General features: G+C 44.6%; 4 protein-coding genes and 3 long non-coding RNA genes across 40 annotated transcripts; 5 read left to right on the top strand and 2 right to left on the bottom strand.

Annotated features, from left to right (window-relative positions):
* The first annotated feature begins 2,706 nt into the window (after positions 1–2,706).
* On the top strand, positions 2,707–4,828 carry pou3f3b (POU class 3 homeobox 3b). Of its 2 annotated transcripts, none has more exons than XM_056431287.1 (3): positions 2,707–3,948; positions 4,287–4,367; positions 4,553–4,828. In XM_056431287.1, the coding sequence occupies exons 1-3, from the start codon at positions 2,734–2,736 to the stop codon at positions 4,649–4,651; spliced, it is 1,395 nt and encodes a 464-aa protein (XP_056287262.1). In that variant the 5' UTR covers positions 2,707–2,733; the 3' UTR covers positions 4,652–4,828. The 2 variants fall into 2 exon arrangements, with proteins under 2 accessions (XP_056287262.1, XP_056287261.1); XM_056431286.1 differs by having other exon boundaries at positions 4,545–4,828.
* A 9,272-nt stretch (positions 4,829–14,100) lies between these two features.
* LOC130204514 (uncharacterized) lies at positions 14,101–18,365 on the bottom strand. 2 transcript variants are annotated; one of them, XR_008833694.1, is made up of 2 exons: positions 17,955–18,365; positions 14,101–14,955 (listed from the first exon to the last, which is right to left on the bottom strand). It is a non-coding gene; the product is annotated as an uncharacterized LOC130204514 (long non-coding RNA). The 2 variants fall into 2 exon arrangements; XR_008833695.1 differs by having other exon boundaries at positions 18,054–18,365.
* A 1,166-nt stretch (positions 18,366–19,531) lies between these two features.
* Positions 19,532–28,877, top strand: mrps9 (mitochondrial ribosomal protein S9). Its single transcript, XM_056431288.1, has 11 exons — positions 19,532–19,645; positions 19,937–20,119; positions 24,192–24,254; positions 24,594–24,624; positions 24,704–24,783; positions 26,978–27,063; positions 27,135–27,210; positions 27,291–27,459; positions 27,546–27,654; positions 28,236–28,405; positions 28,545–28,877. Exons 1-11 carry the CDS (start codon positions 19,547–19,549, stop codon positions 28,634–28,636), a joined length of 1,158 nt encoding a protein of 385 aa, XP_056287263.1. The 5' UTR covers positions 19,532–19,546; the 3' UTR covers positions 28,637–28,877.
* Positions 28,878–28,962: 85 nt separating this feature from the next.
* Positions 28,963–36,483, top strand: LOC130204507 (SLAIN motif-containing protein 1-like). 3 transcript variants are annotated; one of them, XM_056431283.1, is made up of 9 exons: positions 28,963–30,005; positions 30,958–31,094; positions 32,813–32,941; positions 33,034–33,147; positions 33,399–33,533; positions 33,776–34,138; positions 34,762–34,911; positions 34,997–35,300; positions 35,389–36,483. In XM_056431283.1, the coding sequence occupies exons 1-9, from the start codon at positions 29,503–29,505 to the stop codon at positions 35,462–35,464; spliced, it is 1,911 nt and encodes a 636-aa protein (XP_056287258.1). In that variant the 5' UTR covers positions 28,963–29,502; the 3' UTR covers positions 35,465–36,483. The 3 variants fall into 3 exon arrangements, with proteins under 3 accessions (XP_056287258.1, XP_056287259.1, XP_056287260.1); XM_056431284.1 differs by lacking the exon at positions 32,813–32,941; XM_056431285.1 differs by lacking the exons at positions 32,813–32,941; positions 33,034–33,147.
* Positions 36,484–42,079: 5,596 nt separating this feature from the next.
* On the top strand, positions 42,080–47,818 carry LOC130204512 (uncharacterized). 17 transcript variants are annotated; one of them, XR_008833692.1, is made up of 9 exons: positions 42,080–42,359; positions 42,486–42,515; positions 42,973–43,053; positions 43,268–44,684; positions 45,017–46,128; positions 46,212–46,226; positions 46,633–46,802; positions 46,979–47,096; positions 47,322–47,818. It is a non-coding gene; the product is annotated as an uncharacterized LOC130204512 (long non-coding RNA). The 17 variants fall into 17 exon arrangements; XR_008833689.1 differs by having other exon boundaries at positions 43,289–43,332; positions 43,888–44,684; positions 45,017–46,802; XR_008833690.1 differs by having other exon boundaries at positions 43,268–43,332; positions 43,888–44,684; positions 45,017–46,802.
* A 68-nt stretch (positions 47,819–47,886) lies between these two features.
* On the bottom strand, positions 47,887–56,118 carry LOC130204511 (uncharacterized). 6 transcript variants are annotated; one of them, XR_008833674.1, is made up of 9 exons: positions 55,657–56,118; positions 53,444–53,581; positions 50,451–50,865; positions 49,893–49,997; positions 49,417–49,594; positions 48,824–49,254; positions 48,581–48,712; positions 48,082–48,419; positions 47,887–48,000 (listed from the first exon to the last, which is right to left on the bottom strand). It is a non-coding gene; the product is annotated as an uncharacterized LOC130204511 (long non-coding RNA). The 6 variants fall into 6 exon arrangements; XR_008833671.1 differs by having other exon boundaries at positions 49,893–50,865; XR_008833673.1 differs by having other exon boundaries at positions 49,439–49,594; positions 49,893–50,865.
* Positions 56,119–58,194: 2,076 nt separating this feature from the next.
* LOC130204505 (signal transducer and activator of transcription 1-alpha/beta-like) lies at positions 58,195–69,120 on the top strand. 9 transcript variants are annotated; one of them, XM_056431274.1, is made up of 24 exons: positions 58,195–58,308; positions 58,421–58,574; positions 60,457–60,584; positions 60,981–61,221; positions 61,777–61,875; positions 61,964–62,042; positions 62,177–62,268; positions 62,388–62,539; positions 62,716–62,874; positions 62,949–63,041; positions 63,172–63,231; positions 63,319–63,339; positions 63,586–63,676; positions 63,775–63,816; positions 64,073–64,162; positions 64,228–64,326; positions 64,443–64,578; positions 65,181–65,236; positions 65,378–65,475; positions 65,572–65,711; positions 67,141–67,329; positions 67,468–67,546; positions 67,641–67,737; positions 67,896–69,120. In XM_056431274.1, the coding sequence occupies exons 3-24, from the start codon at positions 60,457–60,459 to the stop codon at positions 67,911–67,913; spliced, it is 2,259 nt and encodes a 752-aa protein (XP_056287249.1). In that variant the 5' UTR covers positions 58,195–58,308; positions 58,421–58,574; the 3' UTR covers positions 67,914–69,120. The 9 variants fall into 9 exon arrangements, with proteins under 9 accessions (XP_056287249.1, XP_056287250.1, XP_056287253.1 ...); XM_056431275.1 differs by lacking the exon at positions 58,421–58,574; XM_056431277.1 differs by lacking the exon at positions 58,421–58,574 and having other exon boundaries at positions 58,196–58,308; positions 60,454–60,584; positions 61,792–61,875.
* Positions 69,121–69,434: the final 314 nt, after the last annotated feature.

Raw genomic sequence — 69,434 nt, 5'->3', positions numbered from 1 at the left:
TGAAAATCAGCACTAACTGTTCGTCTCTTGTTATACTTGGGGATGATTTTTTTTTTCTCTCCCCCTTTCTTTCTTTCTTTCTTTCTTTTTTTCCTTTTTTTTTGCATACAAAATAAATGAACTCCCCCAGCAGGGAACTTGGGGACCTTTTTTTTGTTTTATAATAAAAATAATAATAATAAGCAAATAAATAATAAACACATCATATAACAGAGAGGAGGGCTTTTTTCTTTTTTTCTTCTTCATGGCATTGATTTCGGGGAGCATTTCTGAAATGCCTTCTGACTTTGCCTTTATGTACATTATGTATTATTTTCATTTTGAGCCTTCTCCTCGTGTCACGTCGCTGTCGGCCGCCTGAGACCTTTTCAACGTGTCAGTGTGGATGAACAGCAGTAATTTAGACAGAAATCCTCACTGTATGTTAATGAATAGAGGGCCCCATGGTCCTGGCCCCTAGCCTGCCTATTCAATGTAAACAAATCCACGAGGCTCCCTTGGTTTTGAGCCGAGTCCAAATTAAATCTACTGGGATGTGAGTAGGGAGGAGGATGGGGGGGGGGGGGGGGGGTTACTGGCATGGAGTACACAAGCACTCCCCCATGTCTTATATTTGCCCCTTAATCCCTTTTAAAATAAAAATCTTTGCGTCATCTTTTGATTTGGAGAGCTTAGGCTCCGGTGTTTGAGGTGAGGCATGACATGCCCGCTCTAACCTTTACACAAAACATCCCTAATCCTGTCAGAGGATCACCTGCTGCGGGCCTCGCGGCGGTCAGGTGGACTCAACAGGCGGCTGACACCCTCAACTGGGTGCAGTGGGAGCCATATATCACTTATTACCACCCTTGGGTGCGTCCATATAGGCGTAGGGGTCCCACGCACTGACAAAGGCCTCATTCATGGGGTGATGTGGTCATCTTGAGGGATGGTGTGGGCTCTATCTCCTCCTCCTCCTCCTTCTTCTCCCTCTTCTTCCTTTCAGCCAACGTTTGCACCGCCGCCACCCTGCACGCTCAAATCCCCTGAGGACTGCTCAATTTGCCCTTGTTTTGGTTGCCACTTTCCCTTCCGCCGTGCTCCACTGAGGTCGCCTGTGCGCGACGTTTCCGCATGGAAGCGTCCACGCAACCTTTTGTGCGTTTAACTCCTGAAGAGCCGGAGCGACGCCGGCTCTGCCCTGCTCAGTGGTTCAGGGAAGTGCAGGGAAGCCTGGTTCCACATAAACAACTAAAGCTGCAGCTCGTGAATTTCCCCAAATCATCTCTGAACTGCTCGTGCACCAATGGTAACACTTCATCTTCATGTTTATAAGATACATAGTTTACCATTTAGAGGAGCTTTTTTTTTTTTTATCGTTCCTACATGTATTTTTTATGTGAGGCCCAGAGGGAATTACACCCGAACCAATACAGACGCCTTATTCTATTACACAAGCAGGTCAGGCTACCAGAGCATTATGATGGCTATACCAATAGATCTGTTAGTGTCAAATGCACCTGCACCATATGAGTTGAAGCCTTTTATTAGTCTTTGTAACAAGAATAATAGAAAGAAAAGTGCTTGAATACAATGATATGTACTTCATATATGTATTAAATATGGCATCCATCTTGTTCAAATGTATTTATATTCAAATATACACTTTCAACTTCGTTATAAATATAGTCATATTGAAGCTGAACATGATGGTTTGAATCCTGATTATCACAGAGGTCACAATAGAGGTCACAGGAAGAGTTTTTTTTTTAGATGTAATGTATTTTCACCCATGTTTGTGTACTAATACCTCAGTACTATTTACTACCAAGTTGTGTCCACCCCGTTTTGTTTGGACTGCAATTAAAAAGCAGCCAATCGGAACCGCCGGAAGGAGGGCTCGTGCGCCCCGGAGCAAGGCTGGCGAGGGCTGCCAATCACACCCCGGGTAACCAATCAACGGGGACGCACGGGGGTAAACATCCGCGTGTCGTCGGCGGGGCTCGGAAGGGGGCGGGACTAACACCGCCTGTCAGAGAGAGAGAGAGAGAGGTGGAGAGAGAGAACAAGCGAATGAGAGGAGAGGCTCGCAAAGCATCGCCGGAGCTGTTCCACTGGATTGTACTTCATCGGGAGTTTGCGGTTTGGCAGGTTTATATACATCAAAACAGAACAAAGAGATGGGCTCCACAGTGCTATAAAAGAAGAGAGAGAAAAGAATAAAGCGAGGGAGAAATCTCGGCGACTGAATTACAAAAGAACTAAGGACACTCTGCTAATGTTTTTCACATCCAAAGGGGACGTAAACCGGGACTTTGGACACTGGACAATTCGCAAAAGGCTTTTTTTTTGTGGTTGCGAGCACCAAAAAGTTTGTATGGGACAACGCGGGTTTTTTTCCCTGTATAATTTGAATTTTTAATGCTCGCAATTTCATCCCGGGGTGCAAAACTTTTGTAAACGGGACTGCACATGGTTTCAAAGGGCTTTCGACAAAAAAACAACTGGATTTTTTTTTATTCGCCAGTGCTCATGCACGACTAGAAGGCTGTAAACACACGCGGATTTTATTCAGTTTCCTGCCCCCGTTTTGAGGCGTTTTACGCGCGTCGATGGTAGTGCCAACAACCGACTCGTTACTTTTAAAGTTTGAATAATTCATGAGACACAATTTGCCTGCTCGAAAGAAGTGACTGTAAAAAAGGGAGGAGGGTGGGGGGGTTATCCACAAACATATTCATAAGGGTTGACGGAATGGCCACCGCGGCTTCCAATCCTTATCTGCCCAGCAATAGCATCTTATCGTCTGGCTCCATCGTGCACTCTGACTCTGGAGGCGGTGGCATGCAGCCGGGCAGTGCTGCGGTTACTTCGGGGTCCGGGGTCTACAGGGGAGACCCCTCGGTCAAGATGGTACAGAGTGACTTTATGCAGGGCGCGATGGCAGCGAGCAACGGGGGACACATGCTGAGCCATGCCCACCAGTGGGTGACATCCCTCCCGCACGCCGCAGCCGCCGCAGCAGCAGCCGCGGTGGCAGCAGCCGAAGCCGGGTCGCCGTGGTCGTCGAGTCCCGTCGGGATGACGGTCAGCCCCCAGCAGCAGGACGTGAAGAACTCCGGCAGAGACGACCTGCACACGGGCACCGCGCTGCACCACAGGCCGTCTCACTTAGCCCCACATCAGACTCACGCCGGGGCTTGGGGGAGCACGACCGCCGCTCACATTAACTCCATATCCGGGGGACAGCAGCAGCAGCAGTCGCTGATCTACTCCCAGCCGGGGGGCTTCACTGTGAACGGGATGCTGAGCCCGGGGAGCCAGAGCCTGGTGCACCCGGGCTTGGTGAGAGGGGACACCCCGGATCTGGACCACGGCAGCCACCACCACCACCAGCAGCATCACCAGCATCACCAGCACCAGCACCACGGCGGCGTCAACAGCCACGACCAGCACTCGGACGACGACACGCCGACGTCGGACGACCTGGAGCAGTTCGCCAAGCAGTTCAAGCAGCGGAGGATCAAGCTGGGCTTCACGCAGGCGGACGTCGGCTTGGCTTTGGGCACCCTGTACGGGAACGTTTTCTCCCAGACGACCATTTGCAGGTTCGAGGCTCTGCAGCTGAGCTTCAAGAACATGTGCAAGCTGAAGCCTTTGTTGAACAAGTGGCTCGAGGAGGCCGACTCGACCACCGGCAGCCCCACCAGCATCGACAAGATCGCGGCGCAGGGGAGGAAGCGGAAGAAGCGCACCTCCATCGAAGTGAGCGTCAAGGGGGCTCTGGAGAGCCACTTCCTCAAGTGCCCCAAACCCTCGGCCCAGGAGATCACCGGCCTGGCGGACAACTTGCAGCTGGAGAAGGAGGTGGTCAGAGTGTGGTTTTGCAATAGGAGGCAAAAGGAAAAACGGATGACGCCCCCAGGAGTGGCTCAGACGCCGGAGGATGTGTACTCTCAAGTCGGCAACGTGAGTGCAGAAACACCGCCCCCCTCCATGGACTGCAAACGAATGTTCAGTGAAACATAGAATATTGTATATGAAATTAAACTAAATTTTAAAAAAATTTAAAAAGCATACTGACTGTCGCCAGGATAGGCAACATTTTTTTTGATACTGTGATTGTGAGACTGCACAAATGTTGTTATCTATTTTTCACCAGAAAAGAAATACAGAGAAAGAGAGAGATAGCAGCAAGCTTTCCCTTTCTCCTCCCAACCCCCCCACTCTGAGAAACACACCGTTAACCTGCTTCCAGGCCCTGAAATGTCTTAACCTAAAAGGTTCCTTCTGCTTTTTTCTTTCAGGGGCATTTTTTAGTTGATTACTTAAAAGATGCAAGTGAAGCGAGCGACCAGAGGGTGACAACCACAAGTTCATTCCACCAGGTAATTTTGGCGCATTAAAAAAAACAACAACAACAACACACCACCAAGAGGAAAACCAAGTATTGTTTTTATTCTTCTTCTTTTTTTTTTTTTTTGTGTCTTCCTCTTTCCCCTCCTTTTCCTCCCCTCCTCCAAAAATGCTCCCTCTCTCATTACTACCCCTGTGTTTGATTGAAGAAACAAAGGAGCAGGCATTTTGTATATTTAGAAATGGGACCGATGGGCCGCCTGTCCTCCTCTCCACGCCGAACAATAACACGAGGGGAGCGGCGGCACCACTCTGAGTGACGTCCACGGAGCTTCCGTCCTGATAGCTGCGTGACGTGGACTGCGTGGTTGCACTCATACACACGCGCGCGCGCGTGAAGGATTAGGGATATATATATATTTTTTTCTTCTCACCTTGAGGCCCTCATGAGAAAGAAAAGACAACCTGGACCAGGACTGTCCCCGCCTGATCTCAAAGATCACCTTCTTCTTTTGGTGTGTGTGTGTGTGTGTGTGTGTGGGGGGGGGGAGTCTTCTTATTATTTAATGGACTTTGACGCCGTGAGTGGATTTGTCCTCCTTTTTCCCCTCCCAAATGAAAAGAGCATAAGACATTTGAAAAGACTTCAACTGCACTTATTTGAGAGAGAAAAGAAATGTGTTGCCAAGTGTGACTGAGTGGGTGCTGTGGATTTTATTGCTGCCCTTTCTAAGCAGTATTCTTTGGTAGGTTTTAATAAACAAAAACTCTGTAAAGCCGGCAATATAGATCACTGGATCAGAAACTGATCTGAGTTATTTACTTTATATTTTTCATCAGAATGACTTGTTTTAATATTTTATTCGGAATACATATGAATGATTCCAGACGGTAATTTATTTCCCTCTCCCCCTCTTGCAGGAACTTGTGTAAGATGCTTTCCCCCCCCTTTTCTTGTTTATTTCCCCTTAATTTCTTTCTTATATTTTTGTTGTTGTTTGCCCTTATTTTTGTTTAATTTTGTATTATCGTTTCTAAAGGAGCACAAATCATCATAAGCTGACATTGACCGTTGTTATAGGTAATAAGGGTATATTTTGATGTGATAATTTGATTGTAATTTAATTTCAGTAGTGGTTCCGTACGAGCTGATTGAAACACAATAAATTTATTAGAATGAAATGCACTCATCTTGTGTTTTGAGATTTATATTCTGATCGCATATTTGGGGCTGTTTTCTTTTCTTAAAAAGGGGGGGGGGGGGAATTACCTTGTGTGCTATTTTATTTATTTATTTTTGGTGCATGCAGCTAATGAAGAAAATGGTGGACTATTTTGTCCCAGATGCGTGCTAATAATAACCTGCATTAGAATAACACAGAACAAAGAGTCTTTGTAGAGAGACATTCAAACACTCAACCTTTAATCTGACTATATAGTTTATTTTTCTTCTATTTACTAAAACACAAAACGGATACATTGACGTATTATTGGAGCATTTACGGCGTCACGAGCTTCTAAGTTATTGCCTGAGCTTAAATACACGTCCACCAGCGTTGTTATCATCACCCCCATAACTGTGTATTAGCATTTAAATGAAACATCGGCGGGTTGCTGCTCGATGGCTCTGCTGTTTGTTTACATCTGCTGCCTCGCGAGGCCTCGGGGGCCCCCTCCCCTCAGCCTGCAGGCAGGACACCGGGCAGCAAGAGCCCTCTGGCCGGGCAGGGGGACGAGAGAATGCCGCCCCTTGCTCTTCTGGTTGTGGAGCCTCGTGCATGTTACGTCACAGTCAGGTCGCAGATGAATCCCATAATACTGATACACACATCCTTTAATAGCCTGATTAAAAAGCCACATTCAAAATCTGCACAACAAAATAATTATTGATTTACAGTCACAGCACTATGATAACTCCATGCACGTGCACGTGACGCTCCTAAAACTCGCAGGTGTGCTCTCCGTGCGCGTCGGGGTGAGCTGACACGTGTTGGTGGGTCAGCGTTATGGCTCGCGTCTGTCCGGAGCTCCGCGCCCGGTTACCGGGGAGGGAGCCTCAGACTCCTATCTGGGCTGTTGTTGCAGGCTTAGCGCGAGACACCTCTCGTCCAATCAGGGCCCGTTATGAGCTTGTTTACACCTGGTGCTCACTGAGTGACGTGTAATATGTTGGCAGTGTTATCGTGTATTTAGGACTATTTACATTTTGTTTTTTTCGTCTTGCAAAGAGCTAAATGTGTTCCTGTGCAAACTTCGTGTTGTTGTTGTTTGTTTTCCTTCTTTTCTTTTTGTTTTTTTCTTCTTCCTGAGCTGTCTCGAGCTCGCCTATTCAGCAAAAACTCACAAAACGTGTCCTCGCGCTGCAGGATTTGAATTTCGCGGATGATTTCCCAGACTAGTTGCTTAGCAACGATGATATAGAAAAGTGGGCATCGTCTTTCTTTGTCTCCATTAGTAAAAGTGGCAGCAGAGACGCGCTGCGCGTGCATGTGCAGGTCTCCCCCCCCCCCCCCCCCCCCAAACCCTTTATTATTGGTTTGGACACGTGCTGATGCCAAAGAGTTACAGGGGGAATTGGAGATGAGGATACTCAAAACAGCACGAGCTTGGTTTGATTTTAAAATTTAAAATTTAATTTAATTTGTTTTATTGTGTTGACATATATCTGTCGCGTGCTTTTAGACCAAGAAGCTTTTTTACAAAATAAAAGCATGTGTGAAGCAGCGGGGGCTGCACGTTGGCCTTGTGCAGCCTCATTACGCATGCGGGCCAATGCAAAGTCACGTGACGCACGCAGAGGAACCCCATCCACGCGATCCGGTGGAGACTATAGAACACATCCCGTGCAGCGGCGCGTATACACGCACGCGGATCACGCGCAAAGACCCTCTGAGAGGGGCCAGCAGTCTGCGGGTCGGGGACTTGACCAAAAGGGGGGCAGGAGAAGAGTTTATAGTTTCATAACTCAGGTTCCGGTCCGCCTGTTCTCCACCAGCTTGGCCTTTTCTTTATGGGTCTTCAAAACCATGTTGGCAGCAGCATGTGTGCGTGAGCGCGTGTGTGTGTGCACGTGCACTAAGACGTCCAGGCCCGAGGAGCGCAGGACTTCAATGGGAGTCCCATAAAGACACAACTGTAATGCCTGATTATGATTGATGACGTCTCACTGCAGCCCCTTATAAGTTATATAGGGCCATATATATCGATCTATAATATAGACAGATTTTATATTTTATAGACCCTTCTAAACCAAAATTAGTCTAATTGAATAAAGCGGTTACAATGTGCTCTCTCTATATATTGTTATATAGCAAAATATTGAACTTCTAAATCGCTTTGCAGATATTGTGAATTTTTTTGTAAATATTTACAGATGCAAATATCCTTCAGAGTATTTTTACAAACAACACATTTAGTTATATATTTACACACGTTTATTTACACTTACAGGTTATTTCTACTATTTTTATTTGTATATATATATATATATATATATATATATATATATATATATATATATATGCACGGCTCTGTGTCATACAGGGTTTAAGAGCAGTTCCATGTGCAGACGAGATCTAGTTTCCTTCCACTTAAAAAGATGAATAACTCGTCGTGGTCGCGCGCTGTCCGGCTCGTCTAACCTGGTGGAGACGTGCACGTGCACAAAGGTTCCCCCTCATCCTGTATTTACTCCACGTGTCGAGCGCATGCATATGGATTATTCTGAGCTGCCCTCCACAGGGAGCCTCCTCATCCGCGGCCACGCGCATTTATTTTAGCTGCAGAACATCTCTCTGCTGCTCTTTACCATTATTATTATTTTACAGTTATTTTACAGTATTTATTCGGTTCAGTCATCATTTGTGCTGCTTGTCACGCCACATGTGGGTATGCAAAGTTCACTTTATTATTATTATTATTATTATTATTATTATTAAGAAGAGCAAGAAGCAGAATTATTATTAATATCATTGTTATTTCTGTTAATATCAATAATAATAATAATACGTCGTATTAATTACGGTTTTTATTATTGTTCTTAATAATGATAATGTTAATTATTATGATTATAATTACACTTATTATTCTATGTTTTAGATCATAAACTGCAGCAACAAACAGCTGAAGAATTGACGTGTTTAATTTGATCATATTAGTTTTTGAAGTTGTTATTTTTTTCAACAATTCAGTTGAGACTATTCAAGATATATTCGTGAGTGTTTAGCCTTTATTCCTCTTATTGTTATAATTAATGCCATATATAAATAGAAGACAGAAGCATTACATGTATACGGGACAGCTTTTCTCTTCTTTCAGAATATCAACACAAAAAATAAACTATAAATCGTGACAAAGGATTATAATAGAGCAGCATGTACATATAGCTCATCACGTCGTTGTGGCGGCAGAAGAGGAAGAAGAGGAGGACGTTCTACAATGTGACGTGACTCTCGGGGTTTCCTCTATAAATTGTGAAGGTCATGGTGCTGTGAGCAGAGGAGGGGTGATGTCTGCAGCTCATCTTCCTCTTCCTCTTCTTCCTGTTCAACGCCTGGAATTCAACAACATAGGTGATTCTTTAATAAATAATAAAACACGATGTGCAGTCTAATCGACCCTTTTCCCTTGTATTAAAGTACCGTGATAGGCTATAATAAACCTTTAAACGGGACTTCTGTTGGCCTTTAAACTGCATGACTCGGCCTAAAATACTATAATAACCCTCTCGCAATTTATAATATTAGTTATTTTAATTATGTTTTTGATTTAACTAATTATTTGTATTTTATACCGACATTAACTCAATAATAATAATACTATTCTTACAGCTTTACTTTTCTTATTACATAACACAATGAGTCCGTTTTAATTAACTTAATATTACATAAACTTTAATACGTACGAAATATATATATATATTCCTTTTTGGAACTTTCTGACTGGTTTTATATGATTTTATTTCTACTTCTAGTGTTTTACTTTATTAGCACCTTTTGGATTTGTTTTCTTTCTCATGCACACACACACACACACACACACACAAACGCGCGCACACGCATACGAAAGCAGTATCATAAGTTATTTGTGAGTGTATATTTTCGTCAGCAGCGCGTGCACGTGATGCATCTCCGGAGAGATGTGGAGGAAAAAGTTTCCTCGGGTCTAAACAGGCCCTCGCGCAGACGCAGATTTGGGGACACGCGCATCACGTGAAGTGTGATGGACGCGCTCATTGTTGCTGCTTACCGGAAGTCCTCTCGTGAACAGTTCACACTGGTATTTGTTGTCATTGATGTAAAAGCAGATTAAAATATATATATATATTAGCATTAAAGTATTCAACCCAGTGTATTCATGTGTTTTTAATCATCCACATCAACATTAGTCAAACAATAAGCCTCTAATGGTTTTCATAAATATTATTCCCACAGTAAAACACTATAATCCCGAGGCTCTGCCTTCCCGGTGAGACGCACAGCAGCAGATATCTCCCCTCTGCAGTTTGCCTGACCTGACAGCGCCACCCAGTGGCCGTGTGAGCCGACTCCCCCATCCCGGTTAGTGGAGATGACGTCCTGGTGGATTGTGGGTCTTCTTCAGTGAGCAGAAGTTTACAGGAAGTCCGTTTTAAATACGTTCCTTACCTGAAGACGTGGGAGGAAACTTTCTACCAACTCAATACATCAAATTCATAATTCAAAATCACCAAACGTGGATGTACATGGATTCCCGGGACAACAATGACCTGTTGCCATGAGGGAATAACTTCAAGTCCTCTTGGCTCAGACCTTCAGGATATATGTAGTATAGCCTACTTTTATGTTGGACATGCATTTTATATTTCTGATCTAATGATTTATATATATATATATATATATATAAACAGGTGGATCAGGAGGAACTACAGTTGATGCTGTGAGTTCAAGTCTGTGTGTGTGTGTGTGTGTGTGTGTGTGTGTGTGTGTGTGTGTGTGTGTGTGTGTGTGTGTGTGTGTGTGTGTGTGTGTGTGTGTGTGTGTGTGTGTGTGTGTAAATGGTGATTTTAATTTTGAGTTCTTCAGCCTCGTGACCATGTGGAGGTCCGTGGTTTCTAGGATACACAATTCTCGTGCACACTCGTCTCTCTCTGACGTCATGTGACCGCCTCAAAGAACTTTGCACTCTGCTTTTGTGTAAGTTTCATTCCCTTGCACACACACACAAACACACACACACACATGCATCTCGTTCCAGCCGGGTTGAACACGTGCTCTCCGCCCGCGCTCACGATCCCCACAAAAGACGGCCGGCCCTGCTTTATTGGTTGCCACGGGAACCAGGAAGCTAGTTAGTGATCTTTCACATCTCCTCCTTGTTGTTTATTCGCGTGACACGAGAGACGTTTTGTTTTTCTTTCCGTCGAGCGCATGTTGTTTGGGAAAAGTATTGTACGAAAGCCGTATTTCAGGATGACTGCGAGTCAAAGCTAAACACCCCCAAGAGGGTGATTTCTATGAGGGAGCGTGTTGTGCACGTTTCAGTTGTAAAAGAATAAATTATATCATTTAATTTGGTGGAAGGGGATTCAAATGTGAAGTTTCCCTTATTTAAAGCTGGCATTTTGTAGATATATTTTTTAAAAATAGATTTATGTTAGACGAACTATTCATACACACTCTGTCAGACTCATTGAATGTTTATGTAACTCTGTAACGCTCCATTCTGGTCACATGACGTCTATTCTGTCCATCTTTTTTCCCCGTGAAAGTTTTATTTTCTATTTCTTGGGAGTTTTTCCTGAGGTCAAAGGTCAGGGATGTCGTATGTGTACAGAATGTGAAGCCGACCACGAGCACGGCGGAGGACGTCGTTCCCCGCCGTTGTTTTTGGGGTCATTTTGGGTGTTTAACATTGGAGTTGGATTTCTGTTAATGAATGTGCATTACGGAGTCTATCTGTGCCTCACTGAGGGGATTCTGCCTCCGTGTGTGTGTGTGTGTGTGTGCTGCGTCCCGGGGTGTGACGGGTCTTAACGCCGGGGTAGATCGATGGTTGGGGGGGGGGGGGCAGGGGTCGGTCGGTCCTCAGGGGTCCGCCGGTGACATCCGGCCAGCAGCTCGGGTCAGCATATCCCAGCAGGCCGTTCGCTCTGGCGGCAGTTACCAAGGTGACAGCATGTCAGCACGGCCCCACAGGGGGGGGGGGGGAGCAGGGGGCCCGATGCATCACCGGCTCTGATGGGTTTGTCAATACTGCTTAGATCCAGGGGGAGCCGGGCCCGTCGCGACACACACTGGGCCTCTCCAGAGAGCCAGCACACACACACACACACACACACACACACACGCTTTCAATGGGTTTCAATGTTCACACTGGAAAAGTGGCTTATATTCTAAAAACAAATGTAATTTATTATCATAATTATGCCAAACAGGTCCTTTTATGCACTATAAGGAAAGAATAAAGTGAGTTAATTTCTTGCGTACTAACCTCAGGTATCGTGAGTATCGTGTGTTCATGGACACAGGTACACACACACTGTACACACTTGCACATACACACACACAGCAGGATAGACACACATATTTTATTTTGTTGTTTTTCCACATTGATATTTGAGCAAAAGAAAGACGTGGGGAAAAAAATAGGTACACACACACAGACACACACAGACACACACAGACACACACACACGGCAATACACTCCTGACAGACTGATTGTTTGACTGCATGGATGCGTGGACTAAGCTGTTGGTGCAGGAGTCGAGAGAGAGCTGGCAGATATAGAAATGACTGGTGTGTGCTGCAGGAAAGAGAGAGAGAGAGAGAGAGAGAGAGAGAGAGAGAGAGAGAGAGAGGAAGCACGCTCGGCCGTCTGATTCTGTATCTCATTAACCAAAGCGAGACGGGGATTGGAAGCCTCTTTTCTTTGTAACCATTTCTAGGCCCGCGGCTTTAATAGATTACTGATGGTCGGCCGCAGGTATTTCCAGGTTAGACATTTGCGGCGGGACGCCCAGAACGAGATCATTTGCTAATCCGCCCATTCTCACCTCTAAAGAAATAAGGCAACACGGCCATGTTTGTTTCAGGTGTTCGGCTAATCGCGCGCCGCTATATCTCGCGTAGCTTCGATCCTCTTAGCGAGAGGGGCGGAGCTTGTTCGGCGTAGCGGCGACGTCGCTTTCTCGAACTTAACAGCCGACGCCGAGGTTTAAACAATTCCGCGTGCGGCTACGCCAAACGTCTTTTTTTCCGTCAGCAAACACGGAGGCCGCTCGCACTCAAACATCGTTCCGACGGCTTCCGCTGGCGTTTAAAAGCTTTGCTCGCTGAAATAAAAGTAATTAATTGGTGTTATACACCGAGGACATAATTTTCCAGTAACTGGCACATATTTAATTACCAGTAATTGTTCCCCGAGACTTGTTCAAAAGTGTTGCGCGCCAGACAGTTCTGATGTATTATACACTAATCCTGCACTTGATACTCAGTCAATTAGGGAATGTGTGTCAGAGAGCAATCATGTAAACAGCATTGTGGAACACACACACACACACACACACGCACGCACACACACACACACACACACACACGTCCTTGTGAGTAACGACTCCTATATGTCGCCCTTCGCCGATGTCCACACACACAAACACACACACAGATCCTTGTGAGACACGCAGCTTATAGGTTGGCCTTCGCCGGTGTCCACACACACACACACACACACACACACACACACATCCTTGTCAGACACAGGGCCTATACGTTGGCCTTCGCCGAGGTCTGCACACACACACACACACACACACACATCTGCCTCACTGCCCTCTGCCCCCCCCTCGGGGAACAGATCCCTACCTCTCCTTCCCGAGGTGTTAATGCCTGCCAGATTGGAGGAAAGTAATTTGAGATCATTTCGCAACAAAGGCCGCAGATACTGATTAACACGGGGTCTACTTTCTCCTCGGTCCCATTTAGTAGAAGAAGAAGAAGAAGAAGGGAAAAAAAGCGTCGGCAGCTAGATGTCCTCCCCCTGTGCCTCGGGGGGCAGCGCGGGGCCAGAGGCTGCAGTCGGGGCCCTTGAACATGAGAACAGGGTTTAATAAGTAAACAGGAGAGGCAGAGCTTCTGATCAGGGCCCCCGGTTCGCGCTGCGAGCTGATTAGCCCTGCCGATTGTACCTTGTAATTGCAGTGCCTTGACCCCCTCTAGGCAAATATTAGATTTTTAGCGGTTTAACCTTTCCAGTCGTCGGAGCGGGGCAAATTGCGGCGACCAGATGTTAAGGAGCCCAGCGGTAGTCTGCAGCCCTTCTGATCAGCAGGGGGGTGGATGGTGGGGGAGGGGGGGGAACTCGCAGATTGAACCTTTTCTTTTTTAATATCGTCTCAATTTCCCCTCTTGCCTTTCAAGCTGATTTCTCACAGCGGTTTTCCTTCCCTCCGAGAAACGCTGGTGCACTCCGACGCTCCTCATCCCCTCCTCTGATGTCTGGGTTACAAGCGAGGCATATTATTTAAAATCAGTCTAGTCACAGTCATTAGTGTGTAGGGGGGGGGGGGGTGATCAATAAAGAGATCAATGGGAGATATTAACCTATAACTGGTACCTCTGTTCAATCACTCCAGTAATTAGTCACCTGGCGAGCTGCAGCTCTTCTATTGGACGTTTTTTTTATTGTACATACATTATTAGTATTTATTGTCCTGTATTGTGCTCGCTAAACTCTTAAAATGCGCCCAATGTGTTGGCAGTGTGTCATCGTGCACAAAAATAGAGGAAAAGGCGCAACTGTTAGTTTATTTCAGACTCATTTCCGTTTTTTTAATTATTATATTTCAACCAGAAGGATGCAGAAGACCCCCATGGAGCAGATAGAAGATTCCTTTTAAAATATATAAGAAACTGTAGAACTGCAGCAATTGTGTGTATTTAGTGTTCTTTTTACCACTTAAACTGCTGTATTGTGTCTCTCCTCTTTGTTGTTGTTTTATGTTTATTATGGTCTGTCAATCTGGTGCATGGTGACATGTATGTTTTAACTGTACATGGTCCCATTGCTTCGGATAAAAGGCGTGAGCTCCCTCCCTTGTGGTCCAAGTCTCCGTCCAGATGAAATGGGAACAATAGGAATGCTGGAATTTCCCCGGCCCGACCCACACAGATATGTGAAGCCGCCAGCTGGGCCTGGTTTCCATCCTCCTCGTATAGGTGTCTGCGCAGCCAACACAGAGACACCGAGGAGGTCAAAGGTCGCCGCTTCATTCATAATCTTATATGTGGTTTAACCTAAGAACTGGATGTGTAGATGTGTGTGTGTGTGTGTGTGTCGGTTCCCACCGGTGCTTTCTGCGTGTTCATGCTCGGAGTCTGCGGGGGCCTTTGGGGGAAACCTCTGCAGACTGGGACCATTATGGGAAACTCTTTCGGACGGGACGAGATGGTGGAGGAGGCAGCGGAAGTTTTTCTTGGGTCGTTCCCAGACGTTTTCTCGAGATCTCGGGTTTCTCCCCCCCGACCAGCGCCGGATCCAGATCCTCTTCCTCCCCCTGACGGGGCAGGGCTGGCAGCTGCGTCTCCAGGCCCCGGCTCACCCCGCGCGTAATGGTTTCCTTCCTCCCCCCGAGCCTCTCTCACCTGAAAAAAAAGAAGAGAGAGAGAGTCGGATGGGGACGGAGGGGAGGAAAGGAGTCATCTCTTCATCCCAGAGGTGGACTGGAGTAACCCTTCAGCTGGAGGGGAAACCCAACACGGCCTCCAGCCGCCGTCTGAGAGGACGGGGGGGGGGGGGGGTGGGGCACCAAAGTGGTTCCATGTGAGACATGGAAGTGAAGTCTGGGAAAGGCCGAGATCGACACCCTGACCCCCCCCCCCCCCCCTACCTTAGAGTCCCGTCGCCTCTGATGAGAGGATATAAATACAGGAATAAGATGTCGATGACAACTCTGATCCGCTTCCGATGACAGAAGAGATGCATCCTGGGATGGATTACTCAACGAAGTGTCACCTGATTTCATTCCCCACTGTTCTCTCCACACGTTTTCTCCTCCCACGCCATTTTTTATTCGTCCGTTTCCTCCCGTTAGCTTCAGTCACACTCGGCTCTGTTGTGACTGTTTCTTCTGTTTTAACGTGAAACTTCTCAGAACAGCAGCAGCAGCTCCGGCCCGCTCGAGTACCCCCCCCCCCATCCCCCCGTCCCCCTAATACCCGCAGACATCTATGGCCGCCGCCCCGATCTGTTGCACGCTCCGGTCATTTCACGCGCTGCCAGAAGTGCTTTGTGATTATCGTGATATTGATGAAGGCTGATTCCTGCAGGTAATCGCTGGCAGTTCAGCTGTTTCTACGCATCTCAGCGAAATGTCTCTATCCATTACCGCTGGCAAATTAATTTACACTCAGTGACTATACTTGTTGATAATCTACCAATTGTGTGTGTGTGTGTGTGTGTGTGTGTGAGCCTGACAGAGCATTTAACTTGGTTCATCTCACACAAAGACAACTGTGTGTGTAAGCTCGACGCTGCACACTATATGATTAAACTATATGTACGTATAGATTCATTGGTGGCACTCCATATTATATCAATTTCACATTAACACGACAAAGTATAACAATACATGTATTATTATTATTTTAGTAGCAGTATGATAGCAATAGAATAACACAGGCATTCAAAGAGAGAATAGGAAAAGGAAATGATAGCTATGGAGTTAAATATAAAGAAATGAGTGGAAGAGGAATAACAATAGATGTGAGAAAGGGGGTGGAATCAAAGTGAGAGTACAAAGGGGATGTGAATGGGGAACAATGGGAACAGGAATGTAAGAAATAGGAATAAGAATAGACATGGGAATGATATGATGAATGGAGGTATAGAGAGAAATGCAACAGATAAAGGGGGAGTAGGAATAAGAATATAAATAGTGGAGGAAATGGGAATAGGCATATAGAAGAAATGAAAATAAAAGGAGTACGAATATAAATCTGAATCTGGAATAACAATATAAATGCTGTGTGTCTGGGGGTGAGGAGTACTTTTTTAAATATACATTTAGATGTGTTTATGCATATGTTTACAGTCTCCTAAAGAGGCCGCTAAGTATTTTAAAGACGTGTGATCCCCGGTACAAACGGCTCGTACGTCAACGTCCACATCTGGCTGTGATGCATTGTGGCGCAGTGGAGATCTCTTCCACCGCGGGTAAATAAATACGCCTTAAAAGAGCAAATGAGCTCGAGCAAAGTGGCCCTTTGAGTCCACATGTTTGTGGAGCAGCCATAATGGATTCTTTAGAGCCGTGAACGGTTTATAGGCATGACAGCCATGTTTCGGCACGATGGGCTTATCCCTACGCAAGGCGCTAAGGATATTAGGGAATCAGCGTAAAGCAGCATGGAAATGATGACTGGAGCAAAGCCTCAGCTCGCTGGTATTATAAGCCCTCAATTCTCCAGCAATCCATCCTTGGGAAAAGAGAGGAGGAGGGGGGGGGGGGCTTGGCACTGCTCCACGGTGTGATAGCCTCCATTCTTTCTTACTCCCATCTTTGTTTTAGCCACACGGTTTTTAAAATAAAGGATGCTGTGCAATCTGGGGACGGGGGCACATTTGTGGGGAGGTCAACGGTGTTTTCCTTTTTGTTTCTCCCAAGGAGCCCCCGTGTTGTGCATATGGGAGATCTGTTGGAACAGCTGGAGGAGCCAGCCCCCCCCCCCCCTAATGCCTGGCACGGAGCGGCTGCCTCGTATGAAGCGTCGGTGGCACATGCCGAGCATGAGGTTCCCCACATTGAATCCCTTTTGCTTTTCCTCCTCGTTACGTGTGAGATGAATACGTCCACGGTGAGCTCCAACATCTCGGTCCACCCACACGGCGGCTCGGCCTGTCAGGGATGGGCCGCAGCAGAGGGATGATTAATGTCCCCCCCCACCACCACCACCACTGTAAATTATAGAGCGTGGGTCGAAACTATTTTTCTTATAGTGAGCAGCACGCTCGTGGCAAAAAAAAAAAAAAAAGGGGCAAACACTGTTCATCATCTGCCCGACGACAGCCCTCCTCGGGGCAAATTAACCACGCGGACGTATCGACTGGCATGTGGCCGGGAGTCAGCGGCCTTCACTTTGATTAATCTGCCCGTGTTCCTGTTCCAACTCTATCAAAGTAATCTAAGTGAAGACACACAGCATTGATCTGTAAACACAGCGTACTACCGGGTGGAAAACACTGAGAGGGGAATCAGCCCCAACAACTGGAGCTTCTCCTAAAGGAATTATTAACCAAAGGAAGGTTATTTGCATGCATTATAATGGCAAATATATCCGTTATTGTAAAATATGAACACAAATGTAAAAGATGACAAGATTGGAAGATGCAGCGTCAGGTTTGTGACTTGCCACCGAACACTTTTCATGTCAGATATTACAATAATTTAGTTTAATAGGCATACAGGGTGCTTTAACAAGTCAAAAGGGTAATATATATCCACATACGTAAATATCTTAATTCTGTTAAATGCAAAAAATATTGTTTTGTGGACAGCAAACATTAAAAATACACATTCAGGGGTATTTGACCAACTCCTTTCAGAGAGTGAAAGTCACACATGAACGTTATATTACTTCCTTACATATTTGTCCACTTCTTCTCAGCATCGTTGACTCAAAGCTGCAGAGAAAGCACGACGACGTGGAGGCAAAGGATCAAAATAACCCGATTGGTCTCTGACCTTCGTGCTGCAACATCAACCAGAAGACGTGCTGCACCTCGAGGTGAGAGCGTCCCTCACATGCAGCGGCGAGGAGAGGGGTTTGGAGAAGGTGACAGCCGGAGCTCATTTATCCAAGAAACCCACACTGATCCATCTCTGCAGCGCCCGGCCCCGACCGCAGCCACGCAGAACAATCTGTTTCTAGGAGTCGCCTTGCCAACGCGTTTGGCAGACGGTGACTGAGCATTTCTTCGTTGTGTTATTTCTGATAACTCGTGTGGATCGGGTCGCTTTTAAATCCTGTGGCGTGACACGTACGGCGCCCCGGCTATTGCCAGTGATTTCTACATGGAAGACAGATGGTGCTCACACGCCGTCCGCATTAAACTGGGCAGGGCAGAGCTTCACGAGGGCGACGTTCTCGGGTCTCTGGGGTCAAGCTGCTTCCAGATAGTTGTGTGCACACAAGGTGTCGGACAACATGAGGATCGTCTGGTGTCAGTCTGTGTATTTTTGTTAAATAATCTTCTTTCTGCAAATTTCTAATGGTGAAGAAGTTTTTTTTAACCTTTATACAAACATGTTTTGAGGAGTTTAAGAAAATAGCTGATGGCTGTTGTGAATTTATAACATGAGGAATAGTTTTAGTGTCCCGGATCACTGCAGATTTATCTTTTAGCTGCACCATGTGGTCAGCATGTTTTGAATTTCCACAATCTTGCATGAAAAACACCCGGTTTAAATGAGTTTGTCTTTGTGATATGTGGCTGATTAAGAAGCGGTATAATTGAAGCAACAAATACATCACAAGACGCAATTGTTTTGAAATGTTCTGTCCTTTAGACGTTTTGACTTGCTCATTTGTCCCTTCAAGCAGATTATGCAGCTGTGTGGTCTTCTGTAATGTGGCTTGGATTATCCGGTTCATTCTCTTCTTCATTTGTGTGCTGGTTTTGTTTGTGTCTTGTTCTAAAGAGGTTTAATAATAGATTTTAATTTCTCTTGAATAGATTTCTACATTTCCTTTCCAGAGCTGGTGTTTTGTTATCTTTATATGTTTTCCCACAATATAAAAAAGACCCTGTCATGATCATTTGAAACGCTTTGCCAAAAGTCGTACACAGTGGCTGCGGATGTGTTTATGATGGCTCAGTGTTTAATATTTGGTCTATTTTTGTTTATATTCTCAATAAAAAACATATTAATACATACATCATTATTCATAGTAGCCAAATCTAATGCTGGCTTTCTTTTCAAATACAAGTTAACAGAATGAATAACAATTCTAGTGGAGAAAATAAAAAAGATAACTTTTCTGGTATATATTTTCTGATTATATTTTTTTATCTGTATTTTTTTAAAGGAATCGGTAACTAAGTTTATAACGCTAATTGTTTGGCGGTTTCTGTTTTTTTACCTTAATATCTGTTTAAATGTGTATTTTCTAATTCACGGCACTTGTTGATGACGTGTAACAACTTCCGCCTCCGACGTCATCGCTGTCAGACAAGATGGCGGCGTCCTGTGTGCGGACCGTGGGATCGATTTTTGGAAAATGTGGGAATTGCAGCGCGAGTTTAAACACCGTCACGTCGCAGCTGAGTCGACAGGTGAAGTGAAATGTAATCTTTTTATAAAGTACAAAGTTATGTTGATTAAACACACGGGAACTCGTAGAAATAGACCAGCATGGAGTGACGGTTACGTCCTTGAGTTCTGATCGCCGCCAGGTTAGCTTGACGGATATTAGAAATTAGTCAATCAACGCCGCGTTTAGTTGTATCAAGCTGTTATAAACTTGTTTATGTCTTCAAATAGATTATTAAACTCTTAACTAGAGTTCGGCTGGTCGCTGCTTCCTGCCATGTCTCATAATAAACGTCCTTTTCCCTCGTTCTCAGGTCCTGAGCAGGCAGATATGTGTGAGCTCCGCGCTGCGCTGGAAGAACCTGGCGGCCGCGGGGCCCGAGAAGTTTACGGTGGAGTTCATCCAGAAGCAGGTGGAGGAGTTTAACATCGGGAAACGTCACCTGGCCAACATGATGGGAGAGGATCCCGAGACCTTCACCCAGGCGGACATAGATGTGAGTGCCTTACTGCATGCACGAGAATGGCTTAACAGTGTGCCCACTTTGTTGTCTTTACCATGTGCCCACTTTGTTGTCTTAACAGTGTGCCCCCTTTGTTGTCTTAACCGTGTACCCACTTTGTTGTCTTAACCATGTACCGACTTTGTTGTCTTAACCGTGTGCCCTCTTTGTTGTCTTAACCGTGTGCCCACTTTGTTGTCTTAACCGTGTGCCCTCTTTGTTGTCTTAACAGTGTGCTCTCTTTGTTGTCTTAGCCGTGTGCCCACTTTGTTGTCTTAACCGTGTGCCCACTTTGTTGTCTTAACATGTGCCCACTTTGTTGTCTTAACAGTGTGCCCTCATTGTTGTCTTAACCGTGTGCCCACTTTGTTGTCTTAACCGTGTGCCCTCTTTGTTGTCTTAACAGTGTGCCCACTTTGTTATCTTAACCGTGTGCCCACTTTGTTGTCTTAACAGTGTGCCCTCTTTGTTGTCTTAACCATGTTCACTTTGTTATCTTAACCGTGTGCCCACTTTGTTGTCTTAACTGTGTGCCCTCTTTGTTGTCTTAACCGTGTGCCCACGTTGTTGTGTAACTGTGTGCCCTCTTTGTTGTCTTAACCGTGTGCCCACTTTGTTGTCTTAACCATGTGCCCACTTTGTTGTCTTAACCGTGTGCCCACTTTGTTGTCTTAGCCTTGTGCCCTCTTTGTTGTCTTAACAGTGTGCCCACTTTGTTGTCATAACCGTGTGCCCTCTTTGTTGTCTTAACAGTGTGCCCTCTTTGTTGTCATAACAGTGTGCCCTCTTTGTTGTCTTAACCGTGTGCCCTCTTTGTTGTCTTAAGCGTGTGCCCACTTTGTTGTCTTAACCGTGTGCCCTCTTTGTTGTCTTAACAGTGTGCCCTCTTTGTTGTCTTAACCGTGTGCCCTCTTTGTTGTCTTAACAGTGTGCCCACTTTGTTGTCTTAACCGTGTGCCCTCTTTGTTGTCTTAACAGTGTGCCCTCTTTGTTGTCTTAACAGTGTGCCCTCTTTGTTGTCTTCACATTAAGGGATAAGAAAAATGTCAGATTCTGAGATGCGTGTATTGTGATTTGGTTTCATAATTACAGAATGAAGGAGTTAATATATGACGTGTTTTTTTGGGAACCGATGGATGAATATCAAGTTACTGTAAACACGCCATGGAGTGTCGGCCCTGGTACTACGGAGCAGGATTTGGGGTCGTCGAGGTCACTTCAGGGTTGAGCCTGGGCCTTCAGTTCACTTCTCCCCTGGTATATATCGCCGTGGTCAGCTTAAACTGACAATTGCAGAAAGGAAAGACGGTAATAAATCAGCAGGTGTATGACATCACTGAGCAAAATACATCGGACTGTAGTTACATGTGTGTGTTCCGTCACATTCATGTTCACGTAGTCTGAGTTATCGTTAATTATGGAGGGAAACCAACTTTTTTTTGGTTTGCCCCCCAAGTCTTTCACACCGCTGGGGTTGCAACGGAAAGATGTGCCTAAAATATTGTCGTACGGGTGGAAGGATGAAGTATCGTTCTGATACTTTCAGCCTTAGTGATGTGTTTATCTTCTTATTAGTCTCATCGTATTGTTTTCTCTTTGCCTGTAGAATAAGCCGCTCATCTTTACAATATGAGAAGGTAGTAAGAGCAGAATTTGTAGAATTAAGTGGGCAGATTTAACATGATTTTAAATGAACACTAACATATATATAAGGCTCAAGAGATCAAAACTAACCCAGATATTGTTAAAAAAAATACAACTTGCACACATAGGAATGAGCCTGTTGCAGTGGTGACAGCAGGGTTCGTACGGTCATGGAAAACCTGGGAAAGTAATGGAATTTTAAAATGGTCATTTCCAGGCCTGGAAAAGTCATGGAAAAAACTTAAATCATAAAAGTTTTGGAAAAGTCCTGGAAATGTGTTATAATCACATGTTCAATTACGCTGAGTTTGAAATAATATGTTTTTTAAAGAAAGACGCTCAAAATATAAGCCGGCGTACACTCTCGATACGCAACATGTTCTACATTGTTCATGTTTATACTGAGATTTCAGTTTGGTCTTGGAAATTTGGTTTAAAGTCCTGGAAATCCATCGCTCAAAATGTGTACGAACCCTGTGACATGCTCCTTTATTAGCACCATGAACAGAGACCATCTGGTGGCATTTTATTGCCGTATTGTAGTGAGAAAGAAGCTCCGCTGCAGTTTCATCGTCTCAGACGAAGCGTCAGGCAGGTGGGGGCCACCTCTGGCTAATCCGCTGCATCGGGGATATTAGCAACGCCTTCACACACACACACACACTTCTTCCAGATTTTGGCAATACATCAGCCCTCACTGCTCCAACCATTTAGTTTGATTTCCCACTTTCCGTCCCCAGTGTGTGTCCCCCAACACACACACACACACACACCTAATGAAGAGAGCTGTCGGCGCCAGGCTGTGAAAGCCGAAGCGACGGCGAGCAGCCAGACTGGGACGTGTGGAGGGAAAGGGGAGCACTGGGGAGCACTGGGGAGCAGTGGGGAGGTGCGGACAGAGGGCCGATGATTCCCCCCCGCCGCAGAGTCCAGACTCCTCAGGTGTGACGTGACGGAGACGCTTTAATCGAGCTAAACGACAACGTCGTCTTTGTCGTGGTGGTTTTGTTTAGTGTCGCTGGAGATTAGAGACATTTCACGGGACAGTTTCCCCTCTTTTATTCTGTTTTTCCTGACATTTTGTGAAGTAAATGATTAAATAATTAATGAATGCAAACAGTCGTTGACAGATAAGCCGGCAGTGACTAATCTTTAGTTAGAAATGAGGCGCTAAAGATTGACTCGTTGATTAGGCGGGGCGTTACTATTGAGATTTATTCATGAATTGTTCTGTCGATTTTAAAATGTTAGAAATTAGTTTTATTTTTTAAATGTCCGGAGTGATTTTTTTCCCAGAAGCCCAATAGTTTTCGGCTCATAACACCCAAATAAAAACAACTTTAACTATAACATTCTGTGATGGAAAAACTAAATTGACTTTCAATAATTTCAAATAATAAAATATTTACGTTATTTATCAAGCAAAAAATAGAATTTGTATTTGATTTGTGTTTTTATATGATCATAAACCAGACAATGTTTCCCTTTTCACATCACACACTTTTCAACTAAACACTAGAAATTAAAGGTGGTGGACAACTATTTTGGACTTTTTTTGGCTTCTATATATACATAATATATATCTATGTGTATATATTGTTTTATGTCCCTTTGTTTTGTCACGAGAGGCCGTTTTACACGTGGTCACCAGACTCGTGAAACATCAGAACATGATTGATTTCGGGTGCCGCTGGACTCCTTCCTCCTCTGTCATGCCGCTGTCGCCCCTCGGGGATCTCCGGCATATTGTGCCGCGGCTCAGGAGACACACAGGTGTGTCTTCATCTGTTCCCTGCCCGTCTTCCCCTTTTTCCTCTTCCTCTTCTTACCCTTTTACCTTCTCTGCTTGTCTCTCACACCTCGACACACACACACACGCACATCTCTCGACCGGCCCCTTTCTTCCTGCTTTCCGCCGTTTTGACAACCTTAAAGGCGGCAACCTGTTCCCTCCTCGCAGCACCTGCTGCCTCACTAATGAACCGACAGAGAGGAAGGAAGAGGAGGAGGAAGAGAAGAGACGAACAGGCTGTCTTGATGAGTGTGGCGGGGCCAACACACTTTCTGTCTCCCTTCTCTTCCCTCACACACACAGCGCCATCTGTAGCCCTGCTAACACACACACACACACACACACACACACACACACACACACACACCCGGAGGGTGAACTTGGAGTGAACTGTTGGATGTCCACAGTGTCCTCTGCTCACTGTCAACGAGCCCAGAAACTTGTGCCTTTTTTCTGCTTGTTTTCTCCTCTAACTCCAGTAACACACACACACACACACTCGCCTTTTCTTGAACCCGCCAGCAGCTCGTGCGTCTTGTCGCTCTCGCCGTCGGCGTGACCTCCGTTGTCTCTCAAACTGCCCCCCCCCTCCCCCCTCTGACTCATCAATGTGTTTCCTCTCGCCCACAGAGGAGCGTGGCGTACCTCTTCCCCTCCGGCCTGTTTGAGAAGAAAGCCCGGCCCCTCATGAAGGTACGTCCGCGTGGGAGCTTCACTTTCCTGTTGGTGTGTGTGAGGCTGTAAATGTCTGATGGAATAATAGAAGACGATATCTACCAACTGTTTTTATTCCACAGGGATTCAAATTCCACACGACGTGAATGCTGGGTGTTAAACACATCACACATTTCACAGATACCGCGTTGTATTTTTGCTGTTGGGTTCTGAAATCGCACCTTTTGCCTGAGAAATACACTTTTCTCTTTTTTCATGCGAAAGAATTATTTATATTCTTTGTGAAAAAGCCCATAAAAGTCTCTGTCCTGCGTGTTTTATTTGACCTCACGCCAAATCTCCTGATTTCCTTCCCAGCACCCAGAGGAGATCTTTCCCAGGCAGAGAGGTATGTGATCTCCTGTTATACATTTGATCCAGAGTTGTGGGTCTTCCGTGTAAACTGATTGGCCGTCCTGTCTTTAAAGCCGTCCAATGGGGTGCAGACAGGCGTCCGTTCCACTTCCTGTTCTACACCGGCAAGCAGTCCTACTTCTCCATGATGCATGTGAGTACTGCAGCTGAAGCACAAAGCCCCTCCGTCTTTACGTGAGGTGGAGGTAATGCTTCATCCAGCTCCAGTTCCTCCTCCTCCTCCTCCTGCTCCTGCACCCTCGGGTCATATCCTATTCAGTCGGAGTGAGTTGAGAGGAGGCTGCGTCGTCCCCGAGGACCGGCAACGTCGGATCCTCTTCTCCACATGGAGAGCTCCGGCTGAATAGAGCCGGGGTTGAAAGAGAGGCGGGAGATTAGAGGAAGGTGAGCTGGAGGCAGGCGGAGAAGGAAGAGTCTAGAATATCTGGAATACTACCGGAGCTCCAGAGGACGGCTACCGGTGTTTTAATATCACAAAATAAACAGGTCAAAGGTCACGGGAGGAACACTCTTAAAATAATTAAATGAAGGAAATGCATAAGACAATAAGGGATTAAATAATGTAATTTATAAAACAATAAATAAATAATAATGATACAAATAATACTGTTCCTTGTATAATTGTACCTGCGAAATGTCTTTATTATAGAGATATTCTAGTTTTTTTATTTCATATATTCTTTATTTTCTTGTATCCAAATGAACCACTAGGGGGCACCAAACGGCCAACACTGGGCTGAGAACATTAAAGGACGTTCAAGTTTGTAATTTAAACGTAGAAATGATAAACTAGATATCATAAGGGAGGAAAAAAAGAAAACGCTGAGCTCCCGTATAATAACAATAATAATAATAACAACAAATGGAACAACATGTGGTGGGTTTTTGTGTCCGGGTTGAAAATCATGTTTGAGGTGTGGCACGTCTGGCTCGTCAGGCTTTTGTCCCGTCACAGGGAAGGACTCCTCCATGGGGAGTTTGGGAGGGGGGGAAAGGGGGGAGCCGCTGCACTCGCATCTCGGCAAACCTCCTCGTCGTCGTCGTTGTTGTTGTTGTTGTTGTCTTCACACGCTCAGCTGTTCCCCTTCCTGTCTGACCTTGTTCAAAGACGTTTCTCAGAAGAGAGGCGTGTGTCTGTCTGAGACACAGAGCAGGGTGTGATTTCTGAATATTGGTCCCAGGCGCTCACTTCTTACACACACACACACGTACACACACACACACACACACATTGTGCCCTGCAGCCGCAATCTGCACCCCCTGCTGTTGGATTAAATAGGTATGTCAGACATGTCAGAGCTCATTCTGCAGGTTTGCATGATTGCAGGCTCAAACACTCCCTTTTGCACTTGTGATTTTTCTTTCTTCCCCCTCTCCCGTCCAACCACACACACACACACACACACACACACACACCAGGGGTGTTTCCAGGAGGGGGCAGTGGCGTGTCGGCTCCTCTCCTCTGGCTGTTGTTGGACTCAGCCAGCGTGGCACATTAACCCGCTCGCTGCTCCACTGAGCCCTTTATGGCCTCGACCCTGGGGAGCCTGGAGATGCACCTTCCCCTCTTCCCTTGAACACATTCATATCCAAGCCCCCCCCCCCCCCCCCATCTCTCTCTTCTCATGCCGCATCTTTTTCATTTTTTTCATGATTTTTCTATTACGTTTTTGAATTTTCTCTTGCAAAGAAAATTGGTGTTTCCCCCCCCCCCCCCCTTGCCTGCTCCTCCTCCCGTACCCCTCTGTCTCCGGTCGGAGTGGCAGCGGATTAGAGACACTCTATCAAGAAGGAATTAAGCAAACATCTGGTGAATAATTGACGGGGAAATGAGTTCTCACCCGGGCTCTGGGTGGCTGAGGTTGGGGGGGCCCGCCTCGGGGACGTGACCACCCCCCCCCCCCCTTCGTCCATCTGTGTGTCTGCGCCCATCGCCGTGACGCACACTCCCCCCCGGGCCGTTCCCCAATGACGGGGATCTAACGGCGAGCCCCGAAACTGTCCCGTCATTTATTTATTTTGCCGTTTTTTGCAAGACATTCCGAATACTGCAGGAATCTGAATAAATGTGCATTTTTCCAAGCTTTCGAGACAAAGTTAGTGAACACAAACACCAGAATATCCAAATGATTTTTGGTGAAACATTTTCACAGTCTAGCTTTCTCGCTCAGCGTCTCACATGGAAGTCCTAAATGTGAAAGGGCCACGCATGAAGGGCTTCCACCCGGCTTCGACGAGGCCCTCGCCCCGTGGACGCACATGGCTGCTTGAGGAAAAAGAAAGTGTGTGTGTGTGCGTCCCAAATTAAATGTCCTACCATTTTACAGGAACTGTACGGCAAAACCCTGAAGATACAGAAGCACCAAGATCGACTGAGAGCCAAGGGCCTTTTCTCCAAGGACACCGCGTCGATGTAAGTGGAGGAACATGAACATTAAGAAGGTTGGTTGGGCCTCCTCCTCACGGCGTGTCTGTCTCCGGCAGCTCTCTGGGCACCAGCAGGTGGCTCACGAAGGAGGAGCTGGAAGTGCTGCTGGTCGAGGACATCTCCACTCACGACGTAGGACTCTCCCTCGTTTCCTCAACCCTCGCCGCGTCTATAGGTCGCCCACCGACACGTCCGATTCATGTCCCCTCCAGTACGCCCGCTTCATCCAGCTGATGGAGCACCTGCTGTCGATGCCGTGCTGCGGCACCGAGGAGGACTTTGTGCTGCGGCACCGCCGGCAGCTGGAGGTCCTGTCCAGCAAGCAGGCGGTGCCCGCGCTGGAGCGAGACGAAAGGGGCGTGGCCTTCAGCACCGCAGACGGTAGATAAACACACGCTCGGATGAAAGACGACGCTTATAAATACACTTTTTGAATCGGTGTGTTTTTTATTTGAATGTCCGCTCAGGACGGAGGAAGACGTCGACCGCCTCCGTGGTTCTTCGAGACGGCGGCTCCGGACGCATCGCCATCAACGGCACGGACTACCTGCACTTCCTCTCCGTCCTCCAGGACAGGTAGGAGGGCGGCGCCGATGTTCCCGCCCAGAGCAAATGTGTTTATATTCCCTCGCAGGATCCTTAAAATGCAAGACGTGATGTCATCCCCTCCGGAAGAAATAAATACATTAAAAAAAACAGCTTTTTCCCTCTAGCCAGCGTCGCCTCGTTTTTCTGAATTTATTTATCTCCTTCTCGTAAGTTAATTACACAGTTGAGTGATTGTGTGTGTGTGTGTGGATGTCCAGCGCTGGTGTCGTCGCGCAGTGTGAGGACGAGCTGTAATTGGAGCAGAGAGGTGACAATTGACTTTGTCAGCAGCCACCGGCCATTCAGCCGGAGACGCCATCCAGAACACACACACACACACACACAGGCTTATCCTGTTCCTGCTGACTCAGGAGTTGCTGTGTAATATGTGGTGGTGAGATTGTAAAGAGGGCTCTTCCCAGGGTGCTCTCTGCTTGTCTCAGAAGTCACCCAACCGGACCCTAACTGAGCTAAGCCTCTGCCGTTGACACCGCTATCTGTTAAATGGCGCCCATTCACGCCATTCTTTTTCCCTCCGTTCATTATTTTCTCCCCCTTTTCCTTCGCAGAGAGCAGCTGATGTTCCCGCTCCAGTTCATGGGCATGCTGGGCCGCTTCGACCTGGACTGCACCGTCAGCGGCGGCGGGCGGTCCAGCCAGGCGGGGGCGCTGCGGCTCGCCGTGTCCCGCGCCCTCCTCAGCTTCCTGTCTGAGGGGGAGGGGGAGAACATGAGACAAGGTGGAGGGGGCTAAAAACCAACATTTATATAATGTGCAAAGCAGTATTTGTATTAACATGGAAAAAGTATATAAAGATATGCACAACATAAATCTTCTAATGACACATTTTTCACCTGTTTCTAAATGTGCACCTGCAGCCGGTCTGCTGACCCCTGACCCCAGAGTGAGGGAGAGGAAGAAGCCGGGCCAGGAGGGGGCGAGAAGGAAATTCACCTGGAAGAAACGCTGAGGAAGAGAAACCGCCTCCCCTGAACTCTTATTGTGAAACATGCAGGCTGACTTCCGGTGTTTCCGTTTCCCAGAAGCCCCGTCGACTCTTATTTAAGCTCGTGGAAGAAGAACAGAGGACACCATTTCTTCACCACGCTGCAGTGAGCCTCTTCCGCCACCAGGTAGCAGTGCGTGACAAGGAACCAACAAGATTAATGAATATGTGGAGCCAATATATTAAAACGTTTCTTTTTCATGTGTTTTTTTGTATTAGTGTGTATTTATTTTAGCTTTTGATGACAAGGAACCATTTTAGATGTTTTCTTCACATTTTCTGATATCAGCTTTTAACTTTGTGCATATGTTTGGCATTTGTATTTGATAAATAATACCACTTAAGATTTCAATATGATCAGTTAGATGTCTAATCAATTGACTTTTCAAACGTTTCAGTGATTAACGTGTCCATACCTGCAGATGTATACCTGGTTTCCAGCATGTCGTTACCAGCTCCGGCCACTAGATGTCGCCACATGCACATAGAGCAGATTGGCTTCTGCTGCTGATTATTATAATATGTAAGGGGGAATTAGGTAATTAATTGAATGTATCTGATAAATAAGTAACTGCTCGCTTGATGCTCGAAAAATAAATAAGAAAATGTAACAATTCGACAAAAAGGATGAGACAATTAGTTAAGATGTGTAAGTTTAGTGTGCAATAAAAATCCTGCACAGGTTTTATTTGAGATATCGGATCCTAATCCTTACGATGACAGACGCAGTGTCCACCTGTCGGGGGTGAGGGGGGCGGGGGCGTGGAGGAGGGGTGGAGTCCAGACAGGCGTATAGACTCCTACCGGAACAGAGCTCAGTCTGGAGGGTGATGAGCTCCGCCGCCGCAGCAGCTCGACGCACCTGTCCTCCGGTCCCCGTGAAGCTCCCGAGTCGAGCTAGCCGCTCTACCGGCGTCATCCCGTTGTGTTCCGGCCCCATGGAGGCCGCGGTGCTGACCCACAACGCGATGCCGGAGCTGGATTGCAACAGCAACACCGTGAACGCCGAGCTGGAGGTGAAGAAGCTGCAGGAGCTCGTGCGCAAACTGGAGCGGCAGAACAAGCAGCTGCGGACCCGCTGCTCGTCCCCGACCTCGGCGTGCACGCTGGGCACCGCCGGGGGATACCGGCTCTCGAGCCCGCTGCCAACGCTGCTGTGCCGGTCGTCCTTGGGGTCGCTGTCGCCCCCGAAGGAGCCTTTCGACTATTTCCACTCAGGCGGGGATGAAGATGAGGATGAAGAGGACGACGGATACGAGCCGTCGGCTCTGGATGAGCTGGAACTTTTGGATTTAGATTCTCTGTGCTGCTCGGACGAGTCCGACGAGACGTGGTAACTATCCTGAAATGCCCGGTGCCGTGTGTTGCGTTCCGCGTGTGTCTCCCGTTCAGCCCTCATTGTGTCTGGGTGGGAACGGGCTGAGAGGAGATGCCACTTGTTATCAGGCCTGCAGCGAGCTGCCACCGTCAGGCCACACTCTGTGTGACATTGGTGCCTTGCTCCTCCACACAAGGGACTCGAACCCTAACAGGGCTTTAAAGGCCGCGCGGGTGTGATTTTGTTGCATTGTCAAAAGACACCAAATCCAGATTCAAATGATTGATTATTGACCTGACTGAGCATCAGTTTAAATATGGAGTTTTTAAAGCTGCAGCCAACAGTTGTTTCCCCTGTTTCCCATTAGCTCTTAATCAATAGGTACTTTAGCCCAACAATGAAGAAGCTAATGCATTCAATCATAAATATTGATGACGATAATGATTGTAAACAGATTAACGTGTTATCTTAATTGATCATCAGCTATATGCACTGAGCATTGCTGTATATACGTTATAAAATGGAGCTTCTGTGCTGAGTTTACTCTCCAGCTGTCGGTTTATCATCTTTAGACGGAGCAGGTAAAATCCTGCAATAAATCCCCACATTTAAAAGCGTTGGGAGGGTTTTAAAGAGGTGTTGATTCATCTGAATGGACATGTTGTGGTGCTGCATGAGAGGTGCTTCTAACATGCTGCCCACCCCCATATGAGTGAGGGAGGGGGATCAAAGTTGTGTTTGAAGAGTAAAGAGACTGGTGTTCCTCTTATTATTTGGCATATGGTACCTGAGGTTTGTGTCCTTGTAATCTATAATTCAGCTCTTCCGCCTCGTATGTGCTGGAAGTGATGATGAGCTGGAGCCCTACTTCTTCTTTGTGTGTTTATGGATAATTAGCATGAAAAGTTCAGATGGAAACATGTTGCCATGTCGTCTCTCAGCCTCTCCCCCCGTGTCCCTCCCCCAGGTTGTACGTGCCGTCCAAGGCCAGAGAGTCCAGAGACGACCACCTCCCGCCTCTGCAGTGGTGCCGGCGGCTTCTGGACTCTCCCAAATCGGAGGTGGAGGCCGCCAGGAGGTCACTGTCCCTCCGCCTGGAACAAGGTAGGAGTTGGGAGCCGGGTTTAGAGCGATGATGTCACCACCTGTTTGTTGCCGAGCTGTTCAGCAGGTTGGCTGTCTCCTCCTCCCCCGCCGCCTGTGACCCACAGACGGCCGATTAGCTCCTCCAGGCTATTTCAGACGGATGCACGCGGCTTTGAAGCGTGAGCTTTTCACCCGGTGGACTCGTCTCACACACACACACATCTCGGCCTCGAGGAGCCCTTATATGGTTTCTGGATGCTTTAAAGGTCTGGCACCAAAGTATAAACGCTGCTGGCTATTGGAAGCTCTTGTAGGTGTTGTACGTATAAAAAGTGGCGAGCTCGCCGTGGACCTCGGCGGCACCTTCCAGACTGTAATCCGTCCACTTCGGGGAGCATTAAGCAGCTCAGGCCCGGGTCACCTGACCCGAGTCCCGTTGTTATAATCATGCACCACAGAAGAAGAGGGAGTAGTAGAGCAACATCCTGCTCGGAGTGATGAGTCGGTGTAAAAGCAGCTCGGCCCAAAGAAGTGGCGCTCTGCCATTGGCCCGTTTGTGAAAGCTCCCGCCCTCAGCGATGAGGTCCAGCACTGAAGTGGATCAGGTCTGGACATCAGGGCTCTGGAGGACTCAAGGTCCTGGAGCCATGCCTGTGTGCAATGCCACAGCCACCATCGGACTTCTGGCTCGCTCCGATATGAATAAATAAATCTGTATTTCCAGCGATGCACATATAGAAGCAGATTGAACGTGTTTGTCTGTTTGTGCTCGTTTTTATTGATTCAGAAGACGTCATTGTACGTGTTTTATAAATTGAAGACTCGATGGTGTGTGTTTAGTAAATCTGAGTTTCACTGGTGCAGCTGGAGGCGGTGAGGCGACGGCTGAGCATCCTCCCACCAGCTCGCCCCGCCATCTCTCTCTCTCTCGTTCTCCATTGTGAGGCGAGGAGAGCCGTTGCCATGGAAACTATTAACATGAAAGGAATGCTCCCTCTCTGAGCTTTAGTGCCTTGTATTCCCGTAGAGAGATGGAGAGAGAGAGCCTTGTCCTGCATCCTGAAACACCCGCTGTAGTGAGAGCGGCACATTTTGATGCATCTTTATTCCCAAGATATTCATATCACAGCTGCTTCAAACCCTCTACATCTAAGAATAGTAATGTGTGTGTGACACACACATGAGACCCACACATTCTGCACCAGGTACAGCTGCAGCGAGCCGCTCTGTCGAGTTGAATCCAGCGTTGTCCTCTTGTGCCGATCTCTGTGGCGCTGTTGACTCGAGCGGTCGGTGTCAGACGCTGGTGAGGTAACCGCTGCACAGAGCGGCTTCTCTTCAAAGAGGGAGGGAGGGAGAGAGAGTCTGTGTGTGGCAAGTTAGTCGTCCACTCGTCTGCATACACTTTGGAAGTGTTTGAATTAATACAGAAGAAATGCATTTCATGTACGAGAGACTAAATGTTTCTTTGTCCATGGAGCTCGGCTCCGTCGTTGAAGAACCCCTCCATGTTCATCATGAGGCCTTTTTCACAGGTTTGCTTGGTGTTTTAATATCACAGAGCAGGAGAACATTTGGTCTTATGCAACCACGTCCTGCTGCAGCGTGGTGTGTGTGTGTGTGTGTGTGTGTGTGATGGCTTCTTCTCATCCATCGGCATCTTTTTTAGTGTTGAGTGATTTGTTATTGTCTGAACTCCCCCTCTGCTTGTCTCCTCCTGCCACTCCCTCCCTCAGTCTCCAGGTGGCGCCGCTCCCTGTCCAGCCCCTCCCCCGCCTCCTCCCCCGGCCCCCCTCTGAGTCGAGTGTCGCCCGTCAGCTCGTCCCCGAAACACTGCTCCACGCCCCAGTGGCCGGAGCGACACGGTAACCCGGCGCCGTGACTCCAACGCTCCGACAAACATTTGAGTTTATGAAACTAAAGATGTCTCCTCCCTCCTCTTTCCTCCCTCCTTCAGCTCCATGCCTCTCCTCCCCGCTCCACCCGGTCCTCCACCGGGCGCTGAGTCCTGTTGGGCTGGACCTCTCCCCCGCGTCCGAGAGGACTCCCACCTTCTTCCCCGCCAACCGCAGTAGGCCTCAGTGCTGCTTCACACACACACACACACACACACACACACTCTGAACATCCATGCGTTGTAGTAACCTGAATATCGAGGTAGAACTGGGTCAGCTGCAAGCTTTTTGCATATGGTTTCAACATGTGGGCGTCTACATTGCATTATTTGTGATGGAAAAAGATAACAGTGGAGAGAGAGGTAGAGAGAGACACACACACACACGCCATTTATTGTAAGATTTGTTTTAATGTATTTTTTCAAAGGCCGCAGCCTCCGATACTCCGGTCTCAGTCCCCAGTCGTCCATGGACGGAGGTCTGGAGGACGACTCCATCGCTCTGGGATACAAACTGCAAGACCTCACCGATGTCCAGGTCATGGCCCGGCTGCAGGAGGAGAGTGAGTTGTAGATTTCAGTGCACACAACAACCGAGTTTCTCTTGAACGCACACACACACACACACATACGTGCTCAATATACCAATTTATTTCTCCTGTCGTCTCGCTGCTTTCTAATATTTTAACACGTGGCAACAGATCTCAGAGCTCATCGCTACTTCAGCTTCATTAACACCAGAAGGTGATGATTGTGTGTGTGTGTGTGTGTGTGTGGCGCTGGTCCTCATATCCCGCCCCCCCAGGTCTAAGGCAGGACTACGCCAGCACGTCGTCCCTCCTGGCCAACCGCCACAGCCAGAGCTTCAGCTTCCAGCTCAGCGCCGGCCCCGGCCTGGACGAGGAAGACGAGGAGGAGGAGGACGACGAAGACTACGGCCTCCTGCCCCCGCCGCAGCCGCGCTTCACCCGCCTGCAGCACTCCCACACCTTCACCAGCATCCGAGACTGGCGAAGAAGCAGCAGTTCCCTGTCCACGCCGCCTTCCACCCCGTCCACGCCGCCGTACCCGTCCGCCGGGTTCGCCTTCCAGACCCTGGTACCGGGACCGGGACCGGGACTGGGCAGCCTCTACGCAGCCGAGCCCCTCGGGTTCAGACCAGGATCGGGTGAGAAAAGATCCGATGACCTGCTGTGCACCGGCAGCAAATGCAAAACCCCAATTGGTGACTATTTGGCATCGTGAGAAGCTGGTGACGCCTAAAGAGAGATCTCTGCAACCCAAAAACTCAATTCATACTTATTCTCGTATCGCACTAGTTGAGGGACTTGCAAGAGATGGATTAAAATAACAAAAACAATGCTCCAGCTTCTCAAAATGCAACTTTTCTCTTCCATGCATATTGTATTGGGGGCGACTTCGTCGTGGTGTCCAGCCGAATATGTAAGTCGACGTTGTTCATTAGCGTCTATTTAACCTCACAAACATCGAGAATTTCATCGTTAACATTAAAGTTAATCAACTTCTAACACGAGTCAAAATGTCCTCCCAGGTATTCTCTTTTTTCAATCCATCATGCGTCGACTGACCCCTCAACTGATGTCCCACCGCCTAATAATAATAACTGTCTACGCCTCTTAAAGCCTTCACACTGTTTCAGGGAGAGAGAGGTTGATGGGATTAAGGGGGAGGAGTCTGACTGAGGGAGCTGAAGGGGCGGAGTCAGACTAAAGGCACATGCATGACCCCGCAGCCATCCGTAATAACACTTTGTGTGCCTGTCTCCGTCAGATAAGCTGCGAAGGAGCATGCCTAACCTCGTCCGAGCTCCCAGCATGCCCAGCGCGCCCAGCCCCCCCCATCCCAGTGCTTCCCCGTCTTTGCTTCGTAACAGCCAGAGTTTCGACTCGTCGAGCGGGTTGGCTCGACTGCAGTCCTCCAGTAGGTTTATTTGCCTCATCATACTTTGTTTTTGTATTCATAAGAAATGCACAAAAAGGATCTCACGTGATCTCTCGTCCTCCAGTCCCGTCCCAGCTGCAGAACCGGGTCCAGAGCGTCGGGAACTTCTCCACGTTGTCACGGAAGCCGCTGAAGGCCACCGCCTACGTCAGTCCCACCATCAAGGGCTCCGCCTCCGTGCCGACCCCCGCCGCCGGACCCCAGTGTCTGAATATTGGCGGCGGCAGTGGCATCCCTATGCTCGGTAAAGCTCCGGATGGAGGGGGGACGCCGGGCTCCACCCCCAACACGCCCCGCAGGAGCCTGCCCCGCCCCGTCTCTTTTGTTGGCTCCACCCCCCGGAGCAAGGCGGGCCAACAATCACGGAGGTAAAGCCTTAAATTAAAGTGTACACGGTAAATATAAAATGTAAATGTTCCGTCTGATGTTGGATGTGAGCGGTCTTGTCGTCCTCAGTCTGCTGACGCCTCCAAAGAGCCTGTCCACCCTGAGTGCCCTCCGCGACAGCAACTGGAGAGACGGCTGCTACTGATTGGCTGAGTGGTGCAGTGGCGACCCCCGCTGGCTGGAGTGAGCCACTGCACCTCGACGTAAACCGTCTTCCTCTGGGACGTCTGAATGGGTTTTGACCAAAAAGCAACTTGAATCTGCGCGAATCCTGCATAGAATAGTTCCCCGTTATCCAAAAGGGGACCAACTGGACCCGATCCCTCATGCCATCCGTTTCAATTCTATGCAGAATCTGTTCGGGGAAGGCGGGTTGTACGATTTTTACTGACCGCTCCACTCTTGAGTTCATTCTGTGCCAAGAGGGAGTTGTTCCCTGTTGCCCTTGTGCAATAAAACCACTAGTAATGCTAACTAAAAGAGGGCTGCCAGTTTTTAATGAAAGATGCCTCACAATACTGTGTGTATTTATATATTTATTTTATATGACTTTTTTATTTATTTTTAACTAATCAGGTGTTTTCCCCTCTGGCAACAAGCGCCAATGATGCTGCTGAAAATGAATCCGCTCCTGTTAGTTTGGGCACATTTGATCTAATTTTTACCAGACGTTAAAATACGTCTTGTGTACAAAGCTAAATATTAAGTGTGCTGATTATATATTATTATACGATTTATATATGGTTGAATTTTAAGTGTGACCAAAAGTAAAATGTCTGAGTGTTTACAAAATTGTCTCACCATAAAAGCTGTGCATATTAACACTTTATAATTGTTTAACGCCCTATAAGGGATCTATTCCTGTTGCACTTTGTACAAATCTCTGAATTCACTAATATTGTTATGTTCTGTTTGCTAATGTTTGCACATTCTTTTACATTTGACCTGGATTTAGGAGGAGAAAATGCTTAGTTTAATGTTTTTTTGGGGAGATTTCAGTTATTACAGGGGATATCGTAGCACCTATGTTTGTAATATTGTATTTAAATGACCGTTACCAAGTGGCACATTTCACAAAATCCTGACACTTTTGTTACTGTGATGGACTAAATGAATGCAACTTTTTAAAAATATAATAATAAATTAAAAAACACTTAATTAAAAGTGACTTTTTCCTTGTGATTATAATAGTATGAGTATGTTGCCACCTAGTGGTAGAATTGTGGAAGTCTTTGACTATGCGGTTCTATGGACTCTGAGGGATGGAAACCGGAAGTGTAATGCTGTCACGTGACTGAGTTAGCTCTGCGCTAAAACCAAGATTATGTTGACCTAAATTGCCACCCTTAAATATGCCGAATTATTTGTAGGTAGTTCCTGAACGCAACGTACTTATGGACGTCTGACTTTTATTTTGACATATTTTGGCATACTATGACTTTTTTTTGGACATACTATACTATGACTTTAATTTTTGACGTTTTGGCATACTATAGTATGCCGAAATATGTAAAAATAAAAGTCATAGTATACTATGACTTATATTTGGCATGGGCATATTTTGAGTTCTGATATTGGTCTGGTTTTTGGGCTGGTTTTATTGGCTATTGGGCTGGTTTTGATTGGCCATTGGGCTGGTTTTGTCACACAGACCTGGCAACCCTGACCCTGGGAACTATTTTGCCAGAACGCCATGAGAAGGGGAGACATGTTCCAGAGATCCCTGGGAGGAAGATACCTGTAACAGATAAGTTCTTGCAATATACACACACCACACACACACACACACACACTCCCTGCATTTTCTTATTATTGGCAGGGGGATGAACCACTATGTGTTGGTGTAGCCATGTGCTCAGACATGCACTCTACATCCATACACGTGTGTGAGAGGTGGGGTTCCTTTACCTCACCTCTCACACACCATCTATATTCTAGGTCACTGGACGGTGTGCATCTGTTGGTCTGTAACTCGCCAATGGACATCGAGGTGACCCACAACGTGGCGGTGAGAGGCCCGAGGAGCCGCTGCTGCAGGAGGCCCGGAGGAGGCCGGAGCAGTGCGTCGAGACTCTGCTGCTCGTGGGCGCCCCCTGCGGGACACAAGGAACTACTGCAGCTGGCTTTTGGTTATATTTCCAAGGCCTGTTTTTTTAAATCTCAATGTGTTTCTGCAATTATGTTGAACTTTTTTTATTCATTCTGATGTTCTTCTACCTTTAAACATTCTTCCGTCACTATGTGTTTTAACTGAGTCGTTTATGGTTTTCATGATTCAGCGCCCCCTGCTGGTTTAAACTAGTACATTGTGTGCTTTTATTATCCAAGGCAGTGGAGGAATGAATGAGTTCCTCCTGGTACATCAATCATCGGAAACGTTAAAGACACTTAAAAAAAAGTCCTAGTGCAGTATGTCATCAAGATAGTTTCATACAAATTCAAAGTGTAGTTTATAATAATTAAGTGTCATTATATGTGCTACGTGTCAGTGTTGTGTGTTCTCCCCTCCCCCCTTGTGTTCTCTTCAGGTGGCATCAATCGCCACCTCAACAGGCCAATCTGACTGCACCTGGGTGCAAGAAGGCGAGCTGGCCAATCGGCTGAGAGGGCCCTGTTTAAAAGAGAAGACGGAAGAGTTTGGGGGTGGTGGTGGTTTTTGAGTGTGTTAATGTGGACACTGCCACTGAGTGTAAACATGATGGTATTATTCGAATCTTGCTTTAGTCGGACTATGCTATCTTTTGGGGGATCTGCTATTATCCCAATATACATGGCAGTGAGTAATTCGAATCATTGGCCGAAAGCATGTCATATCCTGTAGTTTCTTGACTTCCGGTTCAAGGAAGTGTCGCTTGTAAATGATGTCATCCAGGTCAGGGTTCAGATCACGGTAATAAAGATACTGCGCCGTATACGATCACACGAGTACCGAGTGTTTTACTTTGACAATTAAATGTCAGTACACACACGTAAATATTACAGATCCGATACGATAGGTGGCGCTGTTTTCATTACAACTCGTGGTGATACAGCCATTTCCGCTTGACCTCTTCACCACTACCAACATCAACATTTCGAGAAAGATGGCGAACAGAGAGCAAGGCGAAGCTACATCCCTCTATTCTTGCATGATGTTAATAGGAGTACAGCGAATGCAAATGGCGCTATTGGCGTTGTTTGTTTGTTTTCTGCCGGCCAGGCTCCCGGCAGTGACAACTTATCGTCTCTTTCGACTTCCGGGTCACGACATGGGAGGGCGGCGGGATCTCAAGCATGCGCAAAGACGCAAAGACGCAAAGTCCAGTTCCGAATCCAATTCACCGTTACATGCCGCGATAGTCGAATTATCAACCGGATCGGATCGAGTTATCCAGGGTGTTAATCGGATCGTAGTCGGACCGCACATAGTCGAACAAAGGTGTTTACATGAAACGGATAATTCGATTTCATTCCGACTAAGCCAGTTATTCGAATGCACACGGAGAGAGGTGAAGGTATGTGGTGAGAGGTTGTGGACAGTAGGTAAGTTTGGGGTACCCTGTACATTTATGCACTCATGTAGGTACTGTGTGTCTAGAAACACTAGGCTATTGGTTGTTGCTGCCTCTGTATTTTTTTGACTCTGGAGCCATTTTGTTTGTTTCTCTTCAGAGAGGGTCCGTGTACGTTTTGTTAGTTTGTTTTTTCGTTTCATTCCAAATACGGAATACGGAAATCACGTGGTTTGTTCGTTTTCCATTTGAAACCAAAAACAGAATACCACCTCCGTATTTCGTTTCTGCCGTCTGAAACCAAAAACGACAGACCGGAAGTGCTTAAAATGAAAGTCAAAATAAAAGCCAGTGATACATATTCGTATTAACGTTAGATGAATATTAATTAATCAATATAAAGAATAAATAATTAAACGGGGATATTTTAACGATGCAAACACATAGCAGGGTAACGTTAGAAGAATATTAATTAGTCAATATATAGAATAAATAATTAAACCTGGATATGTTAGCGACAGTGGTGACGACGGGAAGTTTACTATTCATGTACACAGCAAGAATCACCTTCTCACTTAATCGTTGCATTGTTTGATGCAACACAGTTCCTAATATAGATTAATCAAAGTAATTTGTCTGTGCAGAGTTGTTGCTGTTATTATATTTATATTTCCACCGCAGAGTAAACTGTTCACCTTTATACCGCTAGATGGCAGTATACCTGTTATTGATACATATGTATTTAATGCCGTTTATTTCCTCTGATATTTAATGTTCATGGTTAATTTCCAGCATAGTTGTATAAATCATGTATTTACTTGTTTTATTTGGGTCATTTTGAAACTAAACATTCCTACATGGGAGAGTGAGGATATGATGGATAGAGGGCGAGTGCAATCACTGGCACCGGCAACTCAGTGGCAAGTCTGTGGCAAGTGCCGCTCGGTGCCAGTACTCGGCGACAACTCATTGGCAAGTCAGTGGCAAGTCTGTGGCAAGTGCCACAGACTTGCCACTGACTTGCATCGATAATGTATTTTTTTAGACTTACTTACAATATGCAATACGATATTGCTGTACAATACTGCTGTACTATATTGAATATTGTTTTGCTACTACTACGTTTCACTTCGTAATATGTAACACTTATATACCATGATATGTATAATGTACCCGCCTTTCTTTAATAATAAAAAAATATATAATACTTTTTTTACCATGTCATACTGTTATACCTCCATGAAATTCTACTTTGAGGAGATGCCACTGTTAGTCTAAAGTTTAAGCACTGGCACTCAGTGACACTTGCCAGCAGATGCCGCAGCTAGTTAAAAGGTGCCACTACTAGTTAAAAGGTGCCACAGCTAGTCAAAAAGTGCCAGCAGACGGAGGGTCGGCCAGGCGCGTCTGCGGCATGTCTGCGCAGTGACAAGCTCCACTGAAGTGGCCGGACAGCGGAAGAAATCACTTTCATGATCACAGAATGGAGGAGCTGCGGTTTAGCTAGATAGATAGATAGATAGCTAAAATAGCTAGCTAGATACACAGATGGATATATATATATCCATCTGTGTATCTATCGATCTATCTACCTGGCCGACCCTCTGTCTGCTGGCACTTTTTGACGAGTAGTGGCAAGTGCTGGCAAGTGCCACTGAGTGCCAGCGTCGCTAGGGGGATCTCCCCCCTACTGGAAATTCGACCATCCACCATGACTAGGGATGGGTATCGTTTGGGTTTTTTCCGATACCGGTGCTAAACCGGTACTTTTAAAACGATACCGGTGCCTAAACGGTGCCTGAACCGATACTTTTTTTTTTTTAACACACAATGAGGACATTAAAAACCTCTTTGGCCATATTCCCTGTAGAAGCCGTTATCATGGAGCACCGACACACAACGGATATCAGACTGTTAACATACACAAGATATGTTCTCCATTATATGATGTGATATGTATCGTCATGTGCAGACTTTATAGGGTTAACCTGTCACTGTTTTGATGGGCAAAGAGAACAACCAATCAGAGGTACTGAAGATGACATGTGACAAATAAAGTTTTGCTTCTGACAGCCAGTGTTGCCAGGTCTGCGGTTTTCCGCGAATTGGGCTACTTTTGAAGTGTTGCAGCTGGTTGAATTTTTGTCCGCTGGTTCGGGTAGACCTATTTTGCATGCAAATTACATGAATATCTTTAAATAAAAATCCATATTTTAAATGAAATAATTTATTTATACCCAAATCCTACCAAACTGACTCCAGATCAGCACGTACACACATGGACATGGGACACGCCCACATACACACACTTTAAAAGCAGTGTATATGGTTTGGCACGGGCATATTTTGAGTTCTGATAGGGCTGGTTTTTGGGTTGGTTTTGATTGGCCATTGGGCTGGTTTTGTCACACAGACCTGGCAACCCTGGAGACGACCGCAGCAACCCTGGCCAGTGTTGCCAGGTCCGCGGTTTTCCCGCGGAATTGGGCTACTTTTGAAGTGTTGCCGCGGGTTGAATTTTTTGTCCGCTGGTTCGGGTAGACCTATTTTGCATGCAAATTACATGAATAACTTTAAATAAAAATCCATATTTAAAATGAAATAATTTATTTATACCCAAATCCTACCAAACTGACTCCAGATCAGCACGTACGCGCCGACACATCCGCTCGCAGTGGGTCACTTTCCTATCTCAGGGGGGCATCATGAAGGAGTTACATATTTTGAGTTCTGATATTGGGCTGGTTTTATTGGCCATTGGGCTGGTTTTGGGCTGGTTTTGATTGGCCATTGGGCTTGTTTTGTCACACAGACCTGGCAACCCTGCTGACAGCGAGAGTTACACTGAAACAAGTGACGCCCCACGGTCTTTATTCCTCCGTCATTATATTCCCGGTAACACCGGGTATACAGCCGGGACCGCTGTACATCAACACATCTGCTAGCAGACTGTCACGCTCGTAGCTCGTAGCTAGCGCTAGCTACGAGCTAGCTTAAACATGGTTATATGGCTAATTTATTATTTCTTGGGCTACTTTTATGAATGCAACACTTGCAAACAACGATACGGTACTAATCTGAGTTACGGCTGCTCGTCATCATCGGTCTCCGCGTGTTCAGGGGGACCGGTGACGGTCTCCCCGTCGCGTCCAGCCTGACGCTGGTGTGCTCCACACGGGCTCGCAGTCACACAGGCCACGCCTCCGCTGTCAGAGTTAAATATGAGAGGCTCGACCTGCTGACAGGGCGGAGTCACCTGAGAAGTTCACAACAATAGTTTTTTTCAATTTCAATCGGCTCAGGCACCGGAAAGAAGCACCGGAATGTGCGTTGCGTTTCGGTCCGGGTAATACCGGTTGTATTGGAACCGGTACCACATTGGCACCGGGTTTCGGTACCCAACCCTAACCATGACAGGACATAAACGAGAGTTTCCGGTACTTTTGCGGAACTGCTGTCTCGCTGTCTTGCATTTCACCGGCGTATGGTTTATGCTAAACTGATAGGGACTAAAGAGGAAAAAGCGAGTGCCTAATTGATACCAAAACGGTAATTATAGACTCCCAACATCTCTCAGAGACTAAGGTTCTAACGTTCACTTGGCTATACCCTGTAACTTTAGCCACTTGTTGGACTTAATACATGTTTAAACAGCTATCTTTTTCCACTCTACAGTTTCTGCAAGATATCACCATGCTGCTGAAGGTGAAATACCAGAGTACCAAGAAGTACATCCAGGTTTCACCTATTTGGAATTCATCACTGCACATATTATGGAAAAATGAAATTATTGCTGGGTTAACAACGTTTAAGTGGCATTGTTCATAATCCTAATGGGTTTTTATTATTTTACTTTTACTTGGTGCTGTAGGCCTTTTTTTGACATTCTAAATACAGCAAACATTGACAATTATTTAGCTTCTACCTCTTATTGTTACTTTGTTTAAATTCCATATCTGGATTATCTTCACATTCAAGTCTTGCCACAACTGGAAAACAGGTTGTCTGTCATTGCATTGGTGACAATGCAACATTGTAATACTGCTGTTAAGTCAAAGCATGCAATTTCAGATATGTTGTATAGAGATAATATGGTTGATCAGTCAGTCATTATGTGCAGTTAAAACCTGTTTTTTATGTTGTCATGCTTTTCATCCTGTAGTCCAAAACGCAGCTGAACCTGACACTGGAGGAAGACATTCTTCTTGAACTGATGGAGTCCAATCCAGACCTTTGCCTGATTGTGCGTGATAGCATTTCATTATAAAATCTGCATTTTATGTCCCCAACTGTCTGACTACAGTGATAAATTAGATGAACAAAGAAATCATATTTACGTAAAAGACAGATCAGCATCTAATTGCCCAAAAAGTTTGAAAATATGTGTTTGGTTGTAATTTTTTCACATTTCAATCAAGTAACTGGATATATTTTCATTTTTTGTTTTAATAAAAAAGAAGAAGATTTTTCTCCTTTAGATCATTCAACACCATCTTCTCTCACGGACAGGTCTACAAAAAAGGTACTTGAGAGCAGTAGATGTCAGTTAACATTTTTACTCGTAATATCATCAAGAAAATTGTTTAACTGAATTATGATTCTCACCAATTGGACTATAATTAAATTTACTAAACTTAATAATTAACCCAGGGTTTAGCTGTGTATTATGTAACTCTTGTCTTTTGTAGTGTAGACTATATTGCTTACTTTGGCTCAGCATGCCCCACATATCCTGAAAAGATGTTTCTACGTAACCTGATTGTTAATTTTTTGCAGCATTACTGTTTTATTCTTATTTTTAAACCTTCCTTTTTAATCTTATGCGAGTAGATGGTAGAAAATTCGCTAGCCATATGACTGAAATGGATGGGTAAGTGTTTGTTCAAAATATTGTAGAATTTCTTTCCACGTTTTATTTAAACTGTAGTCACTGCGGGATACAGCATTCAAGCCCACGGTCATCAAAGAGGTCAAACACATGATATCCTTAATTTATTATCCAAATGGCTGGTGCTATTAACTTTGTGCATTCCAAGTACATATAATTGATTTTTTTTGCCTCATTTGCTCCTGGTAGACTGGGAGACTGCTTCTCCATCTCTTGCCACCCACAGCTGGAGGGAAGAGGATCAAAATAAGTCCCAGTGATGCAGTTTCACAAGGTATGTGTGTCTCATCTGCGTAAATCCCACAAGCCAGTTTTATTAACTCAATGAAATAGTGCAAAATAACAACTAATCTGAACGTCTCAATCTTTACAACAGCAAGGACTTTTTGGACACAGGAGCAAATCAACATTTATTTGATCTAACACAGGGTGTCCGCGGGGCATTAAAAAGTCTTAAATGTTTTGGGTGTCATGTCATTACGAATATGAGGCAATCTGTTCCGCCAGGTCCGTATTTTGCTCCGGTTGCTCTGCGGCATCACCGGGGCCACGCCCCTTCTCTTAAAGGGGCCCCGCGAAGTATCGGCTACTTTAGAAAACATGGCAGGATGCAAGTTCAACAACGAGTGTTTCTGGTCACGGTCGGTGAAATGCTTCTGAAGCTGCGTTATGTGTCGGGAGACTTTCCAGCGGTGGAATCTCACGTGCAGAGCAAGAGGCACAGAGACTAGCGAAGGCCGCCAGCAGCCCGCGGGGCTAGCTCCTGCTCCGCCGCCAGCAACGCTACAACGCTGGAAATCCAGCGCCGTGCAACAAAGAGCTCATCACCGAAGTCCAACGCTGCGGTGCGTTCTTCATTCTGTTCCACGAGACTGGACCAGACAGCTGGACTTCATGTGCGCTATTGGTTAAATGACCAGGTCCAGTCAGGATCCTATGGAGCTCATGGGCCATGACACGCCCAGGACCTACTTCAGCATCTCAAAGTAAGTCTAACATAAATATATATGTATTAACTATCCTCATGTATATGAGTGTGTGTTTCATATAGTTAAGCTTTACTCATGTGTCAAGTTAATAACAGCTATGGATAGGCGCACTACACATTAATTAGACTAATTCAAAATAGTTTTAGAATGGCAGTAAGTAGAGTGGTGTTTACCTGTCAATATGTCTACATAGTGTTCACTAGGCTCAAGAGATGGCTCACGTTGCTTAATTTGTAAAAATAGTTTTCATTCATATTGATTCAGTCTGACGTCATGAAGAGATGTGGTGACTGTTTGGCTAATGTCTGCCTTTGTTTTCTTTTTTCCAGGAGAATGGACCAAATGTCAACTGGAAGTTTTTTTATTCATATCGTTTGAAAAGGATTGTTTTCCTAGTATATTCACAAAAGCTCAGGAGGAGACGTGAACCTGTGCACAAACATCCATCACATAGAGAACTCTCGCTCACTCACACATACATTCTATTATGTAAATGTATTTGCATTTTAAAAGCAGCTGGAAATGTTATGTTATTTTATAGATTTTTTTGTTCAAAAGGAACTGTTGCACGTATTTTAAAAATATATTTACTTGATTTTATAGACATTTGTTCATGGGACCTAAATGTTCTTTTAATAAATATAATTTACAACAGCAATGACATTTGTGTTATCCTTTTGCATTACACCATACTGTTAATTTTGAACAGTTTACTTTGAATTAATTAATTTAGATTAATGTATATTTCCTTCGTACGTTAGGTCTTAAATTTTATTTAGACGTGGTCTTAAATTTCACTGGTTTATTCCTGTAACACTCAACTATGCAGTTGAAAGTGATAATTTGAATTCTTATACATACACTTCACTGAGTGTTCCTTTTTCAAAATATAGTGGGAAGACACTTCCAGGATCTATTAAACTCATGGAGCAACAAGTACGGCTAATAACTTGAGCTAAGTTTTTCAGTCATCACCTGCTGGGAAGAGGCTAAACAACCATACTCCCTTGCTGTTGGCCGAAACAGCTCATCCCCTGCCAAGCTACTAGCTCGTTGGGTGCTTTTGATGAACCGTGTTCAACCTGTCTTACGATGAAACTCTGGTCCCACAACAACAGATCAGTCTCCAAGAGTACGTGAGTTTGTCTTGCAAGTGTTTCATTTGTGGTGATTTTTGTAAATGTGCATGATGGTGCTTTGAAGATGTTTTCTGAATAAAATAAATTGTATCCATACTTTATTGAAGGTCACTGTTTTTGGAGTGTAAGCATATGCAATTTTAGTGTTAGAAATACTATGCGATATGTTCAGAGAAAAGCTTTTATGTGAGCTGTATTTGATTCATTTTTCTATTTTACAGTTGTATATGTGGAATGTAAGTCAGGCCGGAGTCCACCAAGTCGTTTCCTCTGCTGGTTCCCGGGATTTCAAAGCAAATCTGGTAATCCAATCTTTTAAACACTGCTGTTGAGTAAAAGGTTGGACCAGCCAAAGTTCATTGTTTATTTTCACGTTCCTTTCCAGAAAACAGTGAAAAATGTAAGTTAAAAAAATACAACGTATTCGTTGAAAATCAGTCAAATGTATTTATTAACATGCATTCAGCACATACACAGCTTATGGCATTTGGAGCAGACTTCTTTTTCCATAAACATCTTTAAAGCGAACACATATTAAGGTTGACAACTGTTTCCTAAAGCCCATTATCAGAACTTACAAATTAGCCTCAGAGGGCTTTACAAACTGTACAGACATCCCTGTCAAAATCTACACCCAATGCATAGCGAGTAAAGAGACGCTAGCCTCTTTACTAGCTTGTTAGCTCCTTAACACAGAAGTCAATGGAGCAGCATTAGCGCGAACTCGGCTTTATTTTACTTCGCCGAGCTGTCCTTTGTGCGGATTTACGAACTTAATATAGGGATTGTCTTTCATCTCGTCTTAGGACGCATCAACACAGACCAATATTATACTTAGAGACGATCGTTGTGCCAGCTTCTCCGCTTGCTGTTACCTGTCTGTGATCCAGGGCCGGAAATCACTCCCGCGGCTGAGCTGGATGACAAGCTTTAAATACTGGTGACTAATAGGACCGAACCAATACCATCTACAGAGGTGAGTTTATCCATCGCAAAATGGATGCTGATATATTTACACGCTTTTACTAACCCCCAAAATATCCATATTAATTTACAGCCAAATTTAGATTTGCTATAACTAAAGTAAATTACAAATCCATAGTTTTACTTTAATAAACACAGGTTTTCATTTCCCCCTACCGATTCCTTCAGTTGGTATATCCCAGACCTATAAAGTGGTGGTCATAGACGCTGGGAAGTCATTTGCCAGATCACCCTGGGGAGAGGAGACATGTTCCAGAGATCTCTGGGAGGAAGGCACCTGTAACAGGTAAGTTGTTGCAATATACACACACTGTATGTCTGCAGCCACAATCCCTGCATTTTCTGTTTATTAGCAGAAGGCTAATTGCCATTAGCAATGGCCCACTATGTGCGGTTCCTTTACCATCTGGTGTGCAGCTGAAAGAGTCGCTGCAGAAGCGCGTCGAGACTCCGCTGCAACTACTGGTTATATTTCCAAGGCGGTTTTTTAAACCTTTATTTGTGTTTGCAGGATCTAAAGAGCGGGAGCGCGCTGTTACAGTCAACCCCATGTATTAATTTACACTTCCCTGGACCAGGTAAGTTGTTGCAATATGTTTTACGTAGTCACAATCCCTGCAGGGGGACATACATCAGGTAACTTGCTGATGCCCCCTGCAGCCTTTTGTTTCTGCAGGATCTAAAGTGGAGCTGTTACAGCCACATTTCCTGGAGCTATAAGTCTGCTGTTCTATATCTTTTCCCTAAGTGTGTTTTTACTAACACTATTTATTTTCTAGGTACCTGGATCACAGATGGTGTGCAGCTTGCTGATGGACATTGATTTGAGTTCCAAGTATAAATGGAAAGTGAATAAAGTTGTATCTTTGTTTTGCAGGTGAGACTAGGAGTCTCATGTGTAGAAGGTCGAATGCAATGGTCACGCCCTTTGGGTATGTTGGCGCCGTTTTTGCTGGTGACAGCAAAAACCTAAGTCCAGCTTTTTAAAAATAAAGTTTTTCATTTTAATTCTTTGCTTTATTACTAGCTTATTGAGGTGTGTACAAGAGTTGAAATGCATTAAATTGAGACTTGAGTTCAAATGGAACAATGAATTTTATTACATACAAATGAAACATTTCAAACATATGCATAGTTGACAGTGATGCAGGTATGGCTGTCTGCAATTCCATCAGGATGCTGGTCCCCATCTGTAACAGAAAAAGGACAACGTTTGAGAAAACGTTTTTTTTTTTAAACGACTTGTGTTGTTTCCTGTGTGGCAGCCTTACCTTGATGAACTTCACTGGCAGATAGCTTTCCTGGTCTCATGAGGTGGTGGCAGCAGGATCAAACTGGATGACCTGCAACAAAAAGAAAACAATTAATGACTAACAAACTTACCATTTGGACATCTAGGTTTTGGGATGCTGAACTTCTTGGAAGCTGTGAACATAAAAATGCACTTCAAATTTAATATGAACAAGAGAAATTAAGCAATCATTAATATCTTCAGTGTGTTAGACTGAAATTCATTAGGTTTTCCACTCCACATGCCAAAAACCATGTGTAGGTAACTTGGCCCTCCAAACAGGTATTTTTGTCCATCTCTGTATTTCACTCCAACAGCCTGCATGACATGAAAAGGTTATTATTATTAGCTTTTGCACATTCATTGTCCACCTTGACTTAATTTAACAAACATTAGTGAGCGTGTTCTTAATATTACTCCAATACAAATTACTCTTTCAGAGGAAAATAATGTTAACTCTTTTCTAGGCTCACAATCACCTGAGAAAAGAGTAACACGTGGGCCTGAGCTACAAAACTGGTTCCCAGGTTGGGTGTGAGACAAATAAGGTTGAGGATTTATTAAAAGGCTCCAGTCAAAGATGGCTGCTACTCCACCTCCTTGGTCTGCACCTGGGGAGAGAACAAATAAACATTCACCATAACGTTAGTGAGAATATTAGGCATAATATGGAACAAGAAACATATTGCACATTATGTCATCATTCATCCTGCAGTAGCTACCTTTGTCCCGCAGAGTCTCGACGCACTCCTCCGTCCTCTCACCGCCACGTTGAGTCAGCTCGACGTCCATCGGCGAGTTCCAGACCAACAGCTGCACACCGTCTGTGATCCAGGGACATGGAATATAGATGTGTGTGAGTGGTGGGGTAAAGGAACTTGTGTATGGATGTATGGTTGGAGAGTGTATGTCTGAGCCCATGGGTACTCCAACGGGAATGCCAAGAATTAGAAAATGCAAGTTTTTTCCCCATGTGGCTGCAGACATACAGTGTGTGTGTGTGGTGTGGTGTGTGTGTGGATTGCAACTACTTATCTGTTTCAGGTGTCTTCCTCCCATGGATCTCTGGAACAGGTCTTCTCTCTCCATGGATATCTGCCAAAATAGTTCCCAAGGTCCGTGACCACCGCTTTATAGGTCTGGGAAATACCAACTGAAGGAATCGGTAGGGGGAAGTGAAGACATGTGTTGCTGTGTTTATTAAAGTAAAACTATGGATTTATAATTTACTTCAGTTATAGGAAGTCTAAATGTGGCTGTAAATTAATATGGATATTTGGGGGGTTAGTAAAAGCGTGTAAATATATGAGCGTACATTTTGCGATGGATAAACTGACATCTAGATGGTATTGGTTCGGTCCAATTAGTCACCAGGGGTATAAAAAGAGCTCAATCGTTGGTGAGGCAGCAGGAGCAGCAGGAGCAGCCGGAGCCGGAGGAGCTGCCGGAGCCGGAGGAGCTGCCGCAGGAGCCGCCGCCACCACCACAAACCCCTGAAATGGATCTTCCTGATTATCAACTATTTCAGGGCAAGAATTTAACAATGTATACCAATTCAAGGTTAACTATATAACCTTAATGTTTATTTGATACACTGCTCGTGGAGTCACAACAAATAAACATTTAAAACACATTCATTGTAAGCTTGTTGTGTTAAAGTGGTTAAACTGTGTGTGTGTATAATGTGCATTAACATTTAGTTTGTTTGTGTATTTTATTCAGTCAAATACAATATTATTCTATATACTATACAAAAGACAGACTGAAAAGGTATAGGTAGAAGCAACAAACCCGGCCTTATAGTTTATTCTTAACCGGCTGCAACTTAACAAAGTTAGACGTCAAAGACGCCCATCTCACTTTCCCCAGAGCTTAAAGAAGCGTCTTTGTAACAGTCTGAAACAGAAGAGATTACATTTACAAGAGAGGTGAAGTAAAGCCAAGCAGGAAATCCCAATATTCAACAAGTTGTGGGCAGAATTCGGTCTCAATGAACAACTTTAAAAACAATTCTTGGCTTCTCTAAAAGTGACAAACGACCCGAGGTGAAAAGCACGAAAGACGATAGAGTACGTGGGTCACGCAACATAAAGTCTACATGAAATAACCACGTGGAGTATTGTGCGTATAGTACATCATTTGACAAAAGCATTTCCCCATTTTAAATCACAATGTTTCTGCGAAATGATGCGAGTAAAACAATGTCTAACACACACATACAAAGTAATCAATAACAATACAAATAATAATTACTCAAGCCCCACTCACTCAAAGCAGCTCAATATTTCATTTTCTTGCCAACTATATTTGATAACCGCGTCATTGTTTGAGTGTTTTCATGCAAATTACTTTTCAGGAACTGTTACGTCCACTTCTTGGTCCAGGGGATAAGGTCCCATGAAGTGGGAGAGATTGGGACAGTCGTGGTTGTGCCTGGCGGAATACCTCCAAGAAACAAAATGGCTTCACTTGCTTCTCTAGCAAAGTTATTGTCAAAACAATCCAGAGGGAGCAGCAACCAATAGTCTAATGTTTCTAGACACACACTACCTACGTGAATGCACACATGTACAAGGTACCCTGAACTCACCGACTGTCCTCAACCTCTCACCGCAAACCTGCACACCTAGCAGTATCAGTGTAAACATTACACAAGCCAAAGCCACCCCTCCACTCCTTTGAAAGCACTCAGCCGATTGGCCGGCTTGCCCTCTGGAATCCAGGTGCGGTCGGATTAGCCTGTACAGGTGGCAAGTGATGGCACCTGAAGGGAAAACAAAGAGGGAGGGGAGAACACGCACCACTGACATGTAGCAGGAACTGAGACGGGCATTTTTCTATATTAGTATAGTATGCCAAAATAAAGTCATAGTATAGTATGCCAAAATATGTCAAAGTTAAAGTCATAGTATATATATATTTTGGCATACTATGACCTTTATTTTTGACATATTTTGACATACTATACTATGACTTTTATTTTTACATATTTTGGCATACTATGACTTTAATTTTGGCATACTATACGATGACTTTTATTTTTGACATATTTTGGCATACTATACTATGACTTTAATTTTGACATATTTTGGCATACTATACTATGGCTTTTATTTTGACATATTTTGGCATACTATACTAAGACTTTAATTTTGACATATTTTGGCATACTATACTATGACTTTTACTTTGACATATTTTGGCATACTATACTATGACTTTTATTTTGGCATACTATACTATGGCTTTTATTTTGACATATTTTGGCATACTATACTATGACTTTTATTTTGACATATTTTGGCATACTATACTATGGCTTTTATTTTGACATATTTTGGCATACTATACTATGACTTTAATTTTGGCATACTATACGATGACTTTTATTTTTACATATTTTGGCATACTATTCTATGACTTTAATTTTGGCATACTATACGATGACTTTTATTTTTACATATTTTGGCATACTATACTATGACTTTTATTTTGGCATACTATACGATGACTTTTATTTTGACATATTTTGGCATACTATACTATGGCTTTTATTTTGACATATTTTGGCATACTATACTATGACTTTAATTTTGGCATACTATACGATGACTTTTATTTTTGACATATTTTGGCATACTATACTATGACTTTTATTTTGACATATTTTGGCATACTATACTATGACTTTTATTTTGGCATACTATACTATGGCTTTTATTTTGACATATTTTGGCATACTATACTATGACTTTTATTTTGACATATTTTGGCATACTATACTATGGCTTTTATTTTGACATATTTTGGCATACTATACTATGACTTTAATTTTGGCATACTATACGATGACTTTTATTTTTACATATTTTGGCATACTATTCTATGACTTTAATTTTGGCATACTATACGATGACTTTTATTTTTACATATTTTGGCATACTATACTATGACTTTTATTTTGGCATACTATACGATGACTTTTATTTTGACATATTTTGGCATACTATACTATGGCTTTTATTTTGACATATTTTGGCATACTATACTATGACTTTAATTTTGGCATACTATACGATGACTTTTATTTTTGACATATTTTGGCATACTATACTATGACTTTTATTTTTACATATTTTGGCATACTATACTATGGCTTATATTTTGACATACTATACTATGACTTTTATTTGTAAAAATGTTGGCATACTATACTATGACTTTAATTTTGACATATTTTGGCATACTATACTATGGCTTTTATTTTGACATATTTTGGCATACTATACTAAGACTTTTATTTGTAAAAATTTTGGCATACTATACTATGACTTTAATTTTGACATATTTTGGCATACTATACTATGACTTTTACTTTGACATATTTTGGCATACTATACTATGACTTTTATTTTGGCATACTATACTATGGCTTTTATTTTGACATACTATACTATGACTTTTATTTTGACATATTTTGGCATACTATACTATGGCTTTTATTTTGACATATTTTGGCATACTATACTATGACTTTAATTTTGGCATACTATACGATGACTTATTTTTACATATTTTGGCATACTATTCTATGACTTTAATTTTGGCATACTATACGATGACTTTTATTTTTACATATTTTGGCATACTATACTATGACTTTTATTTTGGCATACTATACGATGACTTTTATTTTTACATATTTTGGCATACTATACTATGGCTTTTATTTTTACATATTTTGGCATACTATACTATGACTTTAATTTTGGCATACTATACGATGACTTTTATTTTTACATATTTTGGCATACTATACTATGACTTTAATTTTGGCATACTATACGATGACTTTTATTTTTACATATTTTGGCATACTATACTATGACTTTTATTTTGGCATACTATACGATGACTTTTATTTTTACATATTTTGGCATACTATACTATGACTTTAATTTTGACATATGTCGAGCTGTTACAGCCACATTTATACTTCCTACAACAAACACATGGCTTCACTTCCCCCAGTTGGTGTTCAACAGTAAGTCTGCTTGATAATAATCTTATACAGCGCTTCTCCAAGTACCCAAAGTCATACAACGGTTCCTTTACTCACACCATCTATTTTCTAGGTCCCTGGATCACAGACGGTGTGCAGCTGTAACTCACCACATCGAGCTGACTCAGCTGCCTTTTGGTTATATTTCCATGGCCTTTTTTTTTTACCTTAATTTGTTTCTGCGGGATCTAAAGCGAATGTCACAGTCAACTATTTAGAAATTCTGACTGTACAGTTTAACTATTTACCCTAAACTCACCGACTGTCCTTAACCTCTCACCGCAAACATGCACACCTAGCAGCATTACACAAGCCAAAGCCACCCCTGAACTTTGAAAACACTCAGCCGATTGGCCGGCTTGCCCTCTGGAACCCAGGTGCGGTCGGATTGGCCTGTACAGGTGGCAAGTGATGGCACCTGAAGGGAAAACAAAGAGGGAGGGGAGAACACGCACCACTGACATGTAACAGGAACTGAGACGGGCATTTTTCTATATTAGTATAGTATGCCAAAATATGTCAAAATAAAAGTCATAGTATAGTATGCCAAAATATGTCAAAATAAAGGTCATAGTATAGTATGCCAAAATATGTCAAAATATAGGTCAAAATATGACCTATATATAGGTCAAAATATGTCAAAAATAAAGGTCACAGTACAGTATGCCAAAATATGTCAAAAATAAGTCATAGTACAGTATGCCAAAATATAGGTCATAGTATAGTATGCCAAAATAAAGGTCATAGTACAGGATGCCAAAATATGTCAAAATAAAAGTCATAGTATAGTATGCCAAAATACAGGACTGTCTCAGAAAATTAGAATATTGTGATGAAGTTCTTTATTTTCTGCAATGCAATTAAAAAAACAAAAATGTCATGCATTCTGGATTCATTACAAATCAACTGAAATATTGCAAGCCTTTTATTCTTTTAATATTGCTGATTATGGCTTACAGCTTAAGAAAACTCAAATATCCTATCTCTAAATATTAGAATATCATGAAAAAGTATACTAGTAGGGTATTAAACAAATCACTTGAATTGTCTAATTAACTCGAAACACCTGCAAGGGTTTCCTGAGCCTTGACAAACACTCAGCTGTTATAAATCTTTTTTTTACTTGGTCTGAGGAAATATTAAAATTTTATGAGATAGGATTTTAGAGTTTTCTTAAGCTGTAAGCCATAATCAGCTATATTAAAAGAATAAAAGGCTTGCAATATTTCAGTTGATTTGTAATGAATCCAGAATGCATGACATTTTTGTTTTTTTTAATTGCATTACAGAAAATAAAGAACTTCATCACAATATTCTAATTTTCTGAGAGTCCTGTATGTCAAAAATAAAGGTCATAGTATAGTATGCCAAAATAAAAGTCATAGTATGCCAAAATATGTCAAAAATAAAAGTCATAGTATAGTATGCCAAAATATGTCAAAAATAAAAGTCAGAGTATAGTATGCCAAAATATGTCAAAATATAGGTCATAGTATAGTATGCCAAAATATGTCAAAAATAAAAGTCATAGTATATGCCAAAATATGTCAAAATATAGGTCAGAGTATAGTATGCCAAAATATGTCAAAATATAGGTCAGAGTATAGTATGCCAAAATATGTCAAAATAAAAGTCATAGTATAGTATGCCAAAATATAGGTCATAGTATAGTATGCCAAAATATGTCAAAAATAAAAGTCATAGTATAGTATGCCAAAATATGTCAAAATATAGGTCATAGTATAGTATGCCAAATTATGTCAAAATAAAAGTCATAGTATATATAGTATGCCAAAATATGTCAAAAATAAAAGTCATAGTATATGCCAAAATATGTCAAAAATAAAGGTCATAGTATAGTATGCCAAAATAAAAGTCATAGTATGCCAAAATATGTCAAAATAAAAGTCAGAGTATAGTATGCCAAAAAATAAAAGTCATAGTATAGTATGCCGAAATATGTCAAAAATAAAAGTCATAGTATAGTATGCCGAAATATGTCAAAAATAAAAGTCATAGTATAGTATGCCAAAATATGTGAAAATAAAAGTCATAGATATGTGAAAATACAAGTCATAGAATAGTATGCCGAAATATGTGAAAATAAACTAATGATCTGAGTAACTTATCAAATACATGAAGCAGACACTTCAGGTCTTTATGCTATAAGCCAGACTTACTCAACAGGCGTCCGTCTTATAAAAATGTGCCTTGACCAGAGCAAACCCCGCAGGGCGTCTTCCACGTGCGCCTTTATTTTGAAAAACATGAACCGAGTGACTCCGGGCTGACAGAAGCTCCTCGCTGTGATCTGTTCTCCAGAACCAACCTTTTTTGAGCCACGGACCGGTTCCGTGTCAGAAATTATTTTCACGGACCGGCAATTTAAATGACGTAATAAATATGACGTCATACAATTATACGAAGGGCATAAAGTGCCAAAACAACAACTCATCATTACGCCGAATTAGTGTGAGCCGTGCGCTTGTTTACCTGCACGAGCCGCTAATGGAGACGGCGACACAGACGTTTGGTCCGCTGCTCCTAACAGAGTTCTGGTCGCTGTCATTAGAACAGGCAGAGTTGTTGTGTGAAATGTCCCTTAAGGCCACCGTCATTTGCATCTCCAACACATGTTCTTCTTGCTTGGACGGGCTCGATTCACCGGGTGGGTTTGTTTACTAATGGGTTGCAGGTCTATTCTTTTGCAGTCGGGTCTTTTGTGGTTGGAGTACCGCTTAAACTCTTTGAAAAGCCTCTTCCACCCGGTCAACGTCTGAAACATGTAGAATGTTCTGCTGTTCACTCGCCCACACACAGCGACTTTATCGGCCAACTTGAAAACAGTTGTCATTTCCCTGAAGTGACAGAATTCATTGAGCAGGTTGAATCTGTTTGAAGATTCTTTGTCACTGAAATGTGCCGCCAGCAGAGGGTTCGGCGCGTGAGACTCGCCTGCAGCGATAAACCCGAATTGTAAGACTCCTGAACGCGGCTCAGACCTACACACGGGTGTATCCGGTCCTTTTTCAAAATAAGATATTTTTCCGACTGATTAAAAAAAAATTACAACTTTATTTATTCACTTTTTTTCCGCGGCCCGGTTCCAACCAAGCCGCGGACCGGTACCGGGCCGCGGCCCGGGGGTTGGGGACCCCTGAGCTACAACAAGATGTTAGGTTGTGCCGAGTTCAATTCTGCTACGACGAGTCACGATCTAGCGCCAGCTAGTGGACATTAGGAGCACTGCAGCTGAAGATGGCGGTTCAACACTTTCTTTAGCTTTCAGCTGGTGGTTTATAGCTCAAACTTAGATTTGTATGTGGCCTTTGGGAGCAGTAATACATACATGTGCATGCCTCCAAACTCAAACTATAACCCTAATCTGTGAAGGTTGTTTCAGACCCCTCCCCCCCCCCCCTGATTTAGGAAAGAGTATAAAACTCACCAGCCAATGACAACGTGAGGCAGGAACTGTGATCTCAGAGGGAGGTTTGAAGTGCAGATGTGCTGATTGTTGTTGTGCTTCACGGGGGGTTCTGACCCAAAAGTCTTTGCTCTGCTGTTAAAACAGAACGTCCATGAGCGACACAGTTTCACGTGTTTTGATTCTGCAGTGAACAACATGTCCAGTCAAGTTATTACGCGCTGATTGAGGATTTAATCCTCTTCTTTACGCGTGTTTGTCTCTACAAAAGTGATAGTTTCCTGTAGATAAGGCAAATTAATCCACATTTCAAATCTTAATAAAGTTAATAATTGACATGTAAAGGTGGATTTTAGTATATACAGTATGTATACTATGTGTTGTATGTTGCATTTATGAAGTATAAAGTGTGTTTTGCTATTTATCTCTAAAGATAAACGAGGATCATTAAATGTCCACTTCAATGTGGTGTGAGGATATTGGATGGTGCGTTCAAGGACACTCTGAAAACGTAGTCTTACATCTATGAGTAAAACTACAAACGACACGATGGCAATCCTTTAAAAATATAATTTTCTTTGGTCAAATAGTTGCTGTCTTATATGCATCTTTGTGTCTTTGAACGCACCAGCAGTTTATGAGAAGTTACCTGCTTTATCACGTGACTTCAAGTCACATTAACAAAGATTATGTTATTGTCTCACTGGGTGGTCTGTTTAATAATGTAGGTCAAATATATGTTTAAACTGTTATTTATTTCTGCCATGAGTATTGTTTCCAAATGAAGTTGGTAAGAACTTGACCTTTACACCCCCTGAATGCATCTGACGTGACATGTTGTCCTGGTGGTTTGTTCATTCTGTATTTGTGTACAATTAATCATTAATATTCTTAAAATACTGTGTCTACCACAGCTGCATACGACTTGTCAGTTGAAATATTATTACTCATATATATATATATATGAATAACAGTTGTTTCATATATTGTATCATGATTTGGCGTCTAAACTAACACTTGAATGCATTTGTAAATTGTTCTGATTTTTCTCGGTATTTTTTATTATAATTCTGAACAAAATATTCATATTTTCTCTACCAGGTTAAATAAGAGTATTGTTGTTATTCTATTGTCTGATATTTCTTGAGTTTGATAAATAAAGTCTTATTTTCCAATCATATGTTTGGGGAATATTTTAGTTTCAACGTAATTAGGTCAAATAAACTTAGGTTTCAGTTCCACAGTTACTTTCTCTTTCTTTGAAAACACGTAGTCTCTGTAAGCTCTTCCGAGAATTGTCTTTCCTCCCCTGGTAACTGCTTTATTTTGCTAGAAAAAACATATCAACAATATTGCTGTGTGTAGCTGGACGCCTTTATATTGTATGAATAAAAGATAAACACATGTGTATTCTTAATATTGTGCTTATAACTCTCAATATACGTGGAAACCATTGTTTGTAGATGTGTTATTATGGATGAGTCTGCTAACTGACGGAACAGCCGTTTCTCCTCGTTCTGATTGGCTGTCACCATCGAAGGGGCGGGCACGTTCTAGGAATCCTCCGCTGTGATTGGCCGAAGCCGTTTCCGTACACCGCAGTCGCAGAAGGAGGCTGGTCGCTCCCTGTTGTCGCTCTGTTTGGGGGAAAAAAAGCTTTAAACTAAATTAAAATAACATTTCCGGCACATATCGAGCTCGTTTTCTCTGAATAAAAGGTAAGTTTAAGCAATGAACTCCTCAGGAAGAAACACAACGTTTCCCAAACTAGCTGTCTGTTAACTCTGTACAGTAACTAAGCTAACTTACAGTATTGCGTTAACTCCACAGAGTAACGACCCAAAGCTAACCTACAGTACGGGGTCGCGTTAACTGAAGAAGCCATTAAACGACCGTTACACGTCACTGCACGTCAATTAAATCTACATTAAAGTGTTCAAAGCGGAGCCACCGCCCACCACGTGAACTCAAACGTGTGGTTAAGGTGGGTTCATTCACCTGTGACCGTGTGCGTGACGCGAGGTATTCATGTAAAGTCGAGAAGAAACACGTAAAAAGTCAGATTTCTGCACGAAATTCGGTTTACACGGCGAGATGCGTTCAGGGACGATCTCTGCCGTGGGACGTTTGAGGACTGGCGCTGGAGGCAGAGGGATATTACCGGGGAATACGAAACCTATGGACTCATAATAATAAAAATAATAATAATGACCTAAGTGTGACCATTACAATAATTATGTTGATGAAGTTTGACGCAACAATATTCTTTATTGTTTTCAGTTCAACATAGATAGATAGATAGATATATACTTTATTAATCCCCAAGGGGAAATTTGTCGAGCCAGTAGCAGCAACACACAAGAATAAAAATAAAAATAAAAAACACAAATATAAGAAGGGTTAGGGTGATCTGGCAAGAGGTGAACTGTTGTAGAGCCTCATAGCCGTCGGCAGGAATGTTCTCCTGTATCTGTCCTTGTGGCAGCGGAGCGTGAGGAGACGTTTGGAGAAAGTCCTCCTCTGTCCCTGTAGGAGGTGGTGGAGGGGTCCGGGTTGTCCAATATGGACACCAGTTTCTTCAACGTGCGACTCAACGCCTCCTGTAGCAGGTGCAACAGCTGGCAGCCGATGATGGAGCCAGCCTTCCTAACCAGTTTGTTAAGACGGCTGGTGTCACTGCTCGATGCTGCTCCCCAGCAGACAATGGCAAGTGCAGCACACTGGCCACAACCGACTGGTAGAATAACTCCAGCATCTTGCTGCATGAAGGATCAAGCTTCCTCAGGAAGACTCATCCTTCTTGTACACAGCGTTGATGTTGGCCTTCCAGTTCAGTCGGTGTCGGCGAGACGCCCAGTACTTGTACTCCTCCACCATGTCCCACGCCACTCCCAGGACACTCAGAGGTGTAGGAGTCGCCTTCCTCCTGAAGTCCACCACCATCTCTCTGGTCTTGGCCAGGTTCAGCAGGTGGTTCTCATCGGCCCACTTTACAAAGTCACTCACCACTGCCCTGTACTCCTCCTCCGTCCATCACCCGACCACTGCAGAATCATCAGACTTCTGCAGATGGCATGACTCCGTGTTGTACTGGAAGTCACTGGTGTACAGGGTGAAGAGGAAGGAGACAGAACAGTTCCTGTGGCAGACAGCACACGGCCCAATCTGACAAACTGTGGTCTGCCTGTGAGGTAGTCAGTGATCCAGGAGATGGCCACCCGCAGCTTCTCACTCAGCAGCAGTGGCTGGATGGTGTTAAATGCACTGGAGAAGTCAAAAGTGACTCTCACAGAGACACCGGTTCCATCCAGGTGCGACGCTCGTTGCAGCAGGTAGATGATGGCCCACTCCCACATGAGGCTGGTAAGCAAATTGCAGAGGGTCCGATTTCACCTCGGAGGTGGGCCAAGACCAGCCTCCAGCACCTTCATCACATGGGAGGTGAGATGGTCTTGACTCTTGGGACAGGGACCAGGCACGTCTTCCACAGCACGGGACTTCCCCAGCCTCAGGCTGAGGTTGAGCTGCAGGACACCAGACAGCTGGGTGGCGCAGGTCTTTAGGACCCTGGGGCTGATGCCATCAGGACCTTCAGCTCTGCGCTGGTGTAGTTTCTCCAGCTGTCTTCTCACCTCGTCAGTCGTCACAGAGAGGGAGGGTGAGGAGCCCATTTGGATGTGCAGCTCAGCAGGGGGGACAGAGGGGGAGGTGTTTGGGAGGTGTGATGTGTGGAGGAGACAGGAGAGGGCTGTGAACTGAACCTATTGAAAAAACAGTGATGAGTTGTAGTATTTTGGGGTATACTTTTCGTTTTGCTGTGGACGTAAACGTGACCTCTGCGTGTAATTGCTCTCGTCCACCAGCAGATGGCGCAGTGGGAGCAGCTCCAGCTGCTGGACTGCAAGTACCTGGAGCAGGTGGACCAGCTGTACGACGACTCGTTCCCCATGGACATCCGGCAGTACCTGAGCAGGTGGATCGAGAGCATCGACTGGTGAGAGGAGTCGATCGGCTCGTATATATTCATTGTCTATAAATGTCTGAAAAAGCCAATTTTTAAGTTTCAAATGTCTTGTTTTGCAGACAAAAAGAATTATTAATAATAATAATAATAATATATTCTTTTAGTGATAATCTGAGAATATTCGGTGTTCAACAATTTTATTAATAATAATAATCAATATTGTTGCATAATTTAAAATCAATCTATTTATTGCATAAACTCTAGAATGGCTTCACGTTGCTGTAATTTATTCATATTCATTTTAATTTATACAATGACGCTATAACCGTTGAAGTGATTCATCAATGTATTCTCTCCTTTCTGTCATGCAACGACCCAATCAGTGATCAATAAGTCCGATAACGAGCTGCTCTCCGCCCCCTTCAGGGACACGGCAGCGTACCAGGACTCTCTGGCCACCGTCAGGTTCCACGACCTCCTCACGCAGCTGGACGACCAGCACGGCCGCTTCGCCCTGGACAACAACTTCCTGCTGCAGCACAACATCCGCTTGATCAAGAGGAACCTGCAGAACCGGTTCCAGGAGGAACCGGTCCACATGGCCATGGTGATCTCCAGGAACCTGAAGGAGGAGAAGAAGATCCTGGAGAATGCCAAGAACACCGAGGTGTCGGCCATTTGGAAACGTGTCAAATAATATTTAGTGACACATTCAAACGTTCACACGTTGTTATCGCTTCAGATCTTTATTATTATAATGTTCTGTATTTCACACCGACACATTTAGAATTTTATTATTATTTATTTCAGTAATTTTGCAGTTTGAATCCCCAAAAATTCCCTTAATTGTTCTACGGAGGACTTTGCGATTTTACACGAAATATAGGTAAAATAAATTCTGATGAATACATTCTAATAAATTAAATACATTCTAAAAAGTCTATTCTAATAAATTATATAAATTCTAATAAAGCAAATCTAATAAATACATTCAATTCTAATACATTAAATACATTATAATAAATACATTATAATCAATTCTAATGAATACATTATGATCAATTAAATACATTTTAATAAATGTAATCAATTATAATAAATGCATTCAGCAGGTCAAGGTATAAAGAATAAAGTTTCCAAAAATAAATATGATAAATAATGATTTACTTTGGTTTTAATGAAGCAGTTCCTTTGTGAGATATTCTGTTTCACCACAAAGTAGAATAACATTTCCCAGGTCAGCGAGGGCTCCGTGTCGGCCACGATGGTGGAGAAGCAGAAGCTGGACAACAAAGTGAAGGACATGAAAGACAGAATTCAGGTAGAAGAAGTGATGTGGATCAAATGAACACTTCTTTAGTTCTAAAATGTCATAAATGGATTTATTTTCAAATCTTCTTCTTCTTCAGGTGGCGGATCAGTACTTCAAGAACCTTGAAGACCTGCAGGACGAGTACGACTTCAAAGTCAACAATCAGAAGAACAGAGGTGAGCCGCGTGTGTGTTGAAGGTCCAGTAGTCACACGTTGGGGAAACGGTAACATTTGATGTCCTCATTCATATTGTTGAAGAGAGACGAGGAGACGAGGAGACGAGGTGACGCTCTCTTCGTGTTTCCTCAGAGAACGACGTGAACGGCTTGTCGGCGATGGAGCTGGCGAAGGAGAAGATGACGGTGGAGAGGATGTGCCTGGACCTGAAAACCAAACGCCAGGCGAGCGCAGCTGCAGACACGACCCGGGGCTCAGTGACCCCGTGAGGCGCGGTGGGCTAACGGTAAGCTAACGGTAAGCCAACGGTAAGCTAACGGAGTGTCTCCGTGCCGGCGGCCAGGAGGCGGTGACGCAGCTCTCCGACCTGCTGACCGCCACCCAGGCGCTGCTGGCCGACCTGATCTCAGAGGAGCTGCCGGAGTGGAGGCAGCGGCAGCAGATCGCCTGCATCGGGGGGGCGCCCAACGCCTGTGTGGACCAGCTGCAGAGCTGGTGAGTCAACAACAACAACAACGCTCCTCCCCCCCAATGTCTGCATTGACTTCTCTCCAGATCTTCTTCTTTCTCATCTTTCTTTCTTTCATTGCCATTCTTTTGTTCCTCCTCCTCTTTCTCCTCTCTCCTCCACCTCCGCCTCTCTCTTCCTCCTCTTCCTCCTCCTCCTGCAGGTTCACCTCAGTAGCAGAGAGTCTCCAGCAGGTGCGTCAGCACCTGAACAAGCTGCAGGAGCTGGAGCAGAAGTTCACGTACGAGCACGACCCCATCACGCAGAAGAAGGAGTCCCTGGAGGCCCGAGCCCTGGGCCTCCTCCAGAGCCTCCTGTCCAGGTAGGCTGGTCACCTGGGGGAGCCAGACCCACGATACGTCCTCATGCTTATAATGACTGTGTGTGTGTGTGTAGCTCTCTGGTTGTAGAGAGGCAGCCCTGCATGCCCACCCACCCTCAGAGACCCCTGGTGCTGAAGACAGGCGTCCAGTTCACCGTGAAACTCCGGTAAGAAACTCCTCTTCCTCTCACTCTTCTTCCTCCTCTACCTCTTATTTCTCTCTTCCTACTCTTCCTCTTCCCCTCTCTCTTCCTCTCCTTCACATTCTCCTTCTCATTCTCCTCTTCCTCTCCTCAGGTTCCTGGTGAAGCTGCAGGAGTTCAACTACCAGCTGAAGGTCAAGGCCCTGTTTGATAAGTACGCTGCGTTCAAGAGCCCTTGATGAGAATCGTTCCGTTGTGTTGTTGAAGCGTGTTGCGTAACGACTCTTCTTCTGCTCCTCAGAGACGTGACGGAGAAGAAAGGGTGAGTCTCAAACTCATGTTACACATTTTAGTTATCTTGATTGTGGCTAGTAACACGACCTGATGCAGGTAGTTCCACCATTATTATTATTAATATTAATATTATGACTTATCTTCAAGTTAAATTAGGATAATCGGAGGAAATAAAACATTCTCTATGCTCTAGAACATATGACCTGTGTTCCTCTTATTTAAATGCTCACGACTCCTAATCAATTAATCAATTAACACATTGTTGTTAATTAAGGTTTCGAAAGTTCAATATTTTGGGAACAAACACCAAAATCATGAACATGGAGGAGTCGAACGGGAGCCTGGCGGCAGAGTTCAGGCACCTGGTGAGGCCTCACGTCTGGTTTCATACGTGTATATCTATATATAGATATTATATATATTATAAAGTTTGCATTCATAACTCGTTCTGGTTGTTGTGCAGCAACTGAAGGAGCAGAAGGTTCCCGGCAACAGAAACAACGAGGTGAGAAATGATCATTTTATTGGTTTTATGAACAACAGGTCGATCAATAACTCACAATGAGAGGAGGGAGGTTCAATCCCACGACACACACACTGCATGTGCTTCACGGTACAGACGTTCAATAGTACAAGTACACAAGTAGAAGTACATTTATCACATCTTTTTAATCGTTGCACAATTCACCCTGAATAAAACATTGTTGTGTAGTTGTGTGTAGCTTCATTGTGTGTGTGTGTGTGTGTGTGTGTGTGTTCAGGGGCCTCTGATCGTCACTGAGGAGCTTCACTCTCTCAGCTTCGAGTCCGAGCTGCAGCACAACCAGTCGGGACTCAACATCAAGCTGGAGGTTGTTGTTGTTGTTGTTTGTTCACGCGAGTCGGTTCCTGATGGTTTCCCGCCGTGTGGTCGTAGGCCATTTCTCTGCCCGTCGTGGTCATCTCCAACGTGTGCCAGCTGCCCAGCGGCTGGGCCTCCATCCTCTGGTACAACATGCTGACCACCGAGCCCAAGGTGAGCCGCCGGACCCGATCGGATCAATACGCCTCCCTTGTTCTGCTGATCGGAGATCAATACGCCTCCCTTGTTCTGCTGATCGGAGATCAATACGCCTCCATTGTTCTGCTCAGAACCTGAAGTTCTTCCTGAAGCCTCCTCTGGCCCGGTGGTCCCAGCTGTCCGAGGTCCTCAGCTGGCAGTTCTCTGCGGTGACGCAGCGAGGCCTGAACCAGGAGCAGCTCAACATGCTGGCCGACAAGCTGCTGGGTGAGGGCCGGGACCGGGTCCACACGGGGTCCGGGAACCGGGTCCACATGGGGTCTGGGAACCGGGTCCACACGGGGTCTGAGGAACCGGGTCCACACGGGGTCTGGGAACCGGGTCCACACGGGGTCCGGGAACCGGGTCCACACGGGGGTCTGAGGAACCGGGTCCACGGGGTCTGGGAACCGGGTCCACACGGGGTCCGGGAACCGGGTCCACACGGGGTCTGAGGAACCGGGTCCACACGGGGGTTTGGGAACTGGGTCCACACGGGGTCTGAGGAACCGGGTCCACACGGGGGTCTGAGGAACCGGGTCCACACGGGGTCTGAGGAACCGGGTCCACACGGGGTCCGGGAACCGGGTCCACACGGGGGTCTGAGGAACCGGGTCCACACGGGGTCCGGGAACCGGGTCCACACGGGGGTCTGGGGACCGGGTCCACACGGGGTCTGAGGAACCGGGTCCACACGGGGGTCTGGGGAACCGGGTCCACATGGGGTCTGAGGAACCGGGTCCACACGGGGTCTGAGGAACCGGGTCCACACGGGGGTCTGGGGGGGTGCAGGACTCAGGGGGTTAATGTGGAACCTCCTTTCTCTGCAGGAGCAAAGGCCAAGAGGAACCCGGAGGGACAGATCCCCTGGGTCAAGTTCTGCAAGGTGAGCCCGGCCTCACCTTTAGGTTAAGAACCTCACCTGAACCTCCTGATGGACTCCTGTCCTCCTCCTCCTCCTGTCCTCCTCCTGTCCTCCTCCTCCTGTCCTCCTCCTCTCCTCTCCGCCTGTCCTCCTCCTGTCCAGCAGCAGAGTGCCAATGAGAAGGCGTTCCCCTTCTGGTTGTGGATCGAGGGGATCCTGGACCTGATCAAGAGGCACCTCCTCCCCCTCTGGAACGACGGGTGAGCAGGAGAACCTCTTCATTACTAGAGTCACTGAGATGTGTGTTCTCCCTGTGTTCTCCTTATGTTCTCCCTCCCTGTGTTCTCCTCCTGCAGCTCCATCACGGGCTTCCTCAGCAAGGAGAGGGAGAAGGCTCTGCTGAGCGACAAGTGTCCCGGAACCTTCCTGCTGCGCTTCAGTGAGAGCAGCCGGGACGGAGCCGTCACCTTCACCTGGATCGAGCACGACGTGCACGGTGAGGACACCTGTGTTGTGTAGGATTCTTTATTTTGTATATGTGTATAAATATTATTATATATAAATATATTAGGGCTGTCAGCGTTAACGCGTTAATCTATGCGATTAATTTGGCCGCGATTAACGCACTAAAATATTTTAACTCAACTTTGTTTACTTCCGGTGTCGTTGAAGTTGTTTCACTCCTCTGAGTGTCGAGCCGCGGCAGGCCGCCTCCTTCCTCCCGTCTGCTCCTCCATATTCACAGAGAAGCAGAGGGCGAGGCGTGTGAGGCAGGTCTTTTTGTTGCTGCGGCATGAAGACACGCCGGCATGGAGCTGCTGTAGAGATGACCAACAACAGACGTTTAGTTTAATAAAAGAACAAAGACGTCTTGAAGAAAAGAACCGTACATTACTTCAGCTGTAATCTGGCGCTATAGAGAACATTACAGGGGGGCGGGGCCTCACCCTGATAGAATGGTGGGGAAACACTGGGATGTGTCACATGCAAAAGACTTTAAAACGTGAATTTACATTGTTTTGTAAAATCGAGAAAATGCCCCCAGCCTCCAGAGGGTTAACGTGACACATTTGAATGTCAGTCAGTTACCAAGGCCACTGGTTCTGCTGTTGTTCAATGTTAAAGATGACAGGACCAATGGGGTCTCAAATGCACCTTTGTTTACTAATCTGATGTTTCACTGAAGAAACAATTTATCATCCACGATATTAAATACCTCACTGGCACTTTATAGGTAGGAGCCTCTTTGAAAACACAGCTGTGTGAAGTTTTGTCTTTAAAAAAGAATACAATTAAACAAGTGTCTAAAATACACGCTGTCTGAAGTGATTACTCGTTCATTTAGAAGATTTAGTCTTTAGAAGAAAAAAAAACTTAATCGCGATTAATGAATTTCAAAATGTGCGATTAATTAGTTAATTTTTTTTAATCGATTGACAGCCCTAATATTTATATATATATTTTTGTTGTAATATACATTTTTATTATATGTATATATAAAAATATATATTTATATATATCTTTGTAATATACATTTTTATATATTTGTATTTATTTATATATATATATATATTTTAAATATATATTTATATTGTTGTAATATACATTTATTTATATAAATATATATGTTCATATATAATTTATTATTTTTATTTATATAAAATCAAAATATATTTATATATATATATTTATATTTACAAAAAAACATAAATATATTTAAATAAAATCTAAATATATATTTATATTAAATATATATATATGTAATAAATATATATATATATACACACCAGAGCAACTTGTGACCACACTGCGATCCAAGCCCAGGTGGTTAGAGCTACTAGAGAAGCTCCTGCTCCAACTTTGTGATCAGGCGTCTCCTCCTGCTCTGCCTTCAGCCCCATCACCTCCTCTCTCCTGACCCCCAGACAAGCCTCTGTTCCACTCCGTGGAGCCGTACACCAAGAAGGAGCTGTCCGCCGTCTCCCTGGCCGACAGCATCCGCACCTACAAGATAATGGCGGCGGAGAACATCCCGGAGAACCCGCTCCTCTTCCTCTACCCCGACATCCCCAAAGTCAAGGCCTTCGGGAAGTACTACCCCAAACCCTCAGAGTGTAAGACCCCAAGACGCCTGAAAGGGCATCGCCCAAACTCAGAGATACACTTACGCTTAGCTGACGACGCTTTGACTTAAGCTCCGCCCACCTGCTTCCCATTGGCTGGGTGACGATACACCAACGTTTTGCTTCCAGCGCCGGAGCCCATGGACGTGGAGAACGGCCCGGAGAAGAGCGGCTACATAAAGAGGGAGCTCATACCCGTCTCAGAAGTGTAAGCGTTGCTCATCAATGTGGCAGGAGTCAATGCAGGTGAGTCAATGTGGGAGGAGTCAATGCAGGTGAGTCAATGCGTTGCTCCTCTGCAGACATCCGTCCAGGCTGCAGGACAACATAATGCCGATGTCGCCTGACGACTACAAGGAGCTGTCGCAGTACATCAGCCCCAGAGACGTCGACGCTGTGGTGAGAACAACAACAACAACAACACATATTATGTCACCTGATACGTCTCGCTTTGTGCGTCTGTGCCTTTAAGAAAATAGAAATGGACCCAACAGCTCATTCATGTGTCTTCTTCTTCTTCTTCTTCTTCTTCTTCTTCTTCCTCCTCTTCCCTCCAGATGAATGTAGTTTTCTGACCAGATCTGAGGAGTTCCTTCTTCTTCTTCTTCTTCGTCGTGTCATGTGATCCTCGAGGTGTAACCAGATCCTGTGACTTCCTGTGAATAGCTCCCCCTGGTGAAGAACTTCATCCGGCCTGAATGGAACATGAGATCTGCCATTTTATTTCTGTACATATATATTTCTTTTTATTGGAATGTGAACCTTAAACTGTAATGATCACATGGTTTGGCCTGTGTGTACGGCACCGGTAAAGGGTAAACTTTTTACTCGTTTATTTTTCCTTTATGTATATGTGCCGTACCAGTGTTTTTATCAGGGGCCTCAAGTGAGCTTGGGTTTAGTTAGGATAATGTGTTTTGTATTATAATTGTAATTATTATTATTGTTGTGTCACGGACCTATAAAAGGTGACGAGGGGGAAGTGACGCGAGGGGTTTTGTTTGGAGCGCGCTGACAGGCTCCGGTGTTGAGCGGCTCAGGACGGCAGCACGCCCGCGGCTACTTCGATTGTGGATTTATGCCAACGGGCGGGATCTTTACTGAGAAGACTGCGCAGGAACACTGTCAACTGAGCCAGCACCGACCGGACTAGGGTGACGTAGCGCGGGGAGTGAACGCGGCGCCTCGCCACGTTTCCGCCTGTTCGGACAGCTGTTTGCCGGCTTTTTGGGCATTTACTTTTGTTTTGGGGAACTGCAAAGACCTTGGGGGACTGTCGGGATCCGGGGATTATACTTTGTTTTGAGTGGGTTTGATTGTTTGTTGGGTGTGTTCATTTTGGAAGCTTGCTGATGCATTGAATTTTATTTAATATAATAATATTTGAGTTTACACATTTCGTCTGTTTTTCTTTTACGACCGTTTGAGCGGACACTTAACACCATAATTCGCAGATCCGCCCATTCCCTTTTTTTTTGCGTATTGTACCTTTTCCCCTTGATTGATTTATAAGGGCGAATTGTTACAAAACCTTAAATTAAATAGTATTAATCAGAATGTGAATCTTCATGTTTATATCGCTGGGATCTAAAATCACGACTTTACAGTTTTAAAGGTTTAAAGTAAGACGCTTGTTACGCTCTCCTGGCTGATCTTTTTATATCTGAGAAACTCTTCAACTTCAGGGGAGCTAACGCCTGTGTTGATGTGTTGATGTGTTAAATGTGTTTGATGAGTTTAAATAAACCATGTAGCACTTACATTATGACAGCTTTAAATCCACCGGTGCATTCAAGGTCATTTTATTTGTCACGAAACTACATATCTGGAGGAAACAATTGAGCACTTTTTTTTTTACACGCAACTAATTGGACCAGCCCTGCAGCATCTAGAGGTCGGTTCATCCATCGCATCATATGTACGCTCATATATTTACACGCTTTTACTAACCCGACACATCCATATTAATGTAAACCCACATTTAGACTTCCTACAACCAAAGTAAATTATAAATCCATAGTTTTACTTTAATAAACACAGAAACACATGTCTACACTTCCCCCTACCGCTTCCTCCAGTTGGTATCTCCCGGACCT

This window comes from Pseudoliparis swirei, chromosome 14, assembly GCF_029220125.1.
Source record: "Pseudoliparis swirei isolate HS2019 ecotype Mariana Trench chromosome 14, NWPU_hadal_v1, whole genome shotgun sequence".
NCBI classification, from domain to species: domain Eukaryota; kingdom Metazoa; phylum Chordata; class Actinopteri; order Perciformes; family Liparidae; genus Pseudoliparis; species Pseudoliparis swirei.
The sequence above is the reverse complement of the archived record's forward strand: the minus strand, read 5'-3'. Positions and strand labels throughout refer to the sequence as shown.

Coding starts and splice junctions, on each gene's coding strand:
- LOC130204505 (XM_056431275.1), top strand. CDS start 60,457: ATGGCGCAGTGGGAGCAGCTCCAGCTGCTGGACTGCAAGTACCTGGAG. Junction 61,222..61,776: donor AGAATGCCAAGAACACCGAG/GTGTCGGCCATT, acceptor ACCACAAAGTAG/AATAACATTTCCCAGGTCAG. Junction 63,340..63,585: donor GACGTGACGGAGAAGAAAGG/GTGAGTCTCAAA, acceptor TTGTTAATTAAG/GTTTCGAAAGTTCAATATTT.
- mrps9 (XM_056431288.1), top strand. CDS start 19,547: ATGGCGGCGTCCTGTGTGCGGACCGTGGGATCGATTTTTGGAAAATGT. Junction 19,646..19,936: donor CGTCGCAGCTGAGTCGACAG/GTGAAGTGAAAT, acceptor CCTCGTTCTCAG/GTCCTGAGCAGGCAGATATG. Junction 27,460..27,545: donor GGCCTTCAGCACCGCAGACG/GTAGATAAACAC, acceptor ATGTCCGCTCAG/GACGGAGGAAGACGTCGACC.
- LOC130204507 (XM_056431283.1), top strand. CDS start 29,503: ATGAGCTCCGCCGCCGCAGCAGCTCGACGCACCTGTCCTCCGGTCCCC. Junction 32,942..33,033: donor CCAGTGGCCGGAGCGACACG/GTAACCCGGCGC, acceptor TCCCTCCTTCAG/CTCCATGCCTCTCCTCCCCG. Junction 34,139..34,761: donor CGGGTTCAGACCAGGATCGG/GTGAGAAAAGAT, acceptor TGTCTCCGTCAG/ATAAGCTGCGAAGGAGCATG.
- pou3f3b (XM_056431286.1), top strand. CDS start 2,734: ATGGCCACCGCGGCTTCCAATCCTTATCTGCCCAGCAATAGCATCTTA. Junction 3,949..4,286: donor TGTACTCTCAAGTCGGCAAC/GTGAGTGCAGAA, acceptor TTTTTCTTTCAG/GGGCATTTTTTAGTTGATTA. Junction 4,368..4,544: donor CCACAAGTTCATTCCACCAG/GTAATTTTGGCG, acceptor GTTTGATTGAAG/AAACAAAGGAGCAGGCATTT.